The following is a 72,089-nucleotide window of genomic DNA, read 5'->3' as shown; positions in this document are numbered from 1 at the left end:
GATGTCTTATATGAACATGTTATGTGGCATATGTAATGTAGTTTATGTTTTTATTTGTGTTTGAAAATTAGCATGTTGTAAACTTTGATGTTAGTTTATTTTAATACATGCTTGTCGACATATGTCTATTTGGAATTTATTGAGATATTCCAAGTTAAGTGGGAGTTTTAGGTTGGAAGAAGTTTAGTGATTCTCACCTAAAATCAATTGATATATATTTTTTGTAACTTTGAAATTAAATTTATGATAATGAAACATTAGGATTGTAGATGATGATTGGGAACTTAGTGAACTTTCGAGCCTAATCATTATAGATGTTAATTACAAGTACAAAACTAATGTGTACATTTAATAAGCATTGACATGTGTTATCACCTTTAAAATATACGGACCATGGCATCCGAATCTATCATTGTTGATCTTAACGAAGGTGACAAACTGAATGGTGACAATTATGATACTTGACATCATAAGATTTGGTATGTGCTTGATGAGTAAGATGACTTAGAGGGTATCAACCAAATCATGTAGGATCCCGGTGTGGGTAACATTGTTCAGCGAAGGAGAGATCCAGTAGCTTACCAAGCATGGAAAAAGAAAGATTCCACTGCTCGTGCTATTCTGGTTAGCTCTGTGATTGATGATCTCATCCATGAATGTGAACATCATCCTACTGCTCATGACATTTGGGTGTACCTTAGGGAGAAATATGAAGGTACCACTGTCACCCACCTAAGGCATATTGACAATCAAGTTTGACACTTACAAGAAACAAGCCGGCATCTAACAACATTTGAGAACTATGTCAAACATGACACGTGAATTGACATCGGCTGGCTGGTCATATTCTCTCCGATGAGCAGCAGGTTCAAGCTTTGATCCGATCTCTTCCCGACATGTGGGAGCATCTGAAAGTCAATCTGACTCACAATGATAGCATTAATACTTTCTCTGATGTTGCTCGCCATGTTGAACTTGAGGATGAGCGGCTTGGTGCTGCTAAGTCCATGACAAGTGCGCTTGTGGCGGAATCTAGTTCCAAGAAATCTTCGGGCTTTATATGCTATAAGAACGGGAAGAAAAACAGTAAATATAAGAATGTTGTGGAAGCATCCAAGAAGAACAATATCAAGCCAAACCAAAAGAATAAGCGTAAGAGGTTTGGGATGAAGAAAGATAAGAGCAAAATGAAGTGCTACAATTGTGAAACATTTGGTCATTTCGCTCGTGAGTGCCCTGAGCCTAAAAAGGTTGCACTTACTAACGCTTTTGTGAGTACTATATGTGCCTCTAGTACTGTTTTATTAACTGAATCTTATCCTGTGTGGAGATTGTAAACTCAGGAGCAACAAATCATGTAATTAGTGATTGTGAAGCGTTTGTAGATTTTCGTCGAGTTCCTTGTGGCACGAGATGGATATATGTAGGAAATAATGCAAAAGTTGAAGTCAAAGGGATCGGTACTTGCAAACTTGAGTTGCATGGTGGCCGAACTCTTATCTTACAAGTCTATGGATGCCATGGTCTGTAACACATGTTAATGCTCATTAAATGTACACATTAGTTTTGCACTTGTAATTAACATCTATGATGATTTAACATATGGTATAGACTCGAAAGTTCACTAATCTCAATCATCATCTACAATCCTAATGTTGCATTATCATAAATTTAATTTCAAAGTTAAAAAAAAAATCAATTGATTTTAGGTGAGAATCACTCAAATTATTGCAGACTAAAACTCCCACTTAACTTGGAATATCTCAATAAATTTCAAATAGACAAATGTAGACAAACATGTATTAAAAATAAATTAACATCAAAGTTTACAACATGATAATATTCAAATACAAATAAAACATAAACTACATTACATTTGTCATATAAGATGTTCATATAACACATTTTAAACTAAACATAGAAACACAGATTATTACAAGTCATCTTCCTAAAGAAGATCTAATTTCTTTTCATTGCACACGCGGGTAATCATTTTGGTCATTCCTTTTGAGAGTCTGTCAGATCGAGCGAACTTCAAGAGGCGAGCACCCGTATTTATACTTAAAGATAATGACTTCTTCATCTCGATTTCTACCTCTTTCCTCCATCTTTTAATCAGCGACGATTGTAAATAATTAAGGAAGATCGACGAATATTCCCTTTCGTTAATTATTTTTCGTTAATTATTTCATCGAATATGCTCTTCCAATGTCCAGACAAAAAATCTTTCAAGATTCGAAATTTATCATAATCTCGAAAATAATAACCCAAATGTACAAGTTATATACGCATGTCCTCCCAAACTTTAATATGTTGAGCCATATTGTGTATGTGATCCATTTTATAATTCTTAAACATGTACAACTTTTCTATTCGTTCTGAGGCTCTTTGAAGTATAAGATGCTCCCCGAAAGATGCTAAGAGTGTGTCTAATTCTTGCCATATCTATATAAGATGAGAGTAAATATTATACTGGACACAAAGCCAACCATAATATTTAATAGTCAAGATGAAAATTTCCATACATCATGATCTCTCATTCTCAATCTTATTGGCAAACTTTCCTTTTATATTAAACACATGAAACTCTTATTATTATTGATCACATTAGCCATAACAAAAAAAATGATTTTCCCAACTATGTTGTATGTCATTTTTTCTGTTTTCATAATCTGCATGTAAGTCAAATGGCTACTAGAAACATGCATCGACCTAATATATTTATTTTTATTTAACTCACTTAGATACTTTGATTCACCACTATGAAATCTGATCTTGTGAAATTTGAAAAAAATGAAGCCATTTAATTTCTAATATGATCATGCATGCGGTTTTCTTTAAAGAAAATAATAGGACTTTGTTCAAGTTCATAAGAACATCAAAAAGTCTAACTATGCATCTAATTTTATATATAATAATCAATTTGTCTTTAAATAATTGCACCATTAGACAAACAAATATGACAAATGTTTAAAAAAAACACTTTCTTCATAGACACCTTGGCAGACCATCAAATCTTCTAGTAATGCAAATGTGGATGCTTATACTTGACATGCTAGATTAGGTTACATCGTAAAAGATAGGATGAATCGACTCATGAAAGTGGGACTATTGGGTTCTATTTCCAAAGTTGATTTTTCGAACTGTTAACACTTTCTTGCTGGTAAAATGACACGGAAACCATTTGGAAAAGTAATTAGGGCAGAATTTCCATTGCAATTGATTCATTCAGATATATGTGGTCCAATGAGTGTGAAGGCTAGACATGGAGCCTCTCACTTCATTACGTTTATAGATGATGTCACTCGTTATGGTCATGTCCATTTGATTTCACATAAATCTGAAGCATTGGAATGTTTTAGACGTTATGCAAATGAAGTGGAAAACCAAATGGACAAAACCATAAAGGCCTTGAGAACTGACAGAGGTCGTGAATATCTATGTAATGAAAAAGGAATAATTAGACAATTGACTACTCCTTACACACCGCAGCAAAATGGTGTTGCTGAGAGAAGGAATAGAACATTGTTAGATATGACGAGGTCCATGATGGCGCAAGCTAATTTGCCTTTTTTTTTTGCGATGCTGTATTAGCTGCGGCCTATATCCTAAACAAGGTATCTTCAAAGTCAGTTACTTCCACGCCATATGAACTTTGGACCGATAGAAAATCGGATCTCAGTAACCTTAGACCTTGGGGATGAGCTGCTTATATTTTTTATTCTACAAGTAAATATGGAAAGTTGGGTCCGCGAGAAAAGAAATGTATTTTTATTAGATACTCTGAGTATTCTAAGGGTTACGTGTTCATTGGTGAACAAGATGATGGAAGCATTACTGAGATTGAATCACGAAATGTAAAATTTCTTGAGAATGACTTTCCTAAGAGAGTTGAAATAAAGGGGAATGAACCTTTATTTGAGTTATCTGATTTAGATAACGGGTTGTTGACAAATGAGTCATCAAAAATTCAAGTGGATGAGTTGTTTGATCCCAATGGTAGAAATCCTGATCACAATAATTCATCTGATCAGAGTGGGAGAAATCCTAATGGTCCTGCTCAAGATGATTCATACGATCTGAGTGGGAGTAATCCTGATCACGTTGATTCATCTGATCTCCAATTTCGAAAGAGTAATAGGAAAGGTATGCCTAAACGTCATTATGAGATTGAGGGGCACACATATATCATATTTCAGTTGATGAAGAAGAGCCTAAAAACATAGATGATGCTCTATCTTGTCCTTCGAGGGACAAATGGATGAATGCAATAAAAGAAAAAATGGATGGACTGTTCAGAGAGGTAGACAACGGTATCGTCAGCCCCCGCGTCGTGTGTTACCTCAGTCTTTGAGGAATTCCTTTGAAGTCCTCCGAAACTTCAAAGAGGATGTTGGTCAGGATGTTGCTTCGGGTGGCATCCCTGCTATTGGTGTTAGTTCTGCTTCGGACTCGCAGTTGGTCATTGAAGATGAGTCTGGACAGATAGAGGTGGTGCCTTTTGTTACACCACTGCCAGTTGTCCCTACTGATGTTCAGAGCTTGGGATTTGCTCCTACAAATCCTGTATGTCCTCCAGTGTTGGATGTTACTACGGATAGTGGAAGAAAGGCGAAGATTTCGACGGCTCCTGCTGCCTCTTCGAGTCATTCCCCCTTCCTATCAGTTCGCACGCGCTCTCAGAAGCGGTATGGATCTTTGACTCAGCAGCGTCGACAGCGTGCTTCCTCAGGGCGTCCTCCTTGAGTAGCTGTTTTGATGTTGGTTTTTTTTAGGTGGGCATTTACTGCAAGTTTCTCCTTGCCCACTGATGATTTATTTTGTATTATGGACTCTTGTAGTCTTTTATGTCTTATGTTCTGATGTACTTTTGTACCATTTGAAGAGGTCTTGGTCTAGTCCCCCTCTCTATTTGGTGTTTGTGTTGTTGTGTTTATATAATAAGTGGCTATGCCACCTTTTAAAAAAAAAAAAAAAAAAAAAAAAACAACTAGTAGGTTTTGTTGCTAAAGGTCAAGAAAATAATGTTTGTAAATAAAGGTCTAGACAATGGTATTTGAGATTTCACAAAGCGATAATCTCATATGACTTCAATATGATTGATGAAGACAATTGTGTTTATGTGAAGAGATCCAACAAAAAGTTTGTTATTCTATCTCTTTATGTCGATTACATATTGTTAGTTGGAAATGACAAGAAGTATATAAAAACCATTAAGAAGTGGTTGTCCTCGAATTTTGAGATGAAGGACATGGGTGAGACGGATTACATTCTAGGTGTTAAAATTCACAGAGATCGTTCTAAGAGACTGCTTGCATTGTCTCAAGAATCTTACATTAGAAAGGTTCTAGAGCGATTTAAAATGTTGAATTGCAAACCCATTGATACTCCTGTGGCCAAAGGCGATAGCTTAAGTCGTGAAAGAGAATATTAGCATTTTGGTCCTGTATGTTTGCATGTTTTTTGTTTTTTGTTTTGATCCTGTATGTTGTCATGTTTTGGAAAATATACAATAACTTGGATATTATTTTTGTTTTTGTCCTGTATGTTGTCATGTTTTGGAAAATGTATAATAACTTGGATATTTTTTTTGTTTTGGTCCTACATGTTGTCATCTTTTGGAAAAGATACAATAATTTGGATATTTTTTTTTTGTTTTTGTCCTCTATGTTGTCATGACTCGAGATAGATATCATGTTTTGCTTAGTTAACATAATATTTTACCTACATGACACTTATTGATTATTATGTGGCTTAAATTGGATTCCACATAAGCAGAATTAACTAAAAATAACAAAAAAACCTAAAAAATATATAAAAAATACGTGAATCATTTATCTCAAAAAAACCTTTTCACAAACAAAAATCTAATTGAAGCGGCCGAGTCCAAATCGTATTCTACCCCTCTTAAATAATAAAATCCAATAAATTTTGGTTAAGTTTTTGTTTTAATAAAATTACCTTCGAGGTAAATGGCGGGCTGTGTATCCATATGCAAGCCACGTGATAGAAAATTTAGTCATTTAAATCCCTTTTGTTGAGATAAAGGGGGCCGACCCTATAATTATATTTTTGTTTGTGTGAAATTTTGTTTGAGGAAAATGATTCACGTATTTTTCTTTTATATTTTAATTTTTTTTATAGTTAATTTTGCTCAAATTGAACCCAAATTATATCACATGAAAATTAATAGGTGCCAAGTTGACGAAATCTTATGTCAACTAAGCAAAACCCGACAGCTCTCGAGAGTTCTGGTAACACAGGATGAAATTAAAAAAAATATCAAAGTTGTATCTTTTCCAAAACATGAAAACATACAGGATCAAAACCAAAAAAATATCCAATTTATTGTACATTTTTCAAAACATGACAACATACAAGTTCAAAACCAAAAACATATCAAAGTTATTGTATCTTTTCCAAAACATGAAAATATACATGACCAAAACCAAAAGAGGTCAACATACAGGACCAAATTGCTAATTTTCCCTTCGTGAAATGTGCCCGTGCCCAAACACTTTTGATGAAATCCATGAGATGTCCAAAATACCATATTCTAGTGCAGTTGGGAGTTTGATGTACGCAATGATTTGTACTCATCCCGATATTTGTTATGTCGTGGGTCTGGTCAGCAGGTATCAATCTAATCCCTGAAGAAGACACTGGAGTGCGGTTAAAAGGATTCTGAGGTACCTAAAAGACACTACGAATTATTTCCTCTATTAACAGGGAAATGATCTAACACTGATGGGAGACACAGATGCTGACTGGGGTGGTGATTTAGATGAGCGTAAATCCACCTCTGTATATGCTTTCTTGTTAAATGGTGGATGCATATCTTGGAGAAGCAAGAAACATGTGTATCTCTATCCACAATGGAAGCAGAATTTGTGGCGTGTGCTACTGCAGTGCAAGAAAGTGTCTGGTTGAGAAGATTTCTAGATCATTTAGGTGTAGTAAGCAATCCAGTAGGAGCTGTAACAGTTTATTGCGATAATCAATCAGCAATTGCTTACACAAAAGATCCTAATATCATGGAAAAACCAAACATATCGATACAAAGTACAACTTCATCAAAGATATTGTTGAAAAGAAGGAGGTGACTTTGAAATACATGCTTACGCGTATGATGGTGGCTGATCCTTTTACTAAGCCAATACCAAGAGATATCTTTATAGATCATGTGAGATCTCTTGGACTACGTAGGATGTGATTTTAGCATTACACATGAATAATTAAGACATTGTGCTCATTATTATAAGAATGTTTATTATGCGCTATGTGTACACATTTACTTTATGAATTTTTTATCTGCGCATTAAAGGTATGTCAGACAAGTTGAGATTGACTCTCTCACACGAGCAATCGCATCTGATGCTGGGAAACATGCAGAAATGAGACAGTATTGATTTTGTAGTGAACAAATATACACATATGTTGCCTTGGTCATGAATTACCAAGATGAGATTACTTCATTAAATTTTTAATTGTAATCAGAATGGAATTTTCCCAGAATCCATTAAACTTGTATGATAGCCAGATTAGAGTTTTCAATATATCGATATATGTTTGGAGGATAAAAGAGGTGAAAACTCAAGTTAAGTGTTGAGACACACTTGAACTAAGATCTGTACGATGTGAATATTTTATATGTGACATGCGCTTCCAAAAAGGAGGAAAAGCACATCGTAGCACGTGTTTTCATACCACGTGTGCTGAAAGACTATCTGGATAATGAGTAGATGAGTCCCAACTCATTGTGTGAGATCCATAGGTTTAAAAACAAACCTAATCTTATACCCCCAAAACTTTCAACGATTTCTTTCAATTTTATTTTAGCGTCGCTACTTTAGCATGCTACCAACAACTATGGATGATTCGGTAATGCGATACATGTCTAAGAAAACAGCTAAAATAGAGATTGAAAGATTTAAGGGGGAAAAGAAGATTTATTTTGACACTCATTTTGTATTCACTTGCCGGCTAATTATGTTAAACATAGTTGTTAGAACATAATTGTGAATACATGAATATAGATTAATATTTTAATCAACTATGCTCTTATTATTATGTATGGGACAAGAGATACGTTGATTAGTGTAATAAAATAAATCTGGGGTATAACGAGTAAATTTCCTCATGAATACTTTGAATTGAGCTGCTATATATCCTTAACAAGTGTATGGCTATGAGCTCTTAGTTAACATGCTCGTTGGTCACACGATCCATTTGCTAGTATGGAATTGGTGGTATATGATTATGATCTATCTATGAAAGATGTCTAGCCCTCATGTGTGAGTGGGAGATGTAAGAAATTAAAGAGATGGTTCAACGGGTCGCCTATGAGGGCTGACCCGACCCAAATAATTCAAAATTTTGATTTTGAATTATAAGAGGGAGTAGTTATTTCTATTGGAAATAAAAAACAACTTCCAACTCCAATTTTGTGATCATCAGCAAAAATCTAAAACAAAAGATTGAGAGAGTCGAGACATTTGATTCCATATTGCATCAAAAAATCCTAACACATTTATTTAGCATTTGGATTGTGAAAATCGTTTCCTTTCCGTTCGTGATTGGATCCGGATCATCGAGGTTTTATTATCGTCGAAAGGAAGATTAGTAAATCAACTACAAACGATCCTATATCGAATTGTTTTTTATTCGATTTGATTCGAAAGATTCGAGTCTATTTTCCGTCACGGAGAAATCATTTTGCCCATTGTGTTTGGTTCTCAGACAATCACCATGTAGCACTCAGCAATGCCCAGGACTTGGAATTATTCTGTTCTCGGGGACATATGGACAACACGACAGGGACATGGTTTTTTGGGCCTTGGTTGCTTGATTTGTGTACTGTATACTTGGTCGAAAGACTCGAAACATTATTGTATTTTTGTTATCATCAAATCAGAAAATTAAGACAAAATTAAATGAATCTCCGTTTCTTTTAAGTTATAGATTTGCTTGTGTTTTAAGTCACAACGAGATGAAATTGACTGGATATGCTTTGTTTTATATTAATTGTCTCAATATAGGAGTATGGCGACTCTGTAGAAATTGATGGCTACGATGTTGACTATGGGGTGAGAGAGATTATCTTTTTATAGTGTAGTTATCAGCATGTTTTATATGCGTCTTATTTTGAGAGAACTTGAAATTCGTTTTGTAGAATGAGGTGTTAACCTTGAAGCTTGGGAGTTTGGGGACTTATGTCATTAACAAGCAAACCCCAAACAGACAGATTTGGATGTCATCACCAGTGAGGTATGGATTCCTCAAATTTCACCATATCATATGTGTTCGACCACGTACAGTTGTTTGCACCTTGTTCTGTCAGTTTTCGGCTTTAGTTCTGTTTTTTTTCCTGCTTCAATGGTATTATAAGAAAGTCCTTCTAATTGTTTACAAACCCTTTAAAGCAGTCCGTCTAAAGATCTTGGATTAGGCTGGCCTATGACTCTTACCACCAAACTAAGGCAAGCTAAAGATAGGGATGTTGTATAAACAAAAGGAATATGCTATTCCTTGCGTGAGCAATGAAAATTAACCAAGCTTCTTGAGATTCAGTTCGACGTCACCTGTATTTTATTTTATTTTTTTACCGAAGTCCTATAAGTATGACAAAAGTTACAAAACCATGTTTGAAGATCTTTCATTTTGAAACTTCGAATCTTGACACAAGAAGCTAAAAGTATGATGGAATACATCAAGCTATTTTATCTTGATTAAGAGTCCCGCTCCAATAAACGCTTGAGCGGTGTCTAGCAAGAATGGGACATTGTGTGTTTAGTTATTTTAACTGTTTAGAAAGTTGCATCTAGGGATTTCCTGTTTAATATTTGGTTCTTTATTGCAGTGGCCCATCTAGATTCGATTGGGATCAACATTCTCGAGCATGGATTTATAGGCGAACTGGACAAGACTTGATCAAAGTGTTGGAAACTGAATTGCTACAGCTCTGCGGAGAACCAGTTCATCTGTCTTAAGGTTCTTGCACCGGGTCTTATTTTCAAGGGAACCGTCTCTGCTACAAATCCCGGCAGAAGTACACTAGCAAAGTTCCTTTTTTCACTTCTCTTTTTTCCTTCTACTCTTAATTTATAGTTTCAGATCATTGTAAGTTATGTTTTGTAGCATGTCATTATGTCAATATATTGATCATATGGGGTTTTTCGAGAACTAATGGTAATAAAGTTTCGAATATTTATTCACTGGTCTAGCACGGGCAAGCGGGCATTTGGTGGAATTTTCGGCGCTACAGATTTTGCATAATGAATTTGTATAAATTTAGAAAATATTATGTTCAAGATTTTAGACATAATTTAAGGTTTTAGATTTTATTCAAAAAGGGGGTAAGATAAAGTTTCGAAGAGTAGGCCAGCCGGGCGGCATAATTTGTTTCTTGGAAACATCTCATGAACTATCAATGCTGTTGAATTCATCTTCTTAGAAAGAAGTCTGGCTGGTTCAATAAAAGGTCGAACAAGAGATTTGATCTAGTGTTGTAACGGCGGTAGACGGTCAGTGACCACCTACATGAGTCTTTCACTATATTTTGTACATAATCATATATAATCATGTAATATGTGCATAATTTTTTTGTTTTTTGTTTTTTGAAATAATGTGCATAAATTAAATATGGATGATTGAGTTGGCTATTATATTTAAATAAAAATTTTATAATGTATTAATAATAAGATTTTTTGAAAGTTTGTTGATTTTTGCCCGTTTCGCTCACCCTAGCTCACATTTGACTACTTATAAATAGGGGTGCTCATCGGTCGGTTCGATTCGATTTTCGATTTTTTTTTTCGATTTTTGGTTTTAGAAATATATAATTCGATATCTGAACCGTTTTCATCGTTCAATTCGGTTTTCTACAAAAACGGTTCGATTATTTCGATCGGTTAATTCGGTTTTGATATAATTATTTTTATTAATAATATAAATATATTCTAAAATATAATATGTTATCTTTTTAAATGATTTATTTGTAAAATATTTAAATTCAAAACCTAAATGACTTAAATAGACAATAATCAACTAAAAATTATCATAAATGATCCTTCGTTCACTACATATCATCTCATAAAATATATAATATAAATAAATTTAGTAATTTAATGAAATTTCTATTTTTTTCGTCGGTTCGGTTTTGACATATATAATCCAAAACCCAACCAAATAAATTTCGGTTTAACATTTATATCTGAATTTCAAAATCCGATTTTCGGTTCGGCTCTATATTTAGTTTTTTTTATTTGAATTTACCGTTTTTTCAGCTTTATCCTAAGGCTAAGGCAGTGCGGTTGATGGTCGTCTCGACCGTCATTTAGAACATTAATTTAATCTAAGAGCACACCAGTTTAAGTTTAGAACATTCGGTTCGATATTTTTAATTAAATATAAAAGAACAACTAATATTTTTATCTTACCACTCTATATTATATCATTTTTTGTGATTTTTTTTTGTTTTTTCTCAAATATTTTGATTTAGATCTTTTAAACATATTTTTCAGAAGTTTTTAAATATTTTAATCCTATTATTAAGATAGCATAGGTAATTATTTTTGAAATTATTTTTAAATAATTAAACATCTTTTAAATTTATTTAATTTTTATATATGAAGAAAATGTTTATTTTCCACACACATTGTGTGTGTTCAAGATATAATAATAATAATAATAATAATAATAATAATAATAATAATAATAATAATAAAATTATTATTATTATTATTATTATTATTATTATTATTATTATTATTATTAGGGCATTGATATTTACACTTCATATTTTATTAAATGCACTCTACCTTTAAGTTTTATGGTATAAATTGGCAATTATATCATTTTCTTCATTAGTCTATTTCAAGTATATATATTAATAATATAATTGATTAATTTCTGAAAATTTTCCTTCATTATTTTCAGTCATTTACTATAATTTTCTATCATATATACATAATATTGGGGTGTAAAAATTTGGAATAAAATACAAATTTAAATAATTTTATTTATTACATAATTTTAAAAAATAATTATTTTTAGTTTATATTATTTTATTTGTTTTAAAAAAAATGTCTAACGGTAAATTTTATAATTTTAATAAAATATTGTGAACATTACCATAACCATTTTTTATTATAAAAAATACAAACAAATATATTAACTATTTTATTACTTTTAAAATATATTTTACTTGAAAATTTAAATTTTTAATATTTATAATAAAAATATCATCATGGAATAAGATATTAAAATATGGGAATGAAATATCACCTGATTGAAAAAAATTAAAAATAAAAAATAAAAAATGGTAAAAAGAAACCGAAAACAAAAGTAGCGATAATTAATAAGGTAATGATTTATGTTTGTAATATTGTTTTCTAAATTTTTACGTATTTAATGTTTTAAGTAATTTATTTTAGGAATTAATATCATCATTAATAAATTTACTAAAAATATAAAAATCAATAAGAGGGTATCATTGTCAATATATACAACAAAAATTAAATATGGAGTATATTTAACAAGAATTGGAGTGTAAATATCACGCTCATTATTATTATTATTATTATTATTATTATTATTATTATTATTAATTAGGATTTGTTTAATTTTAGGGGTTAAATAATTAAGCTATGTCATAAAGTCATAAGGTACCGCTCTCGTGGCCCGCACCAAAAAAGTGATTTACCCCTAAATGTTCAGTCAACTGTTACGCCTTAACGCATTTTGGAGAAAACCAGCTAGCTCTGGGTTCGAGTAACATTTCACCTCTAATCATAACTCATCCGCTGATTCTTCGAACCTTTCAGAATAAGTAACCTAGCGATAACGACACTCTAGTCCAAACATATAAGCAGACAATCACCGTATCACTAAATAACTACTAAAAGTCTTAACTAGATAATAGTTACTCACTGAAGCTAATCATAATCTAGTGATATACCTGCGTCTGTAGTCAGCTCTTTTGACGACGATGACCTCAAAACTTAGGCACAACTCCGTTATGATCCCAGCAGCGTCTCACTATTGATTGGCCCTCGAATACGTTGCCCGAAAATCCCAAAATATAGCTAGAAAACGAGAGGAAACTGAGGGAATGAGTGAAGGAAAATGAAGTTCTCGGCCCCTATTTATAGACCACGATCGGAACTTCCGATTCCTAGTTCGAAGTTTCCAAACGTACTTCAGAACTACCGATCGTCCTTCCGAACTCCCTCTATCGAAAGCGTGTCTTTGATTGGAAAACACACTATTGCTGACACAGTTCGGATCCTCCGAACCCTAGTTCGGAACTTCCGAACTATGTCAAGTCTAATCACCCAGATCAAAACCCATACCCCGTATGATTGTCACAAGATCGGAGATTCCGTTCTCCAGTTCAGAGCTTCTGAATTGCTCGGTACTTCCGATAGCCAAAACTGGCTTCCAAACCAGTTCAGTGCTTCCGAACTGCTCTTCGGAGCTTCCGAACTGTCCCAACAGTTGAAGCTCTTGGAACCATTTCTGATCATTCTGAATACGATTATCAATTCCTTATACTAAAATGAGAATCCCTTAATCATGTTTAGACAGTAGATTAGCTTGATTAGTAGTCGCGCTACTACATATAGTAAACATGATTACCCACTCAATCATGTAAAACAGATTTTGGGTTACTACAGGAATAGAAGTTGGGGTGGTCGAGAGTAGGAGTTTTCGGAGGACTCAGTTTCATTAGGAGTTTAATAGTAAAGTTGGAGAAAAGATCTAAAAATAAAATTTCAAGTGAACTTTAATACAAAAGTTTCAGTAAAATTTTATTAATAGTATTTCAAAAGGACTCTAATCAATACATCATTTATAAATTGGTAAAGGATACTAGAATTCCAATTGAGAGTGTCTGTCACAGAGGCGACGACACTTGGGTATTCCAAACTCTTAAGGTTAGCTTTAGTTGATGGATAAAAGTAACGTGATATATGTTCAAAACAAACACATTTACCCATCCTCTTTTTCTTTAAAATATATTATTATTAATATAGTAAAAATGTAGTAATCCGAAATCAGTTTCACGTGATTATATTAGTTAAACAAGTTAAAAATGATAAAATATTATTAAGGGGATTTAATATGATAAAACAAGTGGAAAAATGCATATTTCTCGTAATTACCGCATGTTTTAGGTATTTGGTGTGATTCAGAGTATTTTTTGAGTGTTTCCAGCCATTTTGGGCACTAGCGGGGTGCTAGGGGACTTGTAGCTAGCGGAGCTCTGCCAAGGTTGGGGCCTTCGACATCAGTGGACTGACTTTGGACGCAGGTATGGTCCGATTTCCCTAGTAGTATTAGAGAATATCTTGTTGTAACTCGTATCATATTTTACAAGCTTTAATGATTAAACATGATTAAGATATTTTAATACGATTAATCAGACCAAGAAATCGACACCAAATGTCAGAAAATGGTCCAAGAGTCAAAGTTGACTCGGGTATTTCGGAAGTTCCGAACATAAACCATAGGGAGATCGAAAGGTCCGAAGCGATGCAGTTCGGAAGTTGAGGTACGTAAAGTACTGTCTAAGATATCCAGCGAGTATGCATGCTTATGTGTTGCATATTATGTGCCATGATACATGTTGTACTGTTTTGATATATTATGCTGCATGTGCATATTCATGTTGAGTCGAGTCTCCTTCGAGATAGCCTTTGTAGTAAGGTCGCTCAACCTTATATTCTTTGTTATACTGTCGGACACCGGGTGACGCCGTGATGACAGGGACTAACACTATGATGATCCTGACGAGTGTGTGGATGTACCCAACGGAGTTGACCCTAGATGGTACTACATACTCATTGACGCCTAGACTGAGCAAGACTTGAAATCTACGTAGTACCCAGTCATATGCATGCATCATAGCAGGTTTGTATACCCATGCTTTACGTTCTGAACATAGACGCTCGCGTCCATGTTGTTGTGTTTCTTGGAAACCCCACTCGACGGCGCATGTATGCAGATATACCAAGAGCGAGATCAGTGTTTGGTCGGTGACCAAGGCTTGGTAGCAGGGGTCACCGGTGGTTTTTAGATTAAGCTTTTATTCGATATTTATTGTTATTCGATTTGGTTGTATACTTTATTTCTTGGATTTCAGTTGTTTATTCCGGTTGTATTCCGCTAAGTTGTTAGTTTTCTTAGTAACTCTGATTAAGATTTTTTATTATTGCATGTTTAAAGAGTCTGGTTAGTAGGTAATCCGGGTCGGGTCACTATAGTTATTGTATCAGAGCATGTATTAGTATCTTTGGTACATAGTTGAGATTGGTAATATTGTTAGGATTAAAAATTGTGGTTTCTTGTAGATGACTGATTTAGACAATAGGAACAGTTGCGGCAATAACGAGCGTTGTGATGTGAATATCCTGAGCTATCCCCGTTGTCACTTTCATCGTCACCAGAATGATCGTCGGAGATTCAACTTATATAGGTTCCTGCGGTTTGGACCAAGGATGATGATTGAGTATGAGACTCCGGACGTTCCATCTTGCTTTGACCTGGGAAGGCACCTCTGAAAATTCTCCACAAGCACTTGGAGAGATTGTAAGATCTTGTAGATTTGGGGAGGAAGAGGTTCTGCCAGAAGTTTGTAATGAAACATAGTGTAGGCAGCCAAAAACTTCACGTTAAAGATCAGATGATACAAGGATGATTACGACAATTAAGTTGCATAGGGTATCATAGACGAAATCTAAGATTTCCGCATTTATTCAGATTATAAGTATTTATCTCGTACAGAAACAAGATTGTTGTAACAAGTATTTCTGTTATAAGTATTTGAATCATCTGTTTTAATGATTCCGGACACTTGTGGTTTAGTTAACAATTTAATTGCACATCTTTCGGTGTGATTTAATTTGGGTAAATGATAGGAGTGTTTGTGTTGCTTATTTTAATATCGTTTTGTTGTTGTTTTGCATGCATTTATATGTTGTAATTTAGCATGTTGTTCTTATTTTATTTATCATGTCTGCATAACATACTCCCGGATTTATTGTGTAGTACGTCGCATTTTACTGGAAAAAAAAGAAGTGTTGAAGAATGAAGATGAAGTGTTGGTGCCGAGAAATTGAAGAATAGAAGATGAAGCTACGCAACAAGCCATGGGAAAGAAAGCCATGCACTGAAGAAAGGTTGGAGTGTGATTGCGCTTGGCTTGGGAAGAGAAATATGTTGTTTGCACTACTTTTTGTGCAAACGCACTACTTGTTTGCACTAGTTGTTTGCGCTTAATTCTTATGGTTTTCACTTGGAGTATTGTTGTTTGCTCTTGATGGAGCGCAATCGCGCTTGAAGGATGCTCATCTGCGCTGCTGTGGTTTGCGGACACAAAATTGAAGAACAGAGTGTGCCGCTTGATCGGTAATCTTCTACCGATCGAGCGGGCTGCGTGAAGAATGAAAACATTAGGGGTCAAGATTTTAGCTCGCTCGATCGGTCAATCTTTACCGATCGAGCGAGATATCGGGCGCATAAAAAATAAAATTTCAAAAATTTAAAACTCTTATTTTGCGGGCTTTATTTCGTGGGTTTTCAAGGCCATTTAAATAGGATCTTGGGACGCAAAAGAGGGGATGATCATCGTAAGAAGCAGGGAGGAGACGCCTGAGACGGAAAAACACGCCTAGGCTAAGTTTTATCTTTTCTGTTCTTAGATTTTATTCATTTAGGTTTTAGAACTTGGTAGATGGAGACGAAACCTTGATTTTGTTTATTCATGAGATTCGATTTTCATTGTTTAATTCTTATTGAGTATCAAAAGTTGTTCTGTATTATTTCATGATTGTGTGCGAGATTTTAGGATTGATCACCCTAGAATTTTACTATATAATCTAATGCTAAATTAGAATTCAAATCCGTAATTGTTTGAATCAACTAATTTGCGAAAGCAACTATGATTAATATTTTTTGATGTTGAATTTGTTAAATCGTAGAAACAACAATTGACTAGATTAAATACAATCGATGATATTTGTGTTGTCTAGATTCATAAGTTTTACTCATTTGAATGCTGCCGTGGATTTAAATCTAATCGCTGGTATTGGGTTAATTTATGGGTTAAGGGTTAACTTAGATTGCCGGTGTCTAGTTAACTAAAATTAAGGTGAAACAGGAATTAAATTTTCAATGATGAATATTCAATGTGAATTAATTATTTTTAGAGAATCGATGATCGAATGAATAATTTCAAGGGTGTAGTCGACAGATACAAAGTCTCGTTAGTTTATTGATCTTTCTTATTTTAATTCTTGCATAGTAGTTAGTAAAATCCAAAAAACCCCTTTTTATTATTTTCGTATTTTTAAGAGCACACTTAAATTTCACTTTTCTCGTGGGAATGATCCCTACTCTCACTGCTACATAATTTATTTATCTGATTGGAGTCGGGTAATTTGGGCGTGACGCGACTTAGCGCTACCAATAAACTCAGTTTGGGTTTAGTTTATTTTGTTTCTGTTACTTTGAGTTGCAACAAGATTTGTACAGAACCTGGATGTGTGGTTCGAGTATTGGGATTACCTAGGTATAATTCCAGTGTTTGGTTGATTGGTATTCAACTACTGTGACTCTAAGAATATATGTATAATTAGTTTAGAGTTATACATGTTTGATTAGTTTTGTGCAGTTTCCCTTAACCAGTTAAATTAGCTTGAGACCTTGTTGTGGTTAGTGTCAGGGATGTATGGTTACATCAGGGGCACAATGGTGTTTTTAACCAGTGCTGTGGACTGAGGATTTATGACTAGACGTAGAGGATGCACGACCCTATGCCAAGTGTTTCTCTGGAAGCCTTTCGTGTTTCAAAGGGTGTACAGGGAAGGCTACCTCAATCTTACGATTTTACAATAGTCACAGAAGGGTATAGCTATAGAATGCTTCAGTGATAGCTGAAATCTCGTGAAGAGAGATAGTTTGGTACCAGATTTAGTACTAAAGGAATTTAGTACCATTATCGTCTGACTCCGTCAGAGATACATATTGATATTTTTTTTGCTGTTGTCAGAATAGTCTGGGAAATGATATTCTTCGACAAATGAAAGTTTTGAACATATGTGGTTTAAAGCAGTGTTCTAAAAAGAGCGAAAAAGCGCCGCTTAAGCGCGAAGCATGAGCAAAAAGCTTCGCCTTGGGCAAAAGCGTGAAAAAAGCGGTCAACCCTTTGATTGACCATATTAAGCGCAAAAAAACGTGAAAAAGCGCAAAAAAGCATGAAAACATAATTTTTTTAAAAAAAATATATTTAATTTTAAGTTTTATTTTTTAATATTTTTAACTTTTAAATTTTATTTTAAATGATAAATATTTAATAATATAAGTTTTTTTTAAAAAAAAAACCTTCAACGCGTCAAAATTAAATTTGTTTCGTACATTTCTTTTTTTTGCGACTAAGAGATAAAACCCTACCTAACACAAACATTTTATTCTAGATAATTTGTTATTTTGAGACTTACGATTTTATAACTTGAAATTTTATGTATTTATTCTTAAAATCTTTAAGTTTATATGTTTAATTATTCTATTAATTAATTTAATATAACTAAAATTATACAAAAAATGAAAACGCTTTTTCGCACTTAAACTTGTTCTAAACTCGCTTAAGCTTGTGAAGCTTGAAGTTTAACTATCATGCTTCGTCACGCTTCGCACTTTTTGAAACCTTGGTTTAAAGTCTGTATTGGGATTAGATTGGATGGATTCTGTTGAATAAATCTAATTTGATGTTGGATTGGTGCTAGTGGTTACTTGTAGTTATCGTCTGACACCGTCAGAGATAAGTAAGGTGAAAACTCGGTATAAGATTTCTTTGATTCCAGCATCATTGGATTAGATGAATTCTTGTAGACCGTGTTGAGTTGAAACATTAAGATCAGAGTATGTTGATCAGTGGTGTAAGATTGCAGTAGTAATGAGAAACGGAAAAGGGTTGCCTAAACTTGGTTAATCTTTCCAGACTAAGTATGAGCCACATTAGACTGATAATCGTAGATGATACCGTTAAGTTTTGTAAGTATCGACTTGTAGTTCGATAATAAGAGAATATGGACCCTGAGATTGTATTAGTTCTGTAATCATGTCGTGCTTAGGGACTTAGCTAGAGGAAGTACCTTAAAGGAACTATCAGCTATACATAAAATGTTGACATTCAGAATTCCTTAGTTATTTGGAATTTATCAGAAATATTTATGTCAAGATTTCAGAATTGTCTTTTGTTTGAGAAGAGAAGTTGAGATTCAACTATTGTTGAAATAGAAATTCAAACCTGTGGATGTGGTCAAGTAAGAGCGTGTTTCTGGGCATCTCTATAATAGGTTACATAAAGTAGATCCAAGTGACAACTAGGGTAAGTATTTACTTATCAGGAAGAGCCGACTTTCTTTAAGACTTGATATTGTACTCAGCTTGATACCAAGGATCATCAACCAAGTCTTATGAGACTAGCTTGATTAAGTTGTTACGAGATTATTATAGAATGTCAGCTTTCGAGGCTTGATCGAACGTGCATAGTATTCATAGATTTTCTGTAGTCTCCTTGAGATTCAATCGTTAATTTTTGGTTGAACAAGTGCATTTTTTCCTGTGGACTCTAGCTAGGTTGAACAATGATTAGCTAATGTTGGTAAAACATTAGTAGTAGAGGCCTATGGGTTTTTTGGGTCTGGAAAGGTTGTCATCGTCAAATTTCTCATGTTTATCCGCTAGATAATCGACGCAATTAATTCAATAGAGTTTAAGGTATTAGCATCTCATATTGCGGAAGATTTGGGAGGAATTCGCAAGTATCTTATCCTTTTGCTACTAATATAGACAAGACTTGGTAGGTCAAGAAATTTACAGAATCATTATAGCTTATGAGTGAAGGTTACTAGTATTCCTGATTGAATTCAGAGGCAATAATCTAACATCGGGAGATAGATGACATCATTTGGTTACGATTGTTAGTATCAAGACTTCATACTAATGGATTTGTGATTCCTGTAGTTCAGACGACATTTTTTGCCATTTTAAGGGCCTGAGTTTTTGAACTCATTAACAGGTGAATCCTGTAAAATGTTACGACACTGGTACGTTTTTTAAGGCTTAGTACTTTCGAGGAAGGATATAGCACTCTAGTTAGACAGATTCCACAAGCAGTGTTTATCATTGAAATGAGAGACTTCTATATTACTTTCATTATTGTAGATAACACTACTCAGATATTTCAATTTATAGAGATAAATTGCAGGATCAAGGAAGCGATTCTTGTTGAGAGCTAGGAGAAATCTATTGCTCAGATTTTTCAGGAAGCAGAAGTTAGATTTCCTAATTCATTAATTTGCATGGTTGATTGTTGATTATGGTTACAAGTAGTTTTGATTCAGTGTGATCTTCAGTACTAGAATCAGTGGTATTTCCTATCACAACTTTTTATCTATAGTTGATGATCAGATGTCGATGACTCAGAGGATGATCTTGAGATCTTCAGTCCTACTCAGATTAGTAATTAGCTGTCAGTAAAGCAAGACTCGTTTGTCTTATCTCCATAAAGGTTCCAATGCAACAGGAATTGCAGTCAGTCAATCCTTCAGGATGTCACTATTTTTCTCAGTGTAAGAATATTTTCCAGTTGGGTTGAAAGATTGGTTTGTGCTTCTGGGTTTTGATTTAGTGTAGCAAAAAAGTACACAATGCTCGAGGACAGTTGGTAGACTGTATTGTTAACCATTTGAGATAGACCGTTCCTATCTTAAGGCACTATGATAAGAGCGAGTAGGATGGCTTATGGCCATGATTGAAAAGATTTTAGAACTACAATAGTATGTGTGCAATGAATTTCATGTAATGACCTCAGTGATTGGTTGTAGTACGGTTGCCTAGAGTGATATCTTTGGCTGGTTTTGGTCCAGATATTGGGCACGTTAATGTTTCTCAGTGTCATATTGATGACATGTAGGAGTGATTTTGCGCGGTAACTAGATAGCATTTTCAGGTAAGACCTAGACCTGATTTCAAGGATGAAATACTTTTAAGATGAGGATAATGTAGTAACCCGTATCCCATTTTACGAGATTTAATGATTAAACATGATTAAAATATTTTAATGCGATTAATCGGACCAAGAAATCGACACCATTTTCAAAAAATGGCCCAATAGTCAATGTTGACTCGGGTAGTTCGGAAGGTCTGAACATGAACCATAGGGAGCAAGGTTCTAAAACGCGCGAAGCGTGACAAAGCGTGATGGTCAAGCTTTAAGCTTCACAACTCACAAGTTTAAGCGAGTTTAGAACAAGCTTAAGTGCGAAAAAGCATTTTTTATTTTTTGTATAATTTTAGTTATATTAAATTAATTAATAAAATAATTAACATATAAAGTTAAAGATTTTAAGAATAAATACATAAATTTTCAAGTTATAAAATCGTAAGTCTCAAAATAACAAATTATCTAGAATAAAATGTTTGTGTTATGTAGGGTTTTATCTCTTAGTCGCAAAGAAAAGAAATGTACGAAAAAATTTAATTTTGACGCGTTGAAGGTTTTTTTTAAAAAAATAAAACTTAAAATTAAATATTATTTTTTAAAAAATTATTTTTTCACACTTTTTTGCGCTTTTTCACGCTTTTTTGCGCTTAATATGGTCAATCAAAGGGTTGACCGCTTTTTTCACGCTTTTGCCCAAGGCAAAAATTTTTGCTCGCGCTTCATGCTTAATCGCGTTTAAACGGCGCTTTTTCGCGCTTTTTAGAACACTGATAGGAAGATCGAAAGGTTCGAAGAATTCGGAAGAGCTGTCAAACGGGCCAACCCATGACGAGGCGGGCCGGCCCACCAAAAATCCACCTTTTGGCGGGTCGATGACGGGCCGACCCACCATCCTGGCGGGCTGGAAATACTCAACCCAACCCAACCTAAGGTGGGTTACGGGTTAGGCGAGCCGGTCCGCGGGTTGGCTCACGAAAAATAAAAATAAATAAAAAAAATTATAATTAATTATAAATATCATTTCATAAATAAATATTAATAGAAACATATTAATGAAATTTTTAATTATTGATTTCTTGTGTGTAAATTTTATATGAAGTAATTAATACAAAAAAAAATCATAACTTTTATTAAAAAATACAAATATCACAATAAAAATAAAAATAAATTATTAATTCTCCAGGCCCGCGGGCCAACCCGCGTGGGTCGCGGGCCTTGGTGGGTTGGCCCATTTAGGCCCACTTTTTGTTGGGTTGAAAAAATTTCAACCCAACCCACTTAAATTATGTGGCGAGCCTGGCCAGGCCGCGGGCCTAACCCAAATTGACGGCTCTATAATTGGACCAAGCGATGTAGTTCGGAAGCTGAAGGTATAGATCGGAACCACCGAACCTGAGATCGGAGCTTCCGAAGAGTTAGGCCATGCGCACTAGTGACGTGTCGCCAACATTTTGACACGCAATCACATGCATGAGATCGGAGCGTCCGAATATGGGATCAGGGATTCCGATCAGGGCAGTTCGAAACGTGGCATACATGCAGAGATTAGAGAGATCGGAGCTTCCGATCGAGGTCTATGAATAAGGGACGAAATCCTCATAATTCAATGTGTGTTTTAGGTGTTTGAGAGTGTATCAGTGTATATTCTTAGTGTTTTAGCCTTATATTCGAGGGTCGGGTGATAGCTAGGTGCTACGGGGCTTGTAGCGGAGCTGATCAAGACCTTTGACATCAGTGGGCCGACGACAGACACATGTATAGTCCGAGATCCCTATTAGTATTAGGGAGTATCTATTAGCTTAGTTAAGGCTCGTGTACTCATACTTTCGTATTGAGCGCTTTCATCGCTCATGCCCTCAGTTGTATTCCTGGACAGTTGGACACCTCATTTGACAGGGAAGTTTCAGGTTGCTCGGAAGTTGGACATGTCCCTAGTTGGTGACCAGGTCTTGGAAGCAGGGGTTGCCGGTGGTTTTAGCATAAGTTATTATTTCGGTATTTTATTCGATTGTGTTGTATAATCATTTATTTTACTTGGGTTTTTAGTTATTTTAGGCTTTATTCTACCAAGTGCATTTGTTAAGTTTTTGTAGTTATCTCTGATATGTTTATTTGCTTAAGTTACTTGCATACTTACGTTTCATATTAATAAATGATCTGGGTCGAGTCACTACAAAATATTATCATTATCATTATCATTATTATATATTTAAATTAAAAACTATTATCAAAATCTAACTGATTTATTAAAATTTATTTAAAATTATGATTATGACCTTATCATATAATTTTATTGGGGAATTTTTTTATATTCTAAAATAATTTTTATTTGTATCTATATTTTTATTTTTAGATGATTTTATCACTCACTAATAAAAAAATAAGAATAATTGCTTCAACTTTATAAGTTGAGCAAGTGCAAATGGTTAATTACTAATATATATATAGACGCAAGAGACAAAAATTAGAGATTAAAATTTTCAAAAAAGAAATATGGATAATAATGAAGTGAGGAAAAAGATAATTTAGAGATGAGTTATATGAGAAGAAAAAAACAAATTTAAATAATTGACATAATTTTTCTTAAAAATGTAAGTGACAAGTTGTCCCAAAATACCAAATAATTACTTTAAGAAGCTCCCTCAGGACTCAGGCCTAAGTATATTTAATACAAATAATATTGTGATTGGATATAAATATTGATTTGTAAATGGGTTTGAAATGACATCTCCTTTTTTTTTTTTGAGTTAGTTATTTAGGAGATGGTTGTAGTTAGGAGATGGTTGTAGTTGAGTTTTGTATTCAATACTTCATATCAAACTTTAAGGGATTGGAGAATCTCAAAATCTGCTTAACATAAATTCATCTAAACAGTTAAATGGATTTGAAGTTCATAGATTTTAAATTCATAGCTTCGAATTCATCACTACAAGCATAACTGATATATGATTGATGAAACAGTCATTTATTCTAGACTCTCATTTACTGCATATGTCATTTTACAACATTTTACAACTTGAAACAGAAAAAAAATTTCCTCGATTTTTTATTCATGTTTTAGCCATTAAAAGATTGGTGTGGGGATGGGGTGAATCTTGGATTCGGGGAAGGGATGGGGAAGACATCCTCAGTCCTCACACTCGTCTGGTCTCATTGTCATCCCTATTATTAATTATTTAATTTTGAAATATACGAAGATACGTTGGCTATTAATGTGTTTCACCTAGTGTGATATTTTCATTCTGAGTCATGGAAGGGGTTTGCAGCAATTAAGTATCAAATCCAATATTTCGTCACAAACTTGAAATATTAGTGCCAAAATTTGGAGCAGCTTTATTAAGAAGCAAGGGGCATGTGAGACCCCTGTACCACATGAAAAAAATGAAAGCTTTAAAATGAGTTTAAAATGAGCAACAATGGACTTCCATAGCAACTTGAGTTAATCATTTTTGTAAAGCGAAAACGAATACGAAGTAGTTGTTATAGGGGCCCATTGTGTGCAGACACGCAGGCGCGGGCCTTGACCCGATGCATGACATTGTGAGACCTCTGTCCCACATGAGAAAAATGAAAGCTTTAAAATGAGTTTAAAATGGGCAACAATGGACTTCCATAGCAACTTAGGTTAATCATTTTCGTAAAGTGAGAACAAATACGAAGTAGTTGCTATAGAGGCTCATTGTGTGCAGGCGCGCAGGCACGGGCCTAAGCACGAGGCGTGACAGGGCAACTCCCCCCTAATCTTGATATGAAATCACTAAAATTTCCCTAGGTTTATAAAATTAAATCATATACAAAAAAATTAAATCAATGATCTAGAAATTAAAATTTAGCGTTTCGTCTGTCAATTGGGATAATAACTTGACGCGTGGCCCATTGCATTTAGATGAACAGGTATTTCTCTTTCTAAACAAATCAATCTCGTTTAAAAGTGTGCAATGTGCCAATGTCGCTGGAAGTTGAGTTGTTGGGAATAGAATGTTGTCTCTCTGTTTTTTTCTTTTAAAAAAATGTTCGTGGGAGGAAAAGCTCTCTTGGAGATTGACATATAAACTCTTAATTGTTTTAGGATTTTGTTATATATTTGTTGATTGTAGTTAATGTTTAGCTTCGATTGATTGGATTTTTAAAAATATTATTTCGGAAGATATATTAGATGTTTTAAAAGAAATAGGAGAAAGATGGATACTCGAAAAATAGAAATTTGAAATTTAATAAATAATATTATTTAAATTTCATTATTATATTTTAACTTCTGGATCCTCCCCTAGCCAAAATCGTGATTTCAATTAGTATAAATTTTCATGCATTAATTTCTCATCGCGCCACATTTGATTTGGAAATAGACTCATATCAGATTCTATTTAATGGGTTAAAACTAATTGAATAAACTTTGATTTTATTCGGTTATCTTCTTAAATTTTTGTTATAAATTTTGACCCACCTATTAAAAATTATTTGGTCCTATGAATAATAACTGACAGATTTTAGAGTTCAAGGCCCCGCCCACTCTAGTGTTTTCAGATCAGCCGACGATGGTTAAATGTGGCATTGAAGGCATGGCCACTCTTTTTTTAATTAAAAAAAAAAACAAAAAAAGTCTTATTAATCGTCTCTCTAACTCGACCCGGAGTTATAAAAAAAATATTTCATATTATTTCAAAATTATAATTTTTCATTACAGATACGAATCGAATCGACCGTTTCATCACTCATAAATATATATTGATGAGACCGATCCACAAAAGATCTACTCCTAAAAAAATATTTGATATTTTGATAAACCCCTTGTTTTGCTAAAGTATACAATTAACATAAAAAAAATGTAACGGAAATATCCCTCAAATATAAAATTGTACTTTCTATTTCGAAATTTGTAAATATTATTATTATAACGAGTATGTCTATTTACAATAAAAAATAATATATTTGAAATAAAAAAATATTTTTTTTAGAGCAATGTTAGAGACACAAAGAAATTTGTACATCAATTTGTATAACACAAAAAATTCAATACAAAAATTTCATTCATCAAAATCTCATTATACATTGAATATAAAATGAAAAATCTCACGATATGATAACAAAATTTCACGATATAATTGTTATAAATATCGTTGTACACGATATTTTTTGTAACTTTAACATTATTTTTTCCCATAGGTGACCCAAATAGGATATCCGTCTCATTAATTTGGACACATGAGGCCGTCTCACACAATTTTTGTGTATTCTAATATGTATTGTGAGATTACAATAATGATCTCTATTGAGATCAAAACAAGTTTAGAGTGTTGTACAATTTAAGATATTTGGTTTAAACAATTATCAAATCTATAATTTTTAATAAAACCATGGGATGTTTCGGGCCAATGAATATATATAGACCAATTACCACTGCACACAATACCATAAAAAAATATTGGGGGGTCGTTGGGGAATTTTAATAGATTTATACCACATTCAAAACCCACCGCTAGTTCACTCCTCCATTCAGACAATCTAACAATTGTCCACCACAAGACCACACCCCACTTTTTCCTCCCCCTTTTTTTACTTTATATCAAATTCTTCACTCAGACTCCATTTCAAGATTCTTGATTTATATCTATTTTTTTTTTCAAAAAAAAAATACTAACAATTATCCTTTCATATTTCACAATGAAATGATGAGCATGATAATGATATGGCAGGATCTTGATTATTCTCATTTGAGTGGAATTTTTTTTAAAGCGATTTATGGTTATGATCGAGTTGTTAACGCCACGCTTAGAATATTATATTCTAATTGAGACACACAGAAAATTCAATATTTTTTAATAAAAGTGTGATAATTAGATGTGGTTGCCGGCCATGTGGTGAGGATTAAACAACAATTAATTGTAACCAATTTTTAATGGTTTTAGTTATAAGTGTAGGTACGAGATATTTGCAAAGAAATATAAGAGCAAAAGAAGAGCCATATATTTCAAATTTTGAATAATAAAAAAACAAGGGCCCACTGGGATTAGCCTTGGACCATAGAAATAAAGCAAGAAATAAGGTTCACTAATTTGGGAACTACGTCATAACAACTTGTGACTTGTATTAAAAGCTTAGAAGACAAAATTGAAGGTGAAGTCTTGGTTGAACAAAGAATTTTTGTTTTACAAAGTTATATTCCACCCACCAAGAAATAGAAATACATCTGAAATACGTGTACTAGATTAGTTTTATTGCTTATAATAGAATAATGGATCCAATCTTAAATTTATAATTTAATTTTTTACATGTTAGTAATACAAGTTAAGAATGGATTTCAAATGACATAATTATTGGACGAAAATACTATACAAATATGCAAATAATATATCTGAAGTTCAGGGTCTTATTTATCTAAAATATATATATATATCTACATATATTTGAAATTCATCAGTAGTCCAGTCGCCACCTAAATAAAATACCGTACGTTCAAGTGTGAATAATAATATAACATGACTTAACATTTTGGTAAATTTCCAAGTCCATTTTTGTATGGGTGAAAAGAAAAGCGTGTTCAACAAGATGATTCAAAAGAAATGATGGAATGATATGAGATGACGTGTTGTTATCCAATGTGATATCAAGTAAGATGTTTTCCAAATTCCCCGATATTTTGCGAGCCCCACTTTCATTGAATTTGTATAAAACGTCTATTTTATGATTTCTAGTGTCCATTGAATGCACAATACGTGCATACATGTTATTTTTTTTTTTTAAAAAAAAAAAAAAGAGTTTTAGTGATGTATGATATTTTGTTTTTTTGTTTAAGAGTATGTTTTATGTGAGAATATCGATTAGATTTATATTTGTATTGTAAAACAAAATATTTTTGATATAAAAAAATAATATTTTCATGTAAAATCAATCTGAGAATTGACTTTAAAAAATCAACTTAATGAAACTATATGAATTTTTCGTGAATAATTAATTCCTTCTAAAGAAATTAATAATAGTCGATTCTTTCCACTAATTATAATCAGATCCACCTCTCCATCTCACCTACACAAATCTCTGTAGCGAACAATTACTTCAACGTGCCTTGGAACTGATCCTATAGTCTTATTCATACTTCTATTTGTGAGGGTTAAAATTTATTTTTTTCTTTTAATATTTCTTTAAGATCAATCTGATTTTATTTTTACTCAATTATCTCTTATAGTATGTACGTAACGCTCGTACAGATAATTGTATGTATTGGCAATTCAAAATTTTATCATTATTGCTGTCAAAAATTTTTTTTATCATTATTATTTAATATTTAATTTACTTAATAGAAAAGTAACATAAAAATAAAAATTAGTTATAATAATAATAATTATTATTATTATTATCATCAAATAAAGTAGCTTGCTAACAATAAAATATATATCGAAATAAATGACATCCTCAAAGTCATAAATGAAAGCTAATCACAATGATCCGATCGTTTGATCTATATGCCAATATGACCTCTTACATCTTTATCCTCACGACTTAAAAAACCTAATCCTAAAACTAATCCTAATCTTAATCCTAATTGTAAGCACCCCAAACCATGTGTTCATCAAGGGAAAATTCCCGTACACTTGACCTCAACAAATTAATTATTATTATGATAATGATGAAATCCAACGGCTACGAAGAGTCGCAGGAACTGAGATCAACGGCACTGGGAGCATCTTCGCTTAAACTGCAGCATTCCGCCATCCGTAGTCCGGAACCCAATTCTTCCCGATGAAATCTCCGGAGACTCTCCAAGATCCCCGATTCGGATATCCCGATCTCACCCATTTTACACGACGTCGTTCTACGTGCTTTATGCGGCGGCGACGCTTCCTTAATCAGATATGAGTTCCCCTTCCCTTCCTCCTGGCGAACGCACGCCGCCACCGCTGATAGAGGCGGAGCGCGGACGTTGCGCTTATTCGACGAGCGATAGCGATCATCATCCTATCAACGAAACACAAAACACTCGCCATCGTTAAAACCCTAGAATTTAACAATCGCAAAAAAAAAAGAAAAAAGAAAAAAAGACTTTATACATACATCGGACGCAAAACAAGAGACATTCTGAATCCTGCGCTTCCTCGAAAAAACCGCTTCACCACTACACGAACTACTCCCCGACGGCGGAGCAATTTGATTCTCCTCCACCACCTCCTTCCTCTCCTCAACTTCATCACCACATTTGAGGCAGACCGCCAGAGTCGGGCTCAGAACAGGACCGGTAGCAGCCCACGGAGTCGGCGAGTGGCATCCTCCGCATAGCAGATATCTGGAATGCCTCGCCACGAGAAAGTTGGCGGAATGAACCCTAGCATCGCAGCCCCAGCACAATCTGGCCTTGTCCGATTCACAATAAATCGCAGCCTTCGATCTACACAACTCGCATCTCTGCATCATCTTCAAAAACATAAAAAAAAATCGGAGAAGAGAAGATAATGACGATCAATGGAAGAATTTTGAAAGAGTAAACAGACGAAGAAGAGAGAGTTAAAGAAGCAACATCCTCTTTGCAGTCAAAGCGCAGCACTCAAGCCTTGTTTTTATATTCAAATTACGAAAATGCCATGGTGTGAGGCCCTCTGTGATGGAGGGCGAATTGGGGATTTCAGGTCATGAGATATTATTCTTTTTTTGTGTGGCGGAAACGACAGCGTACCATGAAGTGGCAGGGAGGATGCCACGTGTCGGAGGCTAGGAACCCCCGGCGACATATTTTGATTAGTTGGTGGTGACGTGGCGAGATCTGATTTGCCTACGTAGACGTAAGGTCACCTGATTCGCACCCTTAGGGTACCTCCTCATGGGCACCTCTTGGTCTCGGGAAACTGTACGGTGATTGAATACAAAGAATTTGGCCGTGTTTACACGAGAGATGAGACAAGTAAACAAATTGAATCCATTAGCGTGTTTTTCGATTTAAAAAAAAAAAAAAAAAAAATCATAAAATGATTCGTCTTCTTTTAGTTCCCTAACATTTTTTGTTGAATTAATTAATACATTAAAAACAATTAAAAAATAAAAAAAATACATAAGATATTGAAGCATCTCTATTATAATAATTCGATCAAATATATCCAAAATAATCACTAACAAGAAACTTTTTTTTTTTTTAGGCAAACAAGAAACTTGTTTTACTATAGCAAAAAGGGTAAAAAGACGGGGAAAAAAAAAGACAAATTGTTTTATAGTGTTATTAGAGATAAAATTTTCTAATTCAGTCTGTATAACAAGTCTTATGCAACTTATTTGTCAATTGATAACATATTGAGTCAATTCAATCTTTCTTGTGTCATGCTAGATCGAGGAAAACTTTTGATCATTTTTAATTTTGAGAAATTTCATTATGCATTTGCTGTTTATAGCTGATAGAGTCGACAAAATTCATATACTTACTTACATCAATTTATTTTTTTCTCTTGGTAATAAATACTTCAAGAATGTCGATTTTGAAATAATTCATCCCCATTCCTATCATAACAACAAACAAGTGTATTGAAGCAGTTTATATAATAAATTTAGAGGAAACAATTTTTTTTTTTGGGTTTATATTTGGAACAAGAAGAATAAATTTATCAAGAAGCCGAGGATAATAAATTTATCAAGACACTTGGAAACAAAACAAAAAAATTATATTGAGTCCAAAAAAATATAAGAGAAAAATGTCAGAATTAATAAATCTAAATCAACCTATTTACACAACTATGCAATAGATTTTTTTTAAAAAAATTATGGGCCCTCCAAAACAATATACCTGAATCATATGACTTGTATGCCTCTTAATAGTTATAGGAATGGTTCTGTTTGCGAGTTTTGATATTTTATTAATATAATATAAACATATATTAGATAATTATGTGTTGATATAATATAAACATATATTAGATAATTATGTGTTGAGCCTTACGAGTATTTAATTCGAGCAGTAATCGAATAGTTCACTAAAATTAGATGTGATGCACTAAAAAAAAACACGCTTATTAGCGACAAATAATTAAAATTTGTTCATAATTTTAGCGATTAATTAAACCAAAACGTCGCTATCAGCGACTAATTATAAGACTTGCGTCGTTAATTCAAATTAACGACATTTTTTGAATATTAGTCGCTGATATTAGCGACGAATATTTTAGAAACGTCGCTAAAACTGAAGGCGACGTTCACAATCGATGATGTTCGTCGCTATTTAGTACGAACTTTAACAACATAAGTCGTCGTTAATTATGTACACAATCACATTAGCGACTAAATTATAATTTTCGTCGCTAATAGAGACAAAATTATACAGTTGTCGTTAAAATTAGGGACGAACAAGTAGAAATACGTCGGTAATTACGACTATGGGTGGTTTTTCGGTATACCATATTAAAAATATTGGTATGAAAAAAATTCATATCGATACCGATAACGAAATTTCGAAATTTTGGTATGGAAAAAATCCATATTGATACCGTATAGATACCGAAAAAAAATTTGGTATACCAAAAAAAATGTCTGTATATCGAAAAAATTTCGGTACGATATGCCAAAAATTCGGTATTTTAGTCCGATATGACAGCCCTAATTACGACTAAATAAATATTCCGTCTCTATTTACGGCTAATTAAAAATATATGTCTCTAATAACGACGTATACTAATTTTGTCTTTAATAGAGACGAACATAATAGAGTCATCGGTATTATCGACGAAATATAGAAGGGTGTCGCTACTAGCGAAGAATGTGTTTGCACGTCGCTAGTATAATTAACGTCGCTAATAGCGACGGTTTATTATTTTAGTCGCTATTTAGCGACGTATAATTTATTCAAACGTCGCAATTTGCAACTAAATAAATTGCAAAACGTCGGTAATCTTCAGATATTTATGTCTTGCAATCCTAGTCGCCTCACTTTTTTCCCCTTCTTCCATTTTCATCTTTTCCCACGTCAAACCATTGCCCTTCGCCGTTCACCGCCCAATCCCGCTCGTCGCCGCCCCAAGCCCGCTCCTCGCCGCCCCGCTCGTCCATTTTCAGATAATAAGGTATATATATATATGTACGTATAAATGTATAAATCTTTCAAATTTTTTTGAATAAACCATTCATGTCGTAGTTGTCCAAACGTGAGAGAAGTTCATTCACTTGAGTGAGGTATCCAAGCATTTTATCTTCCTTCGTTTCATAATTCCCATTAAATTGACTGACGATAAGTTGGGAGTCGCTATGTATCGTCAGTCTTTTTGCTCCTACCGACAAAGCCAATTTAATTCCCATGATGAAAGCTTCATATTCTGTCTCATTATTCGTTGCAGGGAATAGAAATTTGATGGTATATTGAAAGTTATCTCCCTGTGGGCTCTCCACAACTATACCTGCACCGCTTTTTGTAGAGGTTGATGACCCATAGACATAAACCATCCATGTCGAGGTGGAGCTTTCTTTTTGAGTTACTGTTGTGACGCCCGGGGCTGAAGAGGCGGGGAGTGATCGCCGGTGCCAAGAGGTTGCACGGACAATGAGCGGCTCCTGAAAGGCTTCTAGGCGGAGGGAGACATGAATGAACCGATCCCGTGCCGGAATGAGAGGGGATTCTGAGACTGTGTAGGTATGGGACTACATAGTTGAGGAGAGATTAAAAGATTTCATATGTACTGCTCATATCAAGAAGGTGCATCTTCTTTTCGGAAGCTCATCACATAAGAACTCCAAAGTTAAGCGTGCTTGACTTGGGGCAATTATAGGATGGGTGACCCCCTGGGAAGTTTTCCAGGGTGCGTGTGAGTGAGGATATAAGCACGCTGAAAAGACTCGTCTTGATATTGTGGGTCGTTACAAATGGTATCAGAGCCGACCTCTCTTAGTACGGTATGGTTCGGGGATGAACCAAGCGGAAGCTGGTGGGCATGTGACGCCCGGGGCTGAAGAGGCGGGGAGTGATCGCCGGTGCCAAGAGGTTGCACGGACAATGAGCGGCTCCTGAAAGGCTTCTAGGCGGAGGGAGACATGAATGAACCGATCCCGTGCCGGAATGAGAGAGGATTCTGAGACTGTGTAGGTATGGGACTACATAGTTGAGGAGAGATTAAAAGATTTCATATGTACTGCTCATATCAAGAAGGTGCATCTTCTTTTCGGAAGCTCATCACATAAGAACTCCAAAGTTAAGCGTGCTTGACTTGGGGCAATTATAGGATGGGTGATCCCCTGGGAAGTTTTTCAGGGTGCTTGTGAGTGGGGATATAAGCACGCTGAAAAGACCCGTCTTGATATTGTGGGTCGTTACAACTGTCATCTCTACTAGAAAATTAGCCAGAAACTATGCTTTAATCGCTGGACGCGGGCGATATTCAATTCCATATTGGCTCAATTCGACAGCCCGCTTAACCATTCTTCCTGATGCTTCAGGACTCGAGATAATTTGTTTGAGAGGATGATTTGTGAGTACAATTATTGGATGAGACTGAAAGTAAGGACGTAATTTTCTCGCTGCAGTTACCAAGGTCAGTGCCAGTTTCTCGATCTTTGTATATCTTAATTCTGCTCCGTGTAAAGTTCGGCTGATATAGTACACTGTTTGTGCTCACGTCCTACTTCAGAGACCAATACTACACTTACCGCCTTCGCAGATATTGCTAGATAAATCAGCAGGGTGTCACCTTCTTTTGGTTTTACTAACAACGGCGGAGAGGTCAGATGTCTTTTCAACTCGTCAAATTCTTGCTGACACTCTTCTGTCCATCGAAAACCTTTTCCACTCCTCAACAGTTTGAAGAATGGTAACCCCTTGTCTGTAGATCTTGAAATAAATCGGTTGAGGGCGGCCAAACGTCCTGTTAATTCCTGGATGCCTTTCACACTTTTCGGAGGATTCATGTTCAAAATTTCTTTAATTTTTTCAGGGTTGGCCTCTATTCCTCGTTCTGACACCATGTAACCAAGGAATTTGCCTTCTCGTATGCCAAAAGTGCATTTATCCGGATTAAGCTTCATCCTGTATTTTTTGAGTATACTGAAGCATTTCCCAAGATCTTTCAAGTGATTAGATTCTTGGGTACTTTTGACGAGCATGTCATCTATATAAACTTCCATGTTATGTCCGATCAAGTGTTCGAACATGGTATTTACCAGACGTTGATAAGTAGCTCCAGCATTCTTCAGCCCAAACGTCATAACATCATAACAATAAATCCCCCTATCAATGATGAAACTTGTTTTTTCCTGGTATTCTGGTGCTAGACCGATCTGATTGTATCCTTGATATGTGTAGTGACCCTGCATTGAATCACCTACTAACTGGCAACTAATAACATGCATTAAACTTAATAAAGCAAGAATGCTTAAAAGAGTAAAACATGCGGAAACATAATCCATAATTTACATATCAGCTTAGTAAAACATATCTAGGCTTAATACTATAGTGATACAACCATATCGAAAAGCTTAAAAGTAAACATTATACAGCTAAACAAATCCTGTTGTATAAAATCCTCTGAAGAGCTTCGGCTCCCTAGTCCTGCCTCGAACTACCGGCTCCGTCCATCCTGCGACCTGCCCCATGGAATAGGGTGTCCAAGATAACAACTAGGACGTGAGCGCTAACGCCCAATACATAAATATGAGTAAACATATGTATGTGATGCATGCAACATGATGACTGGTAAAGGGTCATCTGAAAATTCATGCTCAGTACCGGCGCCACATGAGTGCTGCCACCGCACGGATCACTACAACAAATTTTAGATTCAACAACATCTAAAAGACAACGGTTTTGTGAAAAAATTGTTGTCTCTTGACCTTTCACAACGGATTTATTAAAAAGTGTTGTTGTTTTCCTTATTTTGATAAACAACGACAACGGATTATAGCCTACGACAACGGATTTTAAATTTGTTGTCTATGAGCGTGTTTTTTATGGCCTACGACAACGGATTTTAATATCCGTTGTCTATGAGCGGGTATTTATATAGACTACGACAACAGATTTTAAAATCCGTTGTCTATAAGAGGGTATTTATATAATCTACTACAACAGTTTTATTATTTTGTGTTGTAATAAAATTAAATTTTTCTTTAATTTTTTTAAAAAAATATAATAGTTAACACGAAAAGAAATCACAAACACAATATTTCTTCCCACTTCTCTCGTCGCGCTCACAATCGACTACTCAATTGCCAAACCCTAGTCGTCCTCTTTGCTTACCACCTCGCCGCCGCAGCACTCCAGCCCAGTATTCGCCGCCACCTCGCCGCCGCAGCACTCCAGCCCAGTAGTATCGCCAGATGATGAGGATGATTCGTTTGGTTCAAAGCTTGTTGGCAATTTTTGCTCCGATTTCAGTTTGTTTTGTGGTTTTTTAGTTTAGATTCGAAATATTCAAGTTCAACACCGTAACATCATATTCTTTCTCTGATTTCGTTGAACGTTACTTGAATTTTTGGCTCATATGTGTCTACTATTCCAATCTTCTTTACTTGCACTAGCCGCATATGCTTCGGAATCTGGTGAAGCCGATCGACTTAGGAATCTTGCTTCCCCTGATTGAAAGGTTAGATACATTTGATTCCATCTTTTGACAAGCGGATTCCTTGATCTGTTTTCTTATGGTTATTTATGTTATCTTCAGGAGGAATTTGCGCAGTATGTTATTGAAAAACAGAGAAGTTTACTTGAGGTCATGGCAGATATTCCCTCAGCCAACCCTCATCTCGGTATTTTCTTTGCAGTTTTTCGACGCCAGCAGGTCAGATTTTACTCTTATCTCATATTCCCCAAAGTAAATATTTATCTTACCGGTCCTTTGTATCCGCTTGAGTAGGCTGCAATTGCTATGTCAAATGCAATGCTAGCAACCATATAATTGTTCTTGCGTATATTGCTCCTTGCCTTTCATTTTCTCGTTTTATTGAAAAATCTTCGTGAACTCAAGTTCTCCCATTGTTTTCTGGGATTTCACCATCAAGAATCCATGTAACCTGTGCACTAGTTTATGAGAAAATGCCCACAGGAAGAATTCACAAGGGTGCCTGCTCAACGTGGATGAAGGTATGTTTCTCGTTCTTGAGATAAGGTTATATACTCTTAAATATTTTCTTAATTTCTTGTGATGCCAAAAATTCAGTTATTGTTTTGACCCACCAGTAGATTTTTTGATTGATGGTGCCATTCGATGCACACAATTTTTTCCCTCATTTCTCAGGGAATCTTCTTATTTGATAGTTATTTCTTGAATCTTAGCTTTTTCATCTTTTTAGAATGATGTGCCTTTGGAGGAAAGCAGCAACTGCAGTTGGGCGCCAATTTTTGTTAGAACTTCAAACTTCAGGCTTTCTATTGATCCTAAAACACCCATAATAATGATCGGCCCATGGACTGGCTTGGCTCCATTCAGGGGTTTCGTACAGGTTTTTGTCAAAATATTTCGTGTAGTTAGCCTCAATAATCTTGTTTAAATACTCAAAACGATTTTTTTATATTCCGATGATTATGCCATAAATGCTTATTCATGTTAACAGGAAAGATTAGCACTGAAAGAATCTGGGGCTGAACATGGTCCTGCCGTGTTATACTTTGGATGCAGGAACCGAAAGACAACAGATTTGTTTATATTCCGATGAAATGACATTGTCATTTCCCTAACTGTTACAGGAATGTTTCTATTGGTTCAGAGATTTACTTTGGAAGCAACATTTCCATACGTCTTCTTCGGATTTCTTGGCACCCTTTCAGTGACACTCACTTAGGAGTTCTTTCCTCGGATTCTGTTTTCAGATGTCGCTTCCATCTTTGACATCTATTGAAAATTACTGATCTACAAGATTTGGCAAATAAGTTATGCTTATTGTGGTGCATTTTGTCGGATAATGGTTTGATCACAACCTCTGTTCCTTGAAAGGTTAAGACTGCTATTGTTCTTGACAATTTGTTTATCAGTGAGGCTGGTTTATGAATTACATTTTGATACAAAAATAGCATTCACGGGACTGGGATGTTGCGAATTAGTATAATTGCAAAAGGCTTTCCTCCTTTGCATGTGCATGGCTTCTAAAGAAATAAAATTGGAAATTCTTTAATTAATCCTTATCTTCTGAATAATATTTATTCTGTACAATAAAGAATATTTGTAAACATATTACATGATCCTTTTCTTAATTATCTGGGTGTCATTTATCGTGATATAAAGCTTAATTTATCATGATATAAATCTTAAAAATGTGTTCTATTATGATGTACAATACTCTTTTTTTGCAGAATGTTTGATTTTTCTGCAGCAATTGGGCAACCGGAACAGGAATATTATTTGCAACCTGGAGAACTTGGTCTTTCTGGAAATGCAGCAGCAATATACTGTTTATTTCTCTTTTGGGGCAGATCATTTGTGGGACAAGTTCAGTGTAAGAAATGCTTCTGGCTTTTTAGTTTTGCATGGTTGCCTGCAGAATTACTTTTTTCTTTATGGCTGATGTCTGAAGCTTGCATGTCACGTAATAAACTTTGTTATGTTTTTCATTGATAACGTGAATATCCATGGTCACGACGGCATGATAATTATTTAGAATTAAATGTTCATGATTGCTTGCTCTCTACACCTGTTTGATATCATTAATTGATATGTTTTGGGAAAATGATTGTCTGAAGGTTCTTTTGCTTGTTGGGAGAGCTTGCCTGCCTATTTCATTGATGTCTTCCAGTGATTATTGCTTATTGCATTACTCAATTTTTTGATGAACTGTCTTATTTTTGTGCCTTATAGCAACTTGAATTTTATTGGCCATAGCCCATATATGTTGTTATCTCCTCTTGAGAACTCGATTATTTAGCTATTTGATTTCCAGCTCTGTTTTTTCGAGTATCAATTAAGCTAGTATATTGATGTAAATATACCTCAAATTTTGTGAAACTTGTCAAATCACGTGGTTAATGAAAAAGAGAAAAACATTAGATACATAGGAGTAATTTAACAAGATTAAAAATCAATTTTTCGATGATGCTACTTGGAATCTACTTGAGCTGCTATTTGAACTCTGCAAAATTTGATTTGACCGAGATATTGTTGAGTTAAGATTAAGTCACTTGCAACCCTATAATGTTTTAATCTTCATGTTCTATTTTGCTTTGACATACTTTTTTGTTTAAGAGTATTGATTTCTTGGTTAGTGTCTAGCAAATTACACTTAACTTTATTTGATGGATTAAACACTTCTATTCTTGTATACTCTCGATATGATATCATCTATAATTTGCGAAACCCCATGGTAGTTTCCTGCAATTACCTTCTTGAATCAGTATCGCCAAGAAATAATTTATTATTTAGTCTTGCTTTGGTAATTATTAAATTTGTCTAGTCCTGGATTGATGTCTGGTTTGTTGAAGGAAGCATGAATATTTTTCTGTTTCAAACCTAAACTCTGATTTTTCTACATTAAAGATTATTTTTTATTATTATTAACTATAGTGGACATGATATCTGAGACTATGATTCATTTTATCAAATGCAATAATAATAATAATAATAATAATATTATTATTATTATTATTATTAAATCCTGAGAAAGTGTCATGTTCTTGTTATACTAGCTATCAAAAAACTCGAGGGCATTAGTTGTCACTGATTTAACATGAGCTTGTTATATTATACATTCATCTCTACTTTCTTGCTTGTATTTTTTCAATGAGACAGGTTAATTTCTTGAGTTTATCATGTGGTGGACGACGAATTACATCAATTCTTCTAACATTGCATGGGCACCGGATGTGGATTATGTGTAGCCAATGGAAACACTATAATTGGGGGTTTTCTGGAGGGGACATCTTCGTCTAGCCTCCCCGTCCGATTTTCCCAGATTATGAAGCCAGAAAGTGTTACCTTCTTCCGTTAATCATTTGATTTGAATTGTTTTTGTATTTTTTGTAGCGTGGATTGTATAATAATTTAATTTCGAGTGATTTGTAAAACTAGAAAATTATATAATAAATTTTATTTTTGAAATTTTAAATTTTGGTTTATTTATAATATTTAAATTTGTAAATTGTTTTTTTTTTATTTTTTATATGGAAAACGACAACGGATAAAAATCCGTTGTCGTAGGAATCTAAACCTGTTATAACTGAAGGTGTTGTTAAAAGTACACCCCTACCACAACGGATAAAATCCGTTGTCTTTTCTCTCAAAGACAACGGATTCGTGCCTACGACAACGGATAAAATTCGTTGTCTTTGAGGGAAAAGACAACGGATTTTATCCGTTGTCGTAAGGGCTTTATCCGTTGTCTTTGAGGGCAAAGACAACGGATTTTATCCGTTGTCGTAGGGGCGTGCTTTTAACAACACTTTCAGTTACAACAGTTTTTAACCCCCTACGACAACGGATAAAATCCGTTGTCTTTTAGCGTTTTTCTTGTAGTGGATCAACCTCTGAGTGCAACCTCACTCGTCTAGTACACCAGAGTAGTCAGACATACATGTCCCCACCGTCGCGGTACTCTCAGTGACAGATTATCAAGTATAGAGCTGAGCGGCTCTATAATCAGGTATAACAAGGTATATGCTCAACGTGTATGTGCACATGACATATGAATATGGAAAGCGTTAAATTATATATCATGCCACATAATAATGCCAAGTAAATGCAACATATAAACATGTATACTCGCTGGAAATCTCAGTCAATGTATACGTACCTCTAGGCTAGTTCAAGTCTAGTAGGATCCTAAGTTCCAAGCCTATATTCAAAAGTTAACCGTATCACTACACAAGTTCTATAAGCCTTAACTAAGCTAATAAGTACTCCCAAATCTTAAATAGATTTCCGGACCATACCTTCTTTCGTTGATAGCCCTTTGAAGACGCTAGTCCCGGATGACTATAACCACACATTGGTTATTCCAGAACTTATATAATAACCGATAGGGCCCTCAAGTGTATATCTCACACTATATAACTGAAGAAGGAAACTCGGAATTCGTAATTCAAAATGAACTCCGGAGACCCCTATTTATAGGCCAAGAATCCGGCCAAGATCGGAACTTCCAATTTCGAGATCGGAGCTTCCGATCCAGCTAACTGTGTGCATGCGTGACACGTCAGGATCGAAACTTCCAATCCGGCTATCGGAGCTTCCGATCTGCTCTACGTTTGACACTTGCCAAAACTCATGGCTGAGTCATCGAACATTGCTGGCAGCTGAAGATCGGAACTTCCGTTTCTGGATCGGAGCTTCCGATCGTGCCTTAGTTCCGAAGTTAACAAGCTCATTCTGGTGCTTCCGATCTGCAGAGTTCGGAGCTTCCAATCTAGGTTTGGAGCTTTCGATCTCGTCCATGTTTGGAAGTCCAATTCTTAACTCCAAAGTCCGATTAAACCCCGAAATTGGTTAATTACTATCCCTTAATCATGTTTAACATATTATTATCTTAAAATGTAAACTGGGTTACTACATTCTCCCCACCTTTATACATTTCGTCCGCGAAATAAAATCTAAAGAGAAATCAAGATATCAATATGAAACATCAAACCATGTTTTATTACAACAACTCTAATGACATCTTACATGGTAATTAAAAGTACAAAGCAAACAACTCGGGATATTCTGCTCACATACGGCTCTCGGTTTCCCAAGTTGCTTCTTCAACGCCTCGGCGCTGCCACTGTACCTTCACAAGTGGCATAGTCTTGTTCCGAAAAACTTTCTCCTTCTTGTCTAGGATACGGAGTGGTCGTTCAACATACGACAGATCTGACTCTAGCTGAACATCAGTAGGCTGAATAATATGAGATTCATCAGCTATGTACTGTTGAAGTAACGACACATGAAAAACATCATGTATACTGGAAAGATATGGTGGTAACGCCAAACAATATTCAACATCTCCGATCTTTTCCAGTATCTGGAAAGGCCCAATGAAACGAGGTGACAACTTGCCTTTCACACCGAATCTCATCACCTTCCTAAAAGGTGATACTCGCAAGAACACATATTCACCAGGCTCGAACTGAAGTGGCCTGCGGTGAATATTAGCATAACTGGCTTGCCAATCTTGAGCAGCTTTGATCTTTTGCTTGATCAAATCTACCTTGTCTACAATTTGTTGCACCAACTCAGGACCCTCGACTTGATGTTCCCCGACTTCATTCCAGAATAGCGGAGTACGACATCGTCAACCATCAAATGCCTCTAAAGGTGTCATATCAATAATCCGATGATAACTGTTATTGTAGGCAAATTCAATCAAAGGTAACTGATCCTGCCAAGACAAACCAAATTCCATGACAGTGGAACGTAACATATCCTCCAATGTACGAATCGTCCGTTCTGACTCCCCGTCACTCTCTGGATGATATGCAGTACTTAAACTCAGAGTGGTACCCAACGCCTGTTGAAAACTACCCCAGAAACGTGAGGTAAATCGCGGATCTCTATCACTGACTATACTCATTGGAATCCCATGTAATCGCACTATCTCCTGGATATATAAGCGTGCCATGCGATCATAAGAATACTCTCGGTTGTAAGGAATGAAATGTTTTGATTTTGTCAAACGGTCAACAAAGACCCAGATAGCATTACACTGACTTGAAGTCATAGGCAAGTGGGTGACAAAATCCATAGTCACATGCTCCCACTTCCATTCGGGAATCTCAAGATTTTGCAGTAATCCACCTGGTCGTCGGTGTTCAGCCTTGACCTGTTGACAAACAAGACATCTCAAAACAAATTGATACACACTCCGCTTCATCCCTTTCTACCAGAATCTGGTATCCACTAGAATTTTCTTTACCCAAAAATTGGAGATTGTGGCTGAGATGATTAAAGCATCATTATGGGTACCCGAGGGTTCTCCAGATCTTTGTCACTGAATGATAATCCACCTTGGATGATTCCAATTTCATACGTCGACAAGGATGTGGGGCTAGATAAATTGTTGGTTCCTTTTGCTACCCGCAGAAGGGTTTTTCTTGCATTGTTCGACTCGCCACAAGCAGAATCCCCAGTGATTACGACGATTACTCCTCCAGTGGGCAAATTTTCATTAGCTCGTTCAAGATGTTTCCCAGTTTCATCATGACGCTTTGGATAGTCACGTTTTGGTTGTTCGTCCCGACGCCTGTCATCTCGCTTCTGACCGTGGGACTTGTCCACAAAATTCCCCAAATGTTCGCGCTTTATGAGTTTTTCAATTTCTGCTCGCAAATTGAAGCAATCTTCTATAGTATGACCTTTATCTTTATGTAAATGACAGTACTTGTCCGAACGTTGGCGCTTTGGGTTATTTTTCATTGGGCGAGGGGGACGCAACAATCCTTGTTTTTCAGCCACTACCAGTATACCGGTCAGACGTGCATTGAGGGGTATATTTTGGAGGCGGGGGATCTGCTATGTTCGCTTCTCATCTCGCTTTATAATATCCGATTTATCTTCTTATCTCTTTCTTTTATTCAAGTAGTGTGGCTCTACAGATTCTTCAACCCGTATGTATTTCTCAGCTCTTTCCAGTAATTTCTCTAAGTTTTTGGGTGGCCTTTCCGCTAATTGATTCCTTGAACTTTCGATGGCGCAAGTTTTGCTGCATTATTCCAGCTAACAAATCATGGTTCACGTGTAAGACTTTGTGAACCGCATGAGTAAACCGCCGAACATAGTCTCTCAAACATTCCCCTTCTTTCTGAATGATTGTGAACAAATACGCTGCTGTTTTTGGGTATTTCTTGTTAATTGAGAATTGATGGATGAAACAGTCAGTAAGTTTCTCCAAATTGGCAATGGATCCATAGGGTAGCTTATTGAACCATGTGAGTGATCTTCTTGATAATGTTGTTCGGAAAATTTTACAGTAATCAGCATCCGTAATGTCATACAAATCCACTATCGTGTAAAACTTGTCAATATGGTCTTGGGGGTCACTCGTTCCATCGAACTCAGGTAAGCTGGGGATTTTGACCCCTTTTGGTAGCGCTACAGATAGGATGTCATCAGTGAAGGGGCTTCGACGTGACGGCAAGATTGCTGACGAATTCTCTCCAGTTACATATGTGCGAGACCCATCCTTTCGGGTTGGATTAGTAGTTTTGTTTTCGTCAGAGGTGTCGTGAACTGTGTGAACATTTGTTTTACCGTCTTTCTGAGTAGTATTTTTTTGGTCCCCTCAGGATCTTTGTCATTCACTTTAGACTTAGTTTTCTTTGGGTTTTCTTTATTAGGATCACGAGATGATGAACCCTCACTTTGAAACTTTTTCTTGGTGTTTTTGCACTTACGATATTCCAGGTACTGAGCAACTGCATCCTTTGCTGGGAGTGAGGCTGTGTTTTCCATTAGTGCAGTCAAGGCTTCATGGGTGAGAGTAATGCTTGGTGGTGCATTTCCATTGTTATTATTTTCTTGAGACATTTTTGAAGTAATATGTGCTCTCAATGACGTAAAGAACAAGTTCCCACAGACGGCGCCAAGCTGATGTGGCCAAAAAATACTTGTACCCAACACGTTGCTTTTGAAAAGTCTGGAGTATCAACAAATCCTTGTATTTTCCCTGTGGAGATCCTCAGTGGATTGTTCCTACGTCACAAAACAAAGTCAGAGGAGTCGGGAGGGTTCCCAACGAAGGAACTCCGACGCTCAAGTCAGTGATTACTCAAGAAATAATAATCAAGAGTAGAGCGTTATAGTGCTAAAAAAAGTGTGTACCTTAATAATGAGGTGACTTGAACTATTTATAGATATTCGGAGAGTTTCACAGGCTTAAGCCTCTTATGGGATTTTGTAAAATTCAGGGTCTACCTAAATTAAATATAAATAATATTAAAATAAGCTTGGGGCTTAAAAATATTTGGAGTGGACCTTCATGATTGGCCTCAGGCCCAGTTGAATTTTTAAGTGTAACCCATCAAATGTGTTTGTAATGTAAAATCTAGCTTACGAAGGCCGCCAAGCCCTCCCGCCGCCGTCGCGGCACACCTTCGTCTGCTCCGGCCACCGCTGTCCGTTTTTCCCGCCGGTAAGTGTTTAAGAATGATTAATTTTTGTAGTATAATTAATTTGTATGTTTATAAAATACCAAAAATGCAAATAATTTTTTTAAAAAAAATTACAAATTAATGTGTTTTTGATTTATTTGCAGCCGTCGCCGTCGCTGCCGGTTCTGCCATCTTCATATATATATATATATATATATATATATATATATATATATATATCTTTGATCACACGCACCCTAGGGTGCGTGGGGTTCCACGTGCACCCATGCCCAAAACAACTCCGATTGTCTTGAAATATTCACGGTAAGATCGTTTCGAAAATGCGAATCCAACGATATATCATATTATACAAATTTCAATCTCGATAGTTAGAAATTGAAAGATGATCGGAAATTAGGTGAAATTAGTATGTTTACTTTGGACTTAGATCTTGTAGTATGTTTAATTTGGAATTAGATCTTGTAGGGGGCTCCCACATCACCATATGCTATGGACTATGGTATAATAAATTTAGTAACAAAATTAATTTATGCCAAAATTTTAAAATTTGGTTTTATTAACATATTTTATGTTTCCACATCTGATAATTCAAATGATTTATTATTCAAAATTTAAATTTAGTATATGGAGATTAGAAAAAATAAAATTCTATTAATAAATTGATAGAATATTACACAATTGATAAATTAATGATTAGCTAGACATTAAAAAAAATTAATTAACGGGTAAATATAATACTAAATTTTTTTAAAATTTATTTTATATTAATATATATATATATAATTTATTTCTATTAAGTTAAATTAATGATTTGAAATTTAAATATTATTATATTATGATAAATTTTTATTATTTAAAACTTTTTTATTATTTTGGCTTAAAAAAATTATGTAAACAAAAAGAAATATATAGTTGAAGGACAAATTTTTGATATATTGAATTCCGGTTAAATTTATAAAAGTACATGTTTTTTAGTTTTCAATTTCATCAAATTACTATTATTTTACAGCAGCCAAAAAATAATAATATTACTTTTTATCTATAATTTTATCATCATTAATTATTATTCTAAGACATAAAAATTATGTATCAATCTACATAATAATACAAAATAATAAAGTAAAACAAATTTCAAATTTCGAAAAACAAATCATTAAAATTTTCAAACGTGAGAGCATAAAAAATATTAGCAAAACCAAATCTTAAAAAATTACCATAAATTAATTTTGTTACCAAAATTAATCCCACAACATATGATGATGTGTGGGAGTCCCCACTGCAGAGGATCCAATTCCGTTTAGTTTATGTATATGTATACATAATTTAGTATATATGTTTAGTTTATTTTAATTGTTGTGTTTTAGTATGTTTAGTTTATTTATATTATCTCATGATTTAAATATGTTTATTATAATTATTAATATATGCATGGTTATAATTTAATTTATTAATTATATTTTAAAGTTAAATTTAGAATTATGTGTGTATTTGTGTTTATAGTGCATATAATTATTAATATATGCATGGTTAGAATTTAATTTATTAATTATATTTTAAAGTTAATGTATTAACTGTATTCGTGCATAAACTTGTTGATAATTGTTTGTCTTGATAGTTATATCCAATTTCGTTTTTGGATAGGGATTTTGAATTTTATGGAGGATACTAGTCGTGATTGGATGTACAATCGTTTACACAATTGTTATATAAGAAACGAGTTTTTTTTAGGGTGTAGAGTCATTTGTACAATTTGCTAAAAGACATCCTCGTTGTTTATCGGATGGTGAAATGCGTTGTCCATGCAACCGTAATAAGTGTAGAAACAAACAGTATTTAGATGAGAATACAGTTAAAGTCCATTTAGAGCAACATGGATTTGTGCCTGGATATCATCGTTGGATACACCATGGGGAAGAATATATCCGTCCATCACTTTCATATGTGAATTTCTCAGAGGTTCCTTCCCACAAAAATCTAAATCTTGATGCCGAAAATGTGTTTCGTAATGTAACTGAGAACATTCTCGATTCGTCAATTGGTGATACTAATTATTACCATGAAGGTCCTTCCTCCTTCTATCAAAATGTAGACGAGCACATCAGTTTTAACTTCAATGATAATATAAATGCGGCAACAACTGATACATTAGAAATTTCGAACGAATATGCCAAGAATCTTTTTGATAATCCGAAATCGGCTGAGTCAGAAATATGGAGAGGAAATCCTCATGGTATAACTCAACTCTCATTAATTTCTGAAATCCTTCAAATGAAAGCTCAATGGAACATGTCTGAAAGTAATATGGATCAAATGTGTCAGTTAATGTCGAAGCTATGTCCCAAGGAAAATAATGTATCAGATAGTTTTTATAGCACTAAAAAATTAATCAGTGAGTTAGGGTTGCCTGTTGAGAAGATTGATTCATATCAAAATAATTGTATGATTTACTGGGGAGCTGATTCGAATCTCATAGAGTGTAAGGTTTGCCAACATCCTAAATATAAACCGCAAAGGAGTCGGACGAGAAGGGGTAGCAAGCTCATTCCTTTCAAGCAAATGTATTATTTCCCTTTAACGCCTCGCTTGCAAAGGTTGTATGCCTCTGATAAAACTGCATCACATATGAGTTGGAATTTTACCCATGTGCAAGAAAGTGACTTGATGACACATCATTCTGATTCATTAGCGTGGAAACATTTTGATCAAACCAACCCATCATTTGCAATAAAAAGCAGGAATGTGCGCTTAGGACTGTCGACAGATGGATTCCAGCCCTTCGGTCAGTCTGGGCAACAATACTCATCGTGGCCAGTTATATTGACTCCATACAACTTGCCTTCATGGATGTGCATGAAGGACGGGTACATGTTTCTAACCGTTATTGTTCCAGGTCCTTCCAATCCTAAGGACAAGTTGGATGTGTTCCTCCAACCGTTGGTAGCAGAGCTTAAAGATTTGTGGTATAATGGAGCTATGACATACGACGTTCATTCTAAAACAAATTTCACTATGAGAGCGGCCCTGATGTGGATGAGTAGTGATTTTTCTGCTTATGCTATGTTGTTTGGTTGGAGTACGGAAGGAAAACTAGCTTGTCCCTACTGTATGGACTCCTCTGAGTCATTCTCGTTGCCTTATAGTGGCAAAACATCTTGGTTTGATAACCATAGTAAATTTCTACCGATGGATCATCCACTACGTCGAAACAGACATTTGTTTTTAAGTGGTCAAAGATTTACAAATTCAACACCACCAATTAAAACAGGCGAGCAATTGCTCAATGATATAGATGAGTATGGGTTTTTGCCAGCGTATGAAGTCGATGCTGATGAATTGAACAAAGAAATTCATACGGTTGCTAGTTGCGGATGGAGAAGACGTAGCATTTTATGGGAATTACCTTATTGGTCAAAAAATTTGATAAGACATAACTTGGATGTAATGCATATTGAGAAAAATATCTTTGACAATTTATTCAACACTGTCATGAATGTTCCTAGACGTACTAAAGACAATGAAAAATCACGTGAAGACATTAAATTATTGTGTAATAGGGCAGAGCCTCATCAAGATGAGGATACAGGACATTACCCTAAAGCAAGTTATACTTTGGATCGAAGAGGAAATGATGTTCTATGCTCTTGGCTGAATGAGGTCAAATTTCCAGATGGGTTAATTTCTAAATTATCAAGGCGTGTAGACATGAGTAGATTATGCATGTTCGGCATGAAAAGCCACGACTGTCACGTATTCATGCAACGACTCATTCCAGTGGAATTCAAGGAATTGTTACCGAAAAATGTGTGGGAGGTTTTAACAGAACTCAGTCTTTTATTTTCTTCTTTCACGACCAGGAACGTTCGGGAGAGTGATTTGTCCTGATTACAGTCAGATATTCCACTTATTATGTGTAAGCTAGAAAAAATAATGCCACCGAGTTTTTTGATTCTATGGAACACCTTCCTATTCATCTTCCATATGAAGCACTGCTGGCCGGACCTGTTCAATATAGGTGGATGTATCCTTTTGAGCAATTTCTTCGCGGCCTCAAGACGACGGTGAAAAATAAGGCTCGAGTTGAAGGTTCAATTTGTAATGCGTATTTGGTCAAGGAGGCTTCAATATTTTGTCAACACTATTTCAAAGTGACGGCAAACCCGACAGCAAGCATTGATACTGTTGGAGAAAATACTCTCCCGAAGTTATCTGTTTTCAAGTTTGTTAGTCGAGCTATTGGTGCAGGTAAACTTCGCTGGCTATCTGAAGAGAAGTATCACACAATTTCAACTTATGTTGTGTTGAACTGTGAGGAGTTATGACCATTTATCAAGTAAGTTTTTTTTTATTTAATAATTAAATAATATTTATAATTTCATAATTCATTCCTCAACAATAAATACACAATCATCAAAATTATTGTTTGTAGCATTTACGAGCAATTCTTGAGGTTTCGAGACCCAAACATCTCGCAATCTGAGATTACTCAACATTTACAGTCATAATTTGTTACATGGTTGAAGCATTATATAAGTTTTAAAAAATATATATTTCATTTTGAATATTTCTATAATAAAATGGTAGGCAAATTACTTGTTGATCCATGAACCATGATTGTAATATTATGGTCACGTAGAAGATTTAACGTTTGATTTAATTATTTATCATATATTGGTGTTTAAGGAAAGGACAACTCTCTTATTTTATTTGGTTCATAAAAAGATGCATATCTTCGTGAAATAGCACCGACATTACAAAATGGTAGTTTTAATGGGTTGAACATGGGTGACATATATATATATATATATATATATATATATATATATAGTGTTATTATGCTGCCCAACAACTTTGCCCAATTCCGTGCCCACCTTGTACAAGTCAACTCACTTATTGTATTGGTCAACTCACTTATTATACATGATGGGCACGGAATTTGGCATACTTGTTGGGCAGCATAACAAAACTCTCTCATAACAAAACTCTATATATATATATATATATATATATATATATATATATATATATAAACTAGCTATAAACTAGCTACACATGCACACACGTTGTGTGTAAAATAAAATTTATAGAAAATATATAAAGGATAGTGGGAAAAGTGGAGAGAACATGTGACCGGGATGAGAAGTAGTATTTAAAATGGGTCATGTAAATTACCATATTGTTATACGTAAATTTTTTGGGGTGATCAAATTTTTTCAAAAACCGCTCGAATCGACCGCTCCGCACCGCCGTATCTCATTTTTTAAAATAACAGTGGTTTTAAAAAAAATGGGAACCTCCTCGTTGCCACGGTTCGGTTATAAATTTTGGCCCAAACCGTCCCACACCGGACCGCCGTGTATAGTTGTATTTAGCTAAGGTTATATTTATAGCACATTGTATATAGGTTATACACAATAGATTCATATGCCGCCTCCACTCTCTTCTCTCCCAAGTCTTCTTCAAAAAAATTTCTCCTCTTTATCTCTTGTTAATCTATTTATTACTTCTCTATAAAAATATTCATCTTCAACCTTGTTTTATAACAATGAGTAAGAATGAAATTTCAAGCATCCTAAAATATGAAAATATGTCAAATCTGGTAATTTTTAGTTTATATTTCTACTTCTAGTTTTTTTTTTCCATTCAATTCTTGATTTTAAATTTGATTCTGGATATGGGCTTTTGTTTTTTTTATTTTATTTCTGTAAGTGAGTAGCGATATTCTTCATCTTTGATTTATTTCATTTTAAATTAGGTTTTTTTTTTTTAATTTATACGCTCTAAATCTCAACTTAGTTTTAAATTCATGTTACAAGGTGGATCTGGAAGCTTAAAACCGCCGAAAACCGCAACCGATTAAAACCTCCGAAAACCGCAAAAACGATTTTACATATTAACCGCAACTAAAAAAATAAAATAGGGAAAAGTACACTTCTGGTCCTGTAATTTGCACATTTTCCATTTTTGGTCATGTTAAAAGTAAATTTACAATTTTAGTCCTGTAAATTGCATTCTTTTTTTATTTTTGGTCATATTAACATTGAATTTGCATTTTTAGTCCTGTAACTTTCATTAATTTTCATTTTAAGTCTTATTAACACTGAATTTACAATTTTAGTCCTATAACTTGCATTCTTTTTCATTTTTAGTCCAGTTTAGATATAATTTTAATTTTTTTATCTTGTAATTTTCATATATTTTTATTTTTAGTCATATTATCAATGAATTTATATTTTTAATTCAATAAATTTCATATTTTTTATATTTTTATTCATAATATATTATGATTTACATATTCTAAAACTTTTAAAATATAAATGAATCAACAAAAATTCAAATAAAAATTATTCGAAATTTTTTTACACTAAATATCATCTTATAAAATACATAATATAAATAAAACTATTAATCTAATATGAATCATTTTTTTCGGTTTAGTTTTTATATATATAATCTGAAATCGAACCATATAATTTTATTTTATTTTTAATCATATTAAAGGGAAATTAAATGGTCTTGTTAACACTTAATTTTTATTTTTAGTCATATTAAAGACGAATTTTTTATTTTTATACCATGTAATTTGTAATTTTTTCATTTTTTATTTATATTTCTACCAAAAATTATTTGTGACAAGCATATATGACGTGAATACTTAAGATTTGGTTAAAACAAATATGACCATAAATCCAAACTCAAGAAACAAAATGACAAAACAAAAATGGAATTTTGGTCGGATATAAAATTTAAAATAAAAAATTATATGGTTCGATTTCATATTATATATCAAAACTAAATCCAAAAAAACATGATTCACATTAGATTAATAGTTTTATTTATATTATGTATTTTATAAGATGATATTTAGTGTAAAATTGTTTTCAATAATTTTAGTTGAACTTTTGTTATTTAATTCATTTAAATTTTAAAAGATTTAAAATATGTAAATCATAATATATTATAAATAAAAATATAAAAAAGTATGAAATTTATGAAATTAAAAATATAAATTCATTGATAATATGACTAAGAAAAAATATATAGAAGTTACAAGACAAATAGTGAAAATTCAATGCAAACAAGACTAAAAATGAAAAAAAAATGCAAGTTACAGGACTAAAATTGTAAATTCAATGTTAACAGGATTTAAAGTGAAAAATTTATGAAAGTTACAGGACTAAAAATGCGAATTAATGTTAATAGGACCAAAAATGAAAAAAAAGATGCAAGTTACAGGATTAAAATTACAAAATTATTTTTAACAGGACCAAAAATGAAAAATGTGCAAATTATAGGACCAAAATTGTAATTCATATAACCGAACCGTAATTGAGAATTCGGCTTGAATTTCTTGCGAAAAACCGCACCGTGATCACCCCTAATTATTTTTATCAATAAATAAAATTGAAGTGTATTTTAGTCTACACACGTAAATTACCAAATCAGTTACTATAAAAGGTTGAAGTTTTATTAAATGGTAAGATATATGTATATGTGTGTGTGTGCGATTTTAAACACGCTTTTAGTAGTTGTATTAGAAAACGTTACTAATAAAAGAATCGGGTAGGTATATTTTTGTAATTTCAAGGAGTTATACCAAGTTTTTTTTAAAAAAAAACAATTACTTTGAGGCATATATTCTTTATTAAATGGTAGAGATGGTATAGATATATACATCATACATAAATACACGGGATTTAGTCTTCTAATCTTTCGTTTTTCTTTTATTTTATTTTATTTTATTTTGCATTGGTCTTCTAATCTTTCGTTAATTGGCCAAGGAACTTCTAATCATATATGATAATTTTAGTTGAATTCCACCTTTATTTTATAACGTTTTTATCGAGTCAAAATCAAAATTTTCTGTGTTCAAATTTACAATTTTGATCCATCAATTTTATAACGTTTTTATTGAGTCCAAATCAAAATTTTCTGTGTACAAAGCTACAATTTTGATCCATCAATAAAAAAAACTACAATTTTGGAACTCATGATTGTTAATGTTATATTCAAGTCTAATTCTTTGTGTTCGTAGTATAATGATATTTAAATTTTATTATTTAGTCATGAACTTAATAACACAACCATTCTATTATACATAGGAGTGGACAAATAATGTACAATTAAAATTTTATATATTTGTTTATTTATGATTTTAGTGTTTGTCAAAATTGATTTTAATCTTGCATATTTCAAATTTTGACAATCGTAATAATTTATAATTGTGAATGTTGATGTGATGTAGCACTTTATACGTGAACAGTACCTAGGCACCACATCATGCAAAGTGGCCAAAATTGCAAAATAAATAAATGTAGAAGCTAAAGACATGAATTTGTTATGCTGCGCCCACTCAATTTGCACATCATTGATGTGATATTTATTTATTGGATGCGATAAATTGTACATTTAATAGTTGAGTATTATCTTAATGGTGAATACAAAGATGATAATAGTTGGTGAACAACATAAAAAAAAACTCTAGATATATATATACCAACATTGTAATTTCCCTTTACATAAAAATTTATAATCAGGTCACTTATATGCGTATGCTTTGATGTCTCAACTTTTCATTCAAACACACGTATATAATTAATTAATTGCTTGTATAATTAATTAATTGCTTATATTTAACAATTTTTTCCCACTTCTCTACTAATACATATAGTAACTAATTTTAAAAAACGTCCAATAATTTTTTGAATGAATTAAATAGGAATTTTCTATATGATTTGCTTTTTTCCCAACGATTTTTTTAATCTGTGTGAAAATATAGATTTGTATAATCGAAACGGATGACGTATATATGAATTCACAGACCAGCAAGATGTCATATGTTAGCGATACCAGTACCTTTTATTACCATATCCGGTTCCGGTTCGATTTTGTTTTGCAATAAGTTGAAAACAAAATGGATTTAATTTGCTGCTTGATCCAAGAAATGCCAAAAAAAATGTACAAAAAATATAATCGTATTTGTGGATATTTTGTCTGCGGGTGGATGTTTCCAAGTTCCCACTCGTCCAGTTTCCTTGCGCCCCAACAAAGCCCAATGTTATCATGTGAAAACAATAAATTTGTCTTCTTCATCACATATATGCATGTTACGTACTAATAATAAACAAAACATTAAACACTTGCAAAGAAACTACGCTTGCCCAGATACAGGAAAGCCCAACGGAATCCGAAATTAATATAAAATACAATGCCTTGAAAACACAACAACACGCATGCCAACCATTATTCTATTTGACATCTCAGATTGTTGACACCATGTTGCTGCCGATACCAATTATATATTATTTTGTATTTAGACATGGGGTCGTATGCAATATTAATAGTTGATCATATACAAATTTTTTCATTCAGTACAAATTATTTCAAGGGCATCTAAAAGTGAATATTTTCAATGAGTTGGTTTCTTGTCAGATCATGATGTAGTAAATCTATATTAATTCATGATACAAGTCGATCTAGTCCACACACATACACACACATGCGCGCACACACATACATATATATATATATATATATAGAGTTTCTTTCAAGTGCCCACCTATCATGCCTACCAATGATGTGGCACTATTCAATTGGATGTGATAAAGATGTGATAAATTGTAGGTCCAATAGAATAGTGCCACATCATTGGTGGGCATGGTAGTGGGCATGATAGGTGTGCACTTGAAAGAAACTCTATATATATATATAAATAATAAAAACAGTAATAATTTTGACATAAAAAGTAATATTTTTTTATGAGTTGAGTTAGATCTGTCTCAGTAAATTGATTCGTGAGACGGTCTCGTAAAAATCGACGTGTTTATCAAATATCAATAACTTTGCAAACCACGTTACTGAAGCAATCTGCAATAAACAAATCAAGTTTTATCTTATTTCTTAGGAACCAGACTTTTGGAAAATCTCAAAACATTTAAATTGTTTTGCATACACATGCAAGACTAGATCAATTTCTGTTCATGCTGACCACGTATATATATCTATATATGATCTATCAATATTTAAATCATTTGCGAGACTCATTCATATTATTAAAAGTTTGTTGTGTGTACGTACATATTCCCCCATCTGCATACAGCTTGTCAAGGCTTCTTCTGAGAAAGAGGTGAGCAATTTCAGGTGCCAAGAACCAAGGCATAAGCCGACATGAACTGTCTGCTGTTCATACACATTCTTGAATCGGTCTCTAAATTTAAATCTTATATATACGTACATCTCGAGTGATCAAACCCTCATTCAACAAATTAAAGCCATTCATTTGAAGTAAAAGATATATACATACATATATATATAGGTGGCATCAATGGCGGGGGTTGGAGGAAAGATGAGTGGATTTCAAGATAACTTGGCGGCCATGGCGGATAAGTTAGGAGGGGAGGGGCTGATAGCAGAACTTTGTAAAGGGTTTAGCCTTTTAGTGGACAGGGATAAAGGGGTGATCACATTTGAGAGCTTGAAGAAGAACTCGGCTTTTCTTGGCTTGCAAGATTTCGGGGACCACGAGTTGAGGAGCATGGTGGAAGAAGGCGATCTTGATGGCGATGGGGGGATCGATCAGATGGAGTTCTGTGTGCTCATGTTTAGGTTGAGCCCCGAACTAATGCAGCGATCCGAGGCATGGTTGGAACATGCTATTTACCAGGAGTTCTTGCATCATGGGCAGAATATTTAACAAGTTTTATGTGTTATAATTTTGATTTGATACAAGTTGTTACATTTCAATTTTCTATTCATATTTTTTTTTTTTTGGAAATGTATACTCTCGAATAATAAAACATCATTTTCGTTGATACATGGCGCGAAAGACTAGCTTGTTTTGTCGAAAAGGGTCCGAAACTATTGAAATTTTCTATGATCATAACAAAACATAAAGTAACTAAAATTTAAAAGAAAAAGGCGAAATTCCATGTTTGCATTATCTGGATTGAAGCTGGCAGGCCTATTGAAATACAATGCTAACATTGGGGGAAGCCTTAGAGAAACACAATATTTGAGATCTGAAATTTTCTCTTACAAGCATAGGCATTTGCTTGGAAGAGACACTAGAGTTGTGAAGAAACACTTGCCGCAATACCTTTCCATGCTTGAGCATAAATTTCACAAAACTAAGTTCGAGTGCATATTCTACGAACCCATAAATCTTCACCGCTTTCAAGCGATGTGCCAAGGACTCAAAGCACTGTGTTTGTGATTCCCAGTACTTCATCTCTTCTTCAAAGCTCCATGTTTCCGATAGGTCGTCTACGTTCCGGAGCTGTCGCCCAGAGATAATCGATTAGTAACGAATCGTCCAAAGTACTAAAAACACACGAAAAAAAAATGGTGGGGGATCCATCTATAGCTTACTCTTTCCTCGGGATAACGAGGACCACGAATAGTGATAATGAAGGTGTGAATGTTGGGAGAATTCTTGACAATTTTCGCCATTCCGGGGATGTTTTGCTTGTGAAATCCTGCCATGAATAACTCCAAGGATCCCAGTTTATGGAAGGGACTAAATGAATTTCCAGCAAATCTATTGGTTCTTGATAAAACCTGTCCATTTTCAGGATCCAAAAATTTAAAGACATGTACATATATATACAAACTTATATGATGAGAAATTAAAGTATATATATACATGAATGATACATACATCAATACACTGACTATCGAGTGTCAAATACTGGTGGCAATGAGAGATTCCAGAAAGAAAATTCAATGCACTTTTAATCTTTTCTGGATTTTGATAACCTTGACGAATGAAGAATTCGACACGGGCTTTGCGCAACGACGTTAAATTCCGCAAAACACTTTCATCGGTGACAATGTTTCCCGACCAGAGAATGCTGGCGAGCATGGGGGCATCGATCTTAACACGAGTAACACTTGTATGAGCGAAGGATCTTGTCACCCTCAATCTCTGGAGTTTCCGGACCGAAATCTCCAAATATTGCATATGATGACATCCATCGATAGATAAATCTTCTAAGCAAGGACACTTGATCCTGAGGTTCTTCAACCCCGAACAAGCATCCAAGTTCAGGTTCTTAAGCGAAGGAAACGACGAATCGGTGAACAAATCGAGCACAGATGGCTGATCACGTAAAAAGGGACCCGAAAGGGATAGAGTACAGAGTGCTCTGAATCCCTGTTTCATGATCTCCACGGGAGGTAACCTAAAACCAGGATAAAACGACTTCAATCTGAAAACACGTAGCGTTTCGCAGTTCAGGACACACCTCGGGAAGTTGAAGTAATCAAAAGTAGACACCTCCACGTCGAGTTCTTGAACGTGGTGTCTCACAGCACCCCGGATCAGACTATTGAGGCCGGAAAAACTCGTTACGAACCGAATCTTGAGGACACTTAATACCCCGGAATGCTTCTCTAGCAGGCCTATGATCTGGTCGACGTAGTCGGATACCCTGTGGAAGCAAGAACGCTCCATGCCACTCATTTTGGGCTTCCTGACGAATGGTGACATGGTGTTGGCAATTGCGTTTGCACCGTTGGTGAAGTCGAGATTGGGAAACGAGTGCCAGACGTTTCTCCAACGCCGCGACACGACGCCGGTTCTGGCGACGGATTGGATGGGTAAAAAGGAGAGGATTTGATGAAGAATGTCATCTGGTAGATCACTGATCCTGTCCTGAATCTGAACAGGGTTGTTTGGAGTACTACTTGCGGCGGCGGCTTGTGCTTTCTGATGGAGAAGCTTCTTTCTCTTGGCGGATCTTGTCTCCATTTCAATTTCAATTCATCGAAAGTGTGGAGCTTCGTGTGATACGAGGTTTTAATGAGATTGGATTGAGATTGGTGAAATTTTTCTTTTTTTCCGGGACTGTTATGATTTGGAGTTTGAAGTTTTCAAAGTAGCGAAATGGGGTTTTTTCCTGATAAAACGAACGATATCAGTTAAATTTTTCATAATAGTATCTCATCAAATCTTTTATTTTATTTCGTATCTTTTTTTGTTCTAGAAATAATATGTTTTTGTAGCGACTAGAATATTTACTTTACTTACTGGTATTTTAGTTCATCCGAGTTATACAAAGAGTTAAAAAAAAAATTCTATTTTGAATATAAAAATTAATATTTTTTATACAAAATCTCTGGCATTAGTTAATTTTATAAGAGAGATCTTTTATTTGGGTCATCCGTAAAACATATTGTTTTTTATTCTAAAAATATTATTAAATAAGATAAGTATTTTTAAGTATATATATCTATGAATATTGTTTTTTTTTTTAAAAAAAAAGGGTATATGTATTATTAAAATAGATCATCACATTTTAAATAAATAACAATAATATAAAATAATAAAATTCTACAATTCTAATTTTTAATCTATTCCCAAAATATTCCGCGATTAGATTGCTTCTATGTATGCGTTTATCTAATAAATCTTGACTTATAATATGTTCGGGGAAAATGTAATTTTAATCTATATTTTTGTCACATTGTGATTTTGGTCTTTTATACTTTCATATTTAAGTTTTAGCCATGTATGTCTCGATTCTCGACAATTTTAGTTATTTATTTCGAAAATACTAAATAACACTATAAACGTTCGCTCCATATCAGCGATACATCAGAAAAAATTAAATGACTAAAAATTATTTTTTTAAAAAAAAGCAAAGATAACAAACTAAAATTAAAATATAAAAACATAGAAGATTGAAAGTGAAAAAGAAAGATTTATTGGATAAAAAAACAATTTTTTCTAATATGTTCCTATATTATTTTTACTAGTATTTCGCTGCAAGCGTTGCGTGCTCGTACATTTTGTTTTTTTAAAAAATAATAAAATAATAAATAATAAATTGTAAAATTAAAAAATAATAAAAATATAACGTTTTTCTAGAACAAATATTCACAATATATATATATATATATATATATATATATATATCTTATAAAGTGAGTGTCATATTTGTAAATAAAGTAATATCAAAGGGCACAAAGTGAGTTTTTAATGGCTAGAAAAGAGGAAACTGTATAAAATGACTATTTTACCCAATAATTTTGGTTTTATTGAAAATTAAGTTAGGAGATAATGGTAATTTCAAATCAAGTTTCACCAATTAATTGAAAGTTTGTTAATTAGAGGGTTTTTACTTTAATAATATAGTAAGATATATTTTTTAAAAAAACTTGATAAATTATATTTTTAATTCTCAATCTCATCCAATATTCTTCAGATGATTCCATTACTAATTATTAAACTTTAAAATTTATGATATGATAAAAATATATGATAAGAGTAATTATGATTTCGTTTGTAGATATAATCATAAAATATTTATAAAAGTGTTTTACAAAATTTAAATTTTTTTTTAAGAAAAATATGTTTTTGAAAATCACATAAATTTCAGAATTACCATTTTCCCTCTAACCTAAAAATCACACATCCAATAAAATATAAATGGTATTTTTGAAAAAAAAAATTAAATCATTATTTAATTTTATTCCTAAAAATCAAACCAAACACAATATTATTTTCAACACAAATTACCAATCCTTATTTATCATGTTTTTTTTATCATTTATTTAATAATCATTCAATAATCATATCAATTAAATCAAACACTGATGTTTTGAAATTATTTGTCTGTACGAAGCCCATATACAGTTATACACACCGCACTGTCCACATATATATTAATGTTACGAGTGATATTGGTAAAATATATATTTGTTTATGTATTGAAAAGTTGCAAAAATTAATAAATACATAAATAAATAATGCAAGTTGAAAAATTAAAGAAATGATTTCAAAAAATTATTCTCTTGACAAGTTAAGATTTCCTGTTTCCGTCAACAGTGTGCCCTTTGCTTCATCTCGCTTGCCCACTACTTCAAATACCACTCAGGAAGTGGAGGATTTATACAAGAAGCTTTCATTGGAGTTCTTGAATTGGAGCTCAAATATATGGTGTGTTGTCGGCAACGGCGGAGCCAGAAATATCAAATTTACTCGAGCAAAACTTTTAAACTCTCCAATACTTTAATTTTTTGAATCAAGCTACCCGAGCTAATATCAAATTAATCTAAAATTATTGAAAATTAATATATTAAAAATTTCAAAAAAAATTTGTGCGGCTCCGCCACTAGTTGTCGGGCGATTTCTCACTGATAGACCCATCAATTTCATTGCTATGAAGAACACACTGGCATTTGTTTGGCGACGGGTTAAAGGAGTTTGCATCAAAAAGTTGGGCTCAAATTTATATAGAGTTATTTGCATCAAATATCCCTGTGGTATTGAAAATGTACACTTATTCCCTGTGAAATTTAATAGGCAACTTTAACCCTGGATTTTTATAAAATTAGCACACGTGTTCTTTCATATAAGCGATTGTTGCGCACGCGCCCCTCATGCGACTGAGCAAACATTTTTTTTTGCACCAAATACCCCTGTAAAATATTAAAATTACATATTTGACCATTTGAGAGTATAATTTTTAAATCAATTCAACCTATAAGATCCAATTATAAAATATTTATCAAACATTTACATTTTATGAAATTTTATTTTTATTTTTATTTTTATTTTAAATTTATTATTATTAATTAATTTGTTTCTAAAAAAATATTATTACTTTATCTTGATATCATTATTTTATTAAACTCACTTCGTGCTTCCAACTTTACCATTAAATATGTTTTCATAAACAAGGATTTAAATACGTAAAAGTACTAAAATATTGAACTAATTAAAATGATAATAAGAAATCGATACTATACCGGCTTCCTCAATCGATAATAAGAAATCGATACTATACCGGCTTCAATCTTCAAAGCGATTCAACTCCTGCAACCTTGCAACTCAACGGCCTTCGAACGAATCTGTAAAAGAAGTAATAAAGGCTCGAGATCAATATCGACATTCAAACTCGACTGAATACGGCTCAAATCAACTCAAACCAAACTATAGCTCTCAACTCAAACCGGCGACATAACGGCTATATTCTGATCAATCCGAAATCACAGACAATAGTAATTACATCGAATACACTCAAACCAATATCACATCATCAATAACAACTCAAAACAAACAAATCTCAAAACCCAAATTCTTGAAATTTAACAATAAATTTGTAACAAATCTGAACGACGCTCTAATTCCGATCTAACAGAGAATAAACGATAATAGCTAGCTTGAGAACAACCTATCCAAAAATCAATCGATTCTAAAAATCTTCAAAAATTCGAACATCGCAGAAATGAAAGAATCTTACTTCGGAACGGAGCTCTCAATGTTGTGAATTGTGATCGCTAAACCACCTTCAGATTTAATTTCTAACGGACGGATCGACCGGAAACTGAAATGACAAAGCTTGAAGATGCTTTGGGGCATCTACAATGGAGGGAGGCGGCTTGGAGGAGAAAGGTAGAGTGGAGAAGACAAGTCAAAGCCTTATAAATATCTAATAAAATCGATATTTACATTTTAGTCCCTAAAAAATCCAAAAATTACAAAATAGACCCTGATCAAAATCAAATCGGCTCTTGTATTATGTAATCTCCGATTATCTAAAATAAATTCACTTAAGATAAAATTGGGGTGTTACAATATCCCCCCTAAGAATAGATTTTGTCCTCGAAATCAAATACGGCTTCAACACAAGGACGAGGTAGAATCAAAAGACTGCAATAAAAATTCACTCCTCATAAATAAGTCCAGAAATTCTGCTCCAATTCGAACTCTGTCTCTCAAATACTCCTTCAAGTCCGAAACACCATCACTGCACTATCAAAAACTGAATTTGGTTAGTCTCGAAGCTGCTTCTAATACTGGTCGAAACCCTAAATCATTCGTCTCAAGCAATTCGGCATCTAAACAATTAAAGAACATAAGAAACTCTGGTCGGTTAATTCAGCAATACTCCATCCGTCTATCAAAATTCATCTCATTCTCGTCAGAAAATCCTTCTATGCTCATGACAAATCAAATCATCTCTGGTTCCAACTCATGTGACACAGAAAACCATCTCGAATTAATGGGGATCTTCCTCTCTTCTCGTACAACTCTTGAAAAGTGTCTTCAATAATTCATCAAATAGTTGTCGTTGTACGAAGTCTCCACGAGAATCAAGGATTCTGCCAACTAGTGCTAAGTCGAGCACTACAACTCATGGCATCTCCTCTAATGTTTGTCTCGTCTGATCTGACTGTCCGTCGTTCTGAGGATATTGAAATAAAATACGTTGTAATCAAACAACAAATATCTCTTCGAAGTCTATGCCGAAAAAACGAGTGCAGCAAGGATCTCTGTCTAAACTGGCAGACTTCGGCAAAACATGACATCTGATGACCTCTGACAAAAATATCAATCCTCTGATCTTGACTAAAAGTCATTATGTACGGAATATAGTAGCAGATTTCATCAATCGGACAATCAAAAATCAAATAGTAGATAAAATAAGAACAAATCCTTCGGCTTCTAAGATTATAAAAGATCGCGGAAATCTCCTCGTATGAAACGATGCCAAATCTTCCAATCAATAAGATCGCTGCGAGCTCAAGTCCAGAGCCAGACCTTGAGTCTCGAGCGTCTTCAGCTGCCTCGATGTCTAGAATAGAGCGTGATTCCTCTGAATAAGAGTATATCCAAATTCTCGATAAGAAGAAATATCGAGTACTGAAAGATCATCCGTACCGAATTCAAGAATACTGGAGTGCTGATCAACAGAAATTCCATCACCAGATCATACAAACGAGGAAATTTTAACTCGATCCAATTAGAATTTAGACATCGAAGAATAGCATACAACTGCTCGGTACCAAAATATAAAATACGATTCTCAAAAGCTCTGAACGATCAGTACAATTCTTTTTCCAAAAAGACAAGAAAAAAATCATCGATAAGAATTCCTAGCTTAAACTAATACTTTTGAAAGATCCAGTTAATAGAAAATTTAACAACACTACAGGAGTGTTCGTCAATTCGAGCAACCCGAAAAAATTTTAGAGGCACGATAAACATTAAACAGATTCTTCAATAAGAAGGCAAGAGACTCACCAGTATCTATTAGTCCAAAAAGAGCAGAAAAACCCAAATCGAACGTTTACATGTTATGTCATTATCGGGTGCAGCTTGAGCCTGATCCTCAGTCAGAGCATAAACTCGTGTCTGCTGTCTGGGAGGTTGGTTTGCATGCTGGTTACCTTCCTGTCTATTCTGCTGCTGAGGTTGGAAAGAGTGGACCGCAGATGCTTGCCGATGAGGCTGAGCTATCTGTCTCGAAGAACTTCCACTCTGTGCTTGCTTAGAGCCCCGCTGAGGACACGATCTGGCAAAGTTCCCCGCCTGGTTACAGATGTAGCAGCTTCTTTCTGTCTCGAAGAACTTCCACTCTGTGCTTGCTCAGAGCCCCGCTGAGGACACGATCTGGCAAAGTTCCCCGCCTGGTTACAGATATAGCAGCTTCCAAAAATACCTCTACATTAATCACTGGAGTGACGACCTCCGCAATTGGCACAAGACATGTCTGACTGACTCAAAATTTGTCCCGATCCGAACTACCTCGAGGCACTAGAGCTCGAAGAACTGCTTCTGTGCTTCTTAAACGGCTTCCCCTTAGGATGATAGTAATCATTCCTATTACCTCAACTGCTACCACCCTCGGAACTCGGTGGTTGATTCTGAAATTGAAAATATTGATTCTGGTAATGAGGTGGTTGGTTTTGAGACTGACTAGGCTGCTGAGGCACAAATGGAGCTCCTCTCTGTCTCCACAAACCTGCTTCAGCTCCTTTTGCATGATTCATGACATCCGCTAAATTATCAGGCCTAGCAACATGAAGATATCGGGTTCAAACTATTAATGAACTGATCGGCTTTTGCTTCTTCGTTGTCGGCAATGTGCGGTGCAAATCTCAGCAAACTATCAATATTGGATACATACTCCTCGATATTCAAGTTCCCCTCCCTCAGATTGGAAAACTCGGCTCCCTTATCCTTTCGGTACGAAACTGGGAAAACCCGCTTATAAAACTCAGATTTGAAAATATTCCAGTTAATAGTTGTACCTCGATTTTCCATGGCTCTCTTCGTCATGATCCACCAATTCTTAGCAACAACCTGAAGCTGATGAATAACCAACCTGGTTCTGCGGTCATCAATATAGTCAAGGGAATCGAACAATTGATCAATGTCGTCCAACCAGCTTTCACAGTCAACAGGATTCTCTGTACCCTGCAACAATGGCGGGTTAAACGACTGAAACCTCTTCAATAAGGTTTCCATAGGCATTGCCATCTGATCAGTTTCGGTACTATCTTGCTCGTTCGGAGGAGTAACTGGCGGTGGGTTTTTGTTAATTACTCGACGAGGACCCATCTGATAATCAAAGGTTAGGACACAAGATATCTCAGTCGCTGCAATTTGGTGCTCTTCAGCCTCTCAGAATTTCGGATACAAGTCGATAAACAAAAACAGTTATATCTCAAGTAGTCCATGCTTTATAAATTAAATCACATAATCATGTAATTTAAACAATTCTAAACTAATAAAACATGCTCGCATGAGATTTAAATAAACAATTAAATAACTCAATCACATGCGAGGAGCCAATTCAAGCGGTTTCGATCTACCCCGCTCACTTTTAGTTCAACCAAGAACTTATCGCTCTGATACCACTTAATGTGAGACCTCGGTTCTAAACATCTAATCTCGGATTAAACAATAATTAAGCATACAAGATCCAAGATTAAAAGCAATAGAAGAAAGAAATTTTTTTTAAAGAACATGCCCACACCCTGTGCACACAACCGTGCACGGGTCCGTGAATTTAACAGAAGCGCACACGGACCCCGCACCACCTTCGTGTCCGGGTCCGTGCGGAATCAATGCACTAAAAACCTAAGTTTCTTCCCAACCACACGGACCCTCACCCGGAGGTGGCACGAGGTCCGTGCACTAAAAAAAGCATACTCCAAGGCTTGCGAGGGGACACGGACCCTTGCACGGACGTGGCACGGGGTCCGTGCCCTGCTGCACCAGAAAAAGTAAAGCTTCAGCAGAACAATTCCATGCTAACACAATCCAATTATTCAATTCCACAATGATACAAACTCATAAAACATGCATAAATAGTACAAGGTAGATCTAGAGTTGTACAATATCAAACTAGTAGAACATGCTTCAGTCTAGTTTATTCAATACAATACATAACGAGTACGAATACAATCTAAGTTCGATTACACATTCGACTTCTAAAACACCAAGTCCTCACTTCTATCAACTCAACCATCTAGCCATGCGATCTCTGACTCGGTCCTGCCCCACCTGTTGCCAAGCACACATATAAAGACTAGATAACAACCGGATAAACCGGTGAGAATAATATTCCCAGAATAAGCAACAAACATGCAATATCAATTAATATATCAACTCGTGATATACAAATATCAACAATGCAATTCAATAGGAATCTAAAATGAAGTGCATGTCTTTAAAGTTCGGGATTATCAAGTTTGGATAATCAAAAGGTACTTCGGTTATTCTCTTCCTCTTAATGGATCCCGAGGATGAAATATCCCACAAATCACGCCGACTCTTCGTTCGAGGTGGATAGTGCATATTTCAAAACCTCTAGACTCTGAAGCAATTATAGAGAGTTAATTCGGTCATTGTAGTAAATCGCCTTCCAATGCCCTTTACTATAATTCTCAGAACTTCTAATTCAAAATGAAATGAATCAATTGGCTCAATATGAATGCAAGTGCAAATCATAACTTATTCAATAAATTCAAGCAATTCAATTAACATGAAAGTATGTGATTTCTCCGGAACAATCGAATCAAGTCGAATTCGAGCCACTCGTTCTATTCCAGTCTAAGTCGTATTATACCTTTTTTGATGATTCACAAGCTTCAACTCTTTAAAACAACAAATTACTCATTCAAAACTCATTCAAACTTTCTCAATCGATAATAAGAAATCGATACTATACCGGCTTCAATCTTCAAAGCGATTCAACTCCTGCAACCTCGCAACTCAACGGCCTTCGAACAAATCTGTAAAATAAGTAATAAAGGCTCGAGATCAATATTGACATTCAAACTCGACTGAATACGACTCAAATCAACTCAAACCAAACTATAGCCCTCAACTTAAACCGGCGACATAACGGCTATATTCTGATCAATCCGAAATCACAAGCAGCAGTAATTACATCGAATACACTCAAACCAATATCACATCATCAATAACAACTCAAAACAAACAAATCTCAAAATCCAAATTCTAGAAATTTAACAATAAATTCGTAACAAATCCGAACGACGCTCTAATTCCGATCTGACAAAGAATAAACGATAATAGCTATCTTGAGAACAACCTCTCCAAAAATCAATCGATTCTAACAACCTTCAAAAATTCGAACATCGCAGAAATGAAAGAATCTTACTTCAGAACGGAGCTCTCAATGCTGTGATCGCTAAACCACCTTCAGATTTAATTTCTAACGGACGGATCGATCGGAAACTGAAATCACAAAGCTTGAAGATTCTTTGGGGCGTCTATAATGGAGGGATGCGGCTTGGAGGAGAAAGGTAAAGTGGAGAATACAAGTCAAAGCCTTATAAATATCTAATAAAATTGATATTTGCATTTTAGTCCCTGAAAAATCCAAAAATTGCAAAATAGACCCTGATCAAAATCAAATCAGCTCTTGTATTATATAATCTCCGATTATCTCAAATAAAGTCACTTAATATAAAATTGGGGCGTTAAATGTTTCTACTTGTGGAATAACTTAGTGTCATGGTATAGTAAAAAACAAAATTGTGTCTCACTCTCTACTGCCAAGTTTGAATATGTTGTTGTAGGTATTGTTGCTCACAACTTCTATGGATGAATCAAATGCTGAATGATTATGAAATTAAGAGTGATACTCCTATTGTGTACTCTGATAATTTTAGTGATATTGATATATCCAAAAATCCAGTACAACACTCTCGAACCAAACACATTGACAATAGACATCTTTTCATTCGATATTTGGTCAAGAAAGGCATGATCTTTATTGAGTTTGTTGGAACTAATAGCCAATTAGCTGATATATTCACAAAAGTTTTGGATTTTGAGAGATTCTCCAGTATAAGGAAGTATCTCAGCATGTGTGTATTATAGACAGAACTGAGATGTTGTCTGGAGTGTTGCCAACACCCTGAGACAACACATTTTCATGCATGTGCATCTTTAGGATCATTAGGCATGTTGCATTCATTTTGTTTTGTGAAGTGTTTGTTGCTTTGTAACCATTGACCTATTTACACTCAGGATTCCTTGCAAAAGTATTTTAAAATTTAATGAGGATTAATTGATAAAGAGTTCTGACTAAATTACGAAGTAGTGGAGGGATGCTCGTGTATTCCATGATACTGTCCCAAGTGAAAACTGATTTTGAAAAATTCAGAAACTCAAAATATCTATATGGTAAAACGTGATTATTTCAATCATCAAATTTGATTGAAAAATCAGAAGCAAATGGAAAAAGATACCTAAAGGGGTCCTTTGAAGATCGTTCCTTTAGTGTGCAGGCTACCACTTCTGTAATAATGATTTGGATAACAAATTTTTTTTTGAGAATCCTGAAGTGTTGCTAGAATATGTTGCCAACATCGTGAAAAACACCTCACTTGTCAACATATATTTTTCATGTGATTACATTTTATTTTTAAGTCACACTCTGTACTAGACATATTCAGAACATGCATATTTAATTTTTGTGTGAATATATCTGGCTAAGAAGTTTGAAATTTTGATTAAACAAAATGTTTGATTTTTTCCAGATCCTATAAAATTTTGATTTTGATTGTGATCGATTTTGTTTCAGCGGTGTTATATATATCGATGAGGAGTTTAATTATGGAAATTTTTGGTGAAATATTTGGGTCTCGATTATTGCCAAAAAAATTAAAAGATTTGTTTCCTAATTCAAATAGGATTCGGCCGTTTGTTTTTTTTACCTTTGGGGATTTTTTTTTACCGTTGGGGCTGCTGTAAATCCGAGTGAGAGTAGGAAAGGTTATTCGTTATATAATTGAGTATTTATTTGCTTTTGGAAATATATTATTTCCTTGTTTTAACCTTCGTCTTTCTCTCTACTTATTCATCTCCCCTGATCTTTTCCTTGCCCTAAATTCCTCTCTGTATCATTCACATTCGAAAGTTTAATGGCAGGAAAACAATTTGATTCTCACGATATTCGTTCAGAGATGGGATTCACAGGAGATGTTGCTCAAGGTGTGACCACACCTCTGTCACCACACCTTGTGATCGAGCAAGCGTTGATTCCAGTCGCTGAGGAACCTGTGCCTCTGGATTCCATCGCTCCAAGAGAGCCATGAAACGAGCTTAATGTGGATGATTTGCCAAACATGTCCGTTCTCAACAAGGTGTTTCCCTCAAAACCCTTGACTCGCCGATCCAAGATACATGCCGGATATAATCCCGACTACATTACCTCGAAGAGATTCCATGGGACAGGTCAACCATCAAGACCTTTTTTGGTGGACACCGAATTCTCATATGGTGATGCAAGTTCCGATGAAGATTTCAAGCTGGTACATCATAAGAGGGAAAAATCAAGTACCCAGGAACCTACTAGAGATGCCATTCCGGTTCCGTTTGATACTGAAAGTAAATCAGCAGGTGATCCGTCTGATGATGGTGATGATTCTACAGAGTCAGAGACTCACTCTCCTGTTGCGGCTACAAAAGATGCATCGGCATCTATTCCTATTGTTGAGGAGCCTTCCACCAATGCTCCTCTTGTTTTTTCGGATGATGAGGAAGCGTCCATATCCAATTTCATGGTTGGGAAGAAGAGAACAAAAGGTCAGAAGCCTAGCACTTCTCCTCACAACTCCGATGATGAACCCGACGAGGAGATGTTACAAGAGTTTGCTGATAATCGTCCCAATCAATTTGATATCTCCAGTTCTAAATCAAGTGAAGATTATGATGCTGAAAATGATCTCGAGGATGAAACCTCTGGTGCTGATAGTGATGAAGGAGAAGATGTTTCAGAGGATGCTGCCAACACTCCTGACAACATCTTGGATGCTGCCATGGCTGAAGACTATTCTGTGAGAGATTCGTACTCCTCTTATTTCTATTCCGAGAAAGCTGCTAAAGTATGGGGACCTCGGGTTTCTAATCTCATCTTAGGGCAATTAACGATTAATAAACAATTAATCATGTATTTAAAAGAATACTCAAACCAAATAAATATTTTTTTTAAAATATTACACCTCGCTCGATCGGTTAAATCCTACCGATCAAGCGAGCTGGAAATCTCATTTATCGGGTCTGAGCATATTTCGGTCTCGTTCGAGCGGTCAAATCCTACCGATCGAGCGAGCTCAAAACTTCAATTCTCTGTTTTGCATTTTTAAGGCCTCGCTAGATCGGTTGAATCCTACCGATCGAGCGGCCTCTCTGCCCAGAAAATCTGCAGAAACACTTATGCTGTCAAGACTTGGAAATCTAATCCAAAACCAACTCAAAAATGGTTGATAAAATCAGGAACATGCATATATACACATATAACGACTCAAGTATAAATTCATGCCTTTATTACATCAAACGAAGATCATAGAGAGCATAACACCACAAGCTACACAAAGTCTCAAAAGTGTGCTTCAAGTTTCTAATTGTCTACTAAGTTTGATACATTCAAAGCCTAGTCCTTCAGCTACAACCCGAGTCCTCACTTGCTCAATCTCTCTCCCGAGCTATCAATGTCGTCGTTGACTAGCTCCTGCCCCCTCTGTTGCCATGCACACATACAAAACAAAGCAACAGCCGGATAACTCCGGTGAGAAATCATTCCCAGTATAATCGACATATATAAAGCGTTAAATAAATCATATGAACTCTATTCATAATCGACTCAACAATAGAGTAAATAACACATATATCGATTAAGAATTGATTCATATAACGTCGTTTGCCATCAAGATTCGTAAACGATCTTGACATGGATATCCATCTATCAAAATTATTCCTGATTCGAAAATAAGGTGACCCTCCGACCTCGGCATAGAATCAATTCCGTAACATCTCATATCATAATCATATCGAAATCAAAGATCCACTACCTGTGATGGATCGACAATATCAAAATAAAACAAGCAATAACAAGTATGTGATTTTTGCGGAATAACTCAAGAAACGTCATTCTTGAGTATCAAAATTCCTGACTCGCGATGTCATATTATACCTTCGTATTTCTCGGTTTTGAATACTTCAAATCTGAAACTTAGCAATCAGAATATTCATATCAAACTTCATTCAAAAGGATCAATCCAAAATTTGCTCAAACTCATCAATATAACTTCAATACAATCACTTCAAACCTCAAGCAAACTCCTTCGGTTCAAAGTCGAACTTCTTGAATTGATCGAGCTTGAAACTAATCTGAAATGTAACGATTATGATCAAGAAGTATCAGTATACAATCACAAGATCCTCAGCTCAATCATAGGCTATCAAAACAACTTCACAACCTAAACCGGCGGCGTAGCGATTGAAAATCGGTAACCGACGAAATATCAAACATTTCCCGACTTTGAATACAATCCATATGCATATCACAACAGCAATAATCACTCACATAACCATATAACAACAGCTATAACCATCGAACACAAGCTGAAAATCAGGATTAAGTACAAGCAACATGAATTCTTCAACCCGATTTCGATATCGGAATAAATAAACGTCGAAGAACATATACATATCATTAATATCTGATATCTACCAACTTTCAAGCTTAAAAACATACCTAAAGATATAAAAACTTACACTAGATCGAAGCCCTCGTCACAAGGATTCCAGAACACTTTTCGAAATCGAAATCGGACGATAGGAGCAAAAGTTACAAAGATTTGAAAGTCAAAATTATAAAAAAAAAAAAGAAGGGTATCAGATTGATCTGTTCTGAAATTCTGAATTCAATTTGCAATTCACACGTGACATGCTGATACATCTATTACAAATCAGATATGTATTCAAATAATTGCAATTTAGTCCCTGAAACTTCATAAATTTCAATTCAGTCCTCGGCCCTTATTTTAATTCAATTTCAATCCTAAATAATTTAAGAATATTAGAATTTAAATCGAAACTCTAAATATTCTCAAATTAAATATACTCAGATTAAAATTAAATAATCACGGATTAAATTAAATAATCCCGGACCTTACATTTCTCCCGCACTAAGATATGAGTTCGTCCTCGAATTCATAAAAAGTATAGATATGCAGTCTGTATACTCATAAGAATAAAGAATAACAGAAAACTAAATAAGAACTCACATCAGTGGAATAAGTAAGGAAATCTGTCTCATGTCTCTTCAACTTCCCATGTCGCTTCTTCAACTCCGTGTCGACTCCATTGAATCTTCACCAACGGAATGGTCTTCGTTCGGAGTTGCTTTTCTTTTCTATCAAGAATCTGATTCGGTTTCTCAAAATAACTCAAAGTGTCATCGAGTTCAGCTTCATCAACGTGGATAATATGCGATACATCAGGCTGATACTTCCTCAACATCGAAACATGAAAAACATCATGAATACCAGACAAGGATGGAGGAAGAGCGAGTCGATAAGCAAGATTGCCTATCTTCTCAAGAATCTCATACGGCCCAATAAATCGCGGAGATAACTTTCCTCGCTTGCCAAATCGTATAGTACCCCTGAAAGGTGAAATCTTCAAGAATACTCTATCTCCCTGTTCAAAAGATAACGGCCGTCATCGAACATTCGCATATCTGGCTTGTCTATGCTGCGCTGTTCTCATTCTCTGCTGTATCAACTTCACCTTCTCAGTCATCTGTCTAATCATATCTAGCCCTAACTCAGGTACCTCAGACACATCATCCCAATATAATGGTGATCGACACTTCTTCCCATATAACGCTTCAAATGGTTCCATCTCTATACTCGTCTGATAACTATTGTTATAAGAAAATTCCACGAGTGGTATAGAATCTTGTCATGCAGTACCAAAATCAAGTACCACAGCTCTCAGCATATCCTTGAGCGTCTGAATAGTTCGTTGACCGGCTAAATCGGTGTGATATAAATCTACTGGCAAGCGTACCAGGTCAAGTAATAGTAAAGTGGACAGAGAGTCCAAGTATCGATCCCACAGGGACTGCAGTCAATTCTCAAGAATTAATTATTTTACTTAATCTAGACAAAATAAAAGAAGGATTTTGAATTAAATAAAATAAGAATATAAAATAAAAACTGATTAAGAAATAAGAATAAAAATAACTGAAGATAAAAATAATTAAGACAAAGACAACCAAGACACACGTAGGTACCGAACAAATCACGTAACATGTAGTCGATTCAGGACTAAGATTTAATCTTAATTCACGGGAATTCTCCTAATTTGTTCAAAGGTCTATTTCTAGAACAATCAAACCTATTCAAATATTGATGAACTAATCTTTCGTAATTCTAATCAAATTTGAATGCATTAAATATTTATGAAAATTCAGTTTACACCCAAACCGCATAATGAAATCGAATTTTATTTCTAGTCGGTTTTACAATATGTTAATTATCAGAGTGATCAAAATCAAAACCTCCTCTGTACAAATTGGAATCGATTAACATGCAAGCAAACAGTTGATCAAACTATTCACAAGACAAATAAAAATATGACAATCAATAAAATAAAATCAACTCTAAAAAATCCCAAACAAACATCCAAGTTTTCTACATGAATTTGTTCGGCCCAATCACGCCGTCTTGGTTGAAAATAAACTACTCAATAATTAAAAATAATAATTCAAAAATAAAAATAAAAATAAGAAAATAAAAGAGAAATCTTCTCTCCCAAGCCTTGTAGTCGCCTCCTCTTGCGTTGTCTGCGCTCTGGAGCTTCCAAAAACCTCAAAAATATGTTATATCTTCTATATATATGGTCCGGAACGCCTACCAGTTAATTTCCTCTCAAAATAAGGATTTTTCGGAACACATAGGACCCCCGAACACGCGCGCGCGCGCAGCACATAAAAACAGAGGCCTGTACGTCGGACTCGCGCGCGCGCAGTACAAAAAATCTACGTCGAGCGACAATTTTCAAAAATT

At 34.6% G+C, this 72,089-nt stretch overlaps 6 protein-coding genes across 7 annotated transcripts in view; 4 read left to right on the top strand and 2 right to left on the bottom strand.

Moving 5' to 3' along the window:
- LOC140883684 (frataxin, mitochondrial) overlaps window positions 1–10,210 on the top strand; it is a 13,154-nt gene extending 2,944 nt beyond the window's left edge. The window contains exons 3-5 of one of the 2 annotated variants that reach the window (XM_073290243.1): window positions 9,039–9,086; window positions 9,173–9,267; window positions 9,860–10,210. In XM_073290243.1, the coding sequence (XP_073146344.1) occupies window positions 9,039–9,086; window positions 9,173–9,267; window positions 9,860–9,989 (273 nt within the window). In that variant the 3' untranslated portion in view covers window positions 9,990–10,210. The remainder of the gene's footprint in view (window positions 1–9,038; window positions 9,087–9,172; window positions 9,268–9,859) is intronic. The other variant, XM_073290244.1, reaches the window with a different exon arrangement.
- Window positions 10,211–28,632: 18,422 nt separating this feature from the next.
- Window positions 28,633–29,667, bottom strand: LOC140884798 (uncharacterized). The gene is made up of 2 exons (XM_073291656.1): window positions 29,060–29,667; window positions 28,633–28,963 (listed from the first exon to the last, which is right to left on the bottom strand). The coding sequence occupies exons 1-2, from the start codon at window positions 29,426–29,428 to the stop codon at window positions 28,649–28,651; spliced, it is 684 nt and encodes a 227-aa protein (XP_073147757.1). The 5' UTR covers window positions 29,429–29,667; the 3' UTR covers window positions 28,633–28,648.
- Window positions 29,668–35,144: 5,477 nt separating this feature from the next.
- Window positions 35,145–38,951, top strand: LOC140882946 (NADPH--cytochrome P450 reductase-like). The gene is made up of 7 exons (XM_073289208.1): window positions 35,145–35,544; window positions 35,623–35,739; window positions 35,960–36,041; window positions 36,251–36,400; window positions 36,512–36,891; window positions 37,248–37,390; window positions 38,677–38,951. Exons 1-5 carry the CDS (start codon window positions 35,486–35,488, stop codon window positions 36,611–36,613), a joined length of 510 nt encoding a protein of 169 aa, XP_073145309.1. The 5' UTR covers window positions 35,145–35,485; the 3' UTR covers window positions 36,614–36,891; window positions 37,248–37,390; window positions 38,677–38,951.
- Window positions 38,952–45,755: 6,804 nt separating this feature from the next.
- LOC140877890 (uncharacterized) lies at window positions 45,756–47,849 on the top strand. Its single transcript, XM_073281490.1, has one exon. It carries the CDS (start codon window positions 45,756–45,758, stop codon window positions 47,847–47,849), a length of 2,094 nt encoding a protein of 697 aa, XP_073137591.1.
- Window positions 47,850–54,238: 6,389 nt separating this feature from the next.
- Window positions 54,239–54,771, top strand: LOC140884714 (calcium-binding protein PBP1-like). The gene has a single exon (XM_073291559.1). It carries the CDS (start codon window positions 54,289–54,291, stop codon window positions 54,655–54,657), a length of 369 nt encoding a protein of 122 aa, XP_073147660.1. The 5' UTR covers window positions 54,239–54,288; the 3' UTR covers window positions 54,658–54,771.
- A 117-nt stretch (window positions 54,772–54,888) lies between these two features.
- On the bottom strand, window positions 54,889–56,796 carry LOC140885119 (putative F-box/FBD/LRR-repeat protein At4g03220). Its single transcript, XM_073292050.1, has 3 exons — window positions 55,621–56,796; window positions 55,332–55,520; window positions 54,889–55,239 (listed from the first exon to the last, which is right to left on the bottom strand). The coding sequence occupies exons 1-3, from the start codon at window positions 56,710–56,712 to the stop codon at window positions 54,925–54,927; spliced, it is 1,596 nt and encodes a 531-aa protein (XP_073148151.1). The 5' UTR covers window positions 56,713–56,796; the 3' UTR covers window positions 54,889–54,924.
- Between the last annotated feature and the right edge of the window lie 15,293 nt (window positions 56,797–72,089).

Source organism: Henckelia pumila, chromosome 2 (assembly GCF_033568475.1).
Source record: "Henckelia pumila isolate YLH828 chromosome 2, ASM3356847v2, whole genome shotgun sequence".
Classification (NCBI taxonomy): domain Eukaryota; kingdom Viridiplantae; phylum Streptophyta; class Magnoliopsida; order Lamiales; family Gesneriaceae; genus Henckelia; species Henckelia pumila.
The sequence above is the reverse complement of the archived record's forward strand: the minus strand, read 5'-3'. Positions and strand labels throughout refer to the sequence as shown.

Bases quoted from the DNA above. Each gene is read 5' to 3' on its own strand.
- LOC140882946 (XM_073289208.1), top strand. From the start codon at position 35,486: ATGCTTCGGAATCTGGTGAAGCCGATCGACTTAGGAATCTTGCTTCCC. The intron at 36,042-36,250 runs GTATGTTTCTCG...TCATCTTTTTAG, and splicing joins CCTGCTCAACGTGGATGAAG to AATGATGTGCCTTTGGAGGA. The intron at 36,401-36,511 runs GTTTTTGTCAAA...TCATGTTAACAG, and splicing joins CATTCAGGGGTTTCGTACAG to GAAAGATTAGCACTGAAAGA.
- LOC140877890 (XM_073281490.1), top strand. From the start codon at position 45,756: ATGCGTTGTCCATGCAACCGTAATAAGTGTAGAAACAAACAGTATTTA.
- LOC140884714 (XM_073291559.1), top strand. From the start codon at position 54,289: ATGGCGGGGGTTGGAGGAAAGATGAGTGGATTTCAAGATAACTTGGCG.
- LOC140884798 (XM_073291656.1), bottom strand. From the start codon at position 29,428: ATGTTTTTGAAGATGATGCAGAGATGCGAGTTGTGTAGATCGAAGGCT. The intron at 28,964-29,059 runs GTATGTATAAAG...TTTCGTTGATAG, and splicing joins TCTCTTGTTTTGCGTCCGAT to GATGATGATCGCTATCGCTC.
- LOC140885119 (XM_073292050.1), bottom strand. From the start codon at position 56,712: ATGGAGACAAGATCCGCCAAGAGAAAGAAGCTTCTCCATCAGAAAGCA. The intron at 55,521-55,620 runs GTATGTATCATT...GAAAATGGACAG, and splicing joins TCGATAGTCAGTGTATTGAT to GTTTTATCAAGAACCAATAG. The intron at 55,240-55,331 runs GTAAGCTATAGA...TCTGGGCGACAG, and splicing joins CTCGTTATCCCGAGGAAAGA to CTCCGGAACGTAGACGACCT.